The sequence below is a fragment of the Pygocentrus nattereri genome, chromosome 7 (assembly GCF_015220715.1).
Source record: "Pygocentrus nattereri isolate fPygNat1 chromosome 7, fPygNat1.pri, whole genome shotgun sequence".
NCBI lineage: Eukaryota > Metazoa > Chordata > Actinopteri > Characiformes > Serrasalmidae > Pygocentrus > Pygocentrus nattereri.
The window spans coordinates 14,929,758-15,001,846 of NC_051217.1; the positions used below are offsets into that span (position 1 = coordinate 14,929,758).

At 38.8% G+C, this 72,089-nt stretch overlaps 1 protein-coding gene across 1 annotated transcript; it reads left to right on the forward strand.

The window, feature by feature from the left end:
• Positions 1–31,065: 31,065 nt before the first annotated feature.
• On the forward strand, positions 31,066–34,736 carry LOC108432931 (carbohydrate sulfotransferase 1-like). Its single transcript, XM_017707124.2, has 2 exons — positions 31,066–31,398; positions 32,362–34,736. Exon 2 carries the CDS (start codon positions 32,408–32,410, stop codon positions 33,671–33,673), a length of 1,266 nt encoding a protein of 421 aa, XP_017562613.1. The 5' UTR covers positions 31,066–31,398; positions 32,362–32,407; the 3' UTR covers positions 33,674–34,736.
• Positions 34,737–72,089: the final 37,353 nt, after the last annotated feature.

Below are 72,089 nucleotides of genomic sequence, written 5' to 3' on the forward strand. Positions count from 1 at the left end.
TTTTAAAAAAGTGGTTTATAAATACAGGACAGCATCAGGGTCAACACCAGATTTTTCTTGCTTAAATTTGAATAAAAATGTCCAGTGGGAGTTTTTAAAATCCAGCACAATTCTTTGCAGAGTGTTTTACTGGTCAAATATCGATATTTACCAGCTAACTGAAACCTTAATATCCACTTATCCAGACACCAGTACACCACTGCTAGGAGCCATTTAGGAACCTTGATTTTAAAGTGTGTGCTACACAAGAACAGTCAAAAGTTTTTTCAGAAGGCAATGTAAAGCACAGCCCATCGGATAAAGCAATTGGTGATGCCACTATGGTCTGGTCTGTCTCTCCATAGATGAGTCACTTTAACACCTGGTCATTTTCTTCTTTTCCTCTGAGGTACATTTGTGCATCCATGTACTGGTGTATCAATAAAACTATTTGATTTCATATTTACTTAAGAGATGTTTGAACACACTGTCCACACATTTTTCACACTTTTTAACATTCCTTATTATCAGCCTAATTGCATAAATTTACTAGGGCTGACTGGGACACCGAGCCAGCATATGGTGACCTGCATCTGGCATCTACGCTAATGACATTCATTCATCTCTTATTACTTAGCAACAGGAGAGTGACCCATTTTTCCTCTCTCTTTAGGATTAAGTACACAAGCAGACAAAAGACAAGCTTTGCTAATATATCATCTGGGGCCAGGGTTTTAAGGAATTGAGCCCTGCTATGGTAGTATACATGTGGGGGAAGTACCTGTCATTAAATCCTGGCATGATAGATCATCTGTTTCAAGTCAGCTGCTATTGACATTCAACTACAGTATGTGTACAACCTGGCTGTCCTCTAACTATGCATATTTTTTTTTATCAGTTTAATGATGAAAAGTGAAAATCTGTAACAGAAAGATCAGTGATGAATGATAATGGATGATGGATAAACATTCACTATTGTAATTAAGACCATTGGATGCAAGATTAAGTCATAACTGAGAAAGTTAATGTCAAGACCACCACTTTGTAGTAGGCCAGTTTAACATAAAATGTGTGTGTGTGTGTGTGTGTGTGTGTATATATATATATATATATATATATATATATATATATATATTGTATTTGTATTTAATTTTATATTTATTATATGGTTCATTAAAAAAATAATAATAGTCTTAAGCTATTTGAGCTGGATTAGTTTTAGTTGTGAACGAGCTGAGTATCATGGTAAGGGTTTTCTGCAGGTTCCTTCCGTCTCACCTCGACTTGCGCTGCAGGTTGCTCCTCCCTGCATCGTTGCTCAAGCTGGGTCGACCCAAGGCACTTACCTGAGGTCTCATCGTCCAAATCGAAGCCGGGAAGGTCCTTTGCCTTTCTACAGGACTGACGAGACGCTCTTGTCCTCTCAGTGCCGAGGGATTTGCTTACACTGGCTAGGCGGCATTGGGACACGGGTGACTTGGGCTGCGTAGAAACAGCTGGAGTTTCATCCCAACGAAAATAAATACAAATAGGGTTAACGAGGGACAGGAGGAAACACAGGTCATAACAATCAGGGTCACAAAACAAGGGGCCAGACTGGGGATCAAAACAGAAAACATGTGGACTAGACCAAAACACAACCACGAACACATGGATAGGACTGGGAGGGGCCAATCGTGACAGGTAGTAAAAGATGTTACAGCACTAACTGTATCCTTTTCTAGTTTAAAATGCATTCCGCTTTACATAGCTGTGCTCTCCTTAAAAAAGAAAAGAAAAAAAGAAGTGAAATGAAAAAAGGAAGGCTTTGCACTTGACTGGTCTCTAGAGAAAGTTAGTTTTCCTTATCCTCAGACAAGACCAAGTCACACTGATGTGAAGCCTGAGATAAGACAGAGGCCATTGATTTGTTTCAAGATTGAGGTCAGAGTCATGCACTACAAAACCTTTTTGTTGTTATTGTTGTTGTTTTATTTTTCCTTTTTCCTGGTCATTTGGGAAAACACTTTTTTTTTAACAGCAACGATATATACACAACTTTCTTGTGTCATAAGAACCACAATTAAACCATCTGTTTTCTTTTTATGCATAAAAGCAAAAATCTCACAGATCATTTCTGTCTGATCCTGACAGAAATCTCATGTTAGCTGATTTGACTCGTATCTGTGGTATTTATGTATAAGCATATAGTATAAGCATCAATACTGGCTTTGGCACAGCTTCAGCTTGACTGTAACAAACATGCAGTATTGATTTTGCACCAGCACATTTCACATGTCATTATTATTGATTTCCAGTGCCCATAGTTTGGGGATTACAATGGAACTAATTTGGAAGACTATTTGTGCAGAGTAAGTGTCCTCCACTGCAGTGGACATGTGCTTTGAATAAAGTGTTTTATATGTCATATATAATGCATGTGGACAAAAATCTGTGATTCTCTTCTCTGCAGATGAATTAATGATGAAGGTTTTAATAGGGTGGGGTAAAAGAAGGTACTGTGTGGCCTTCTGGAGATGATCTGTGATATGTTGCGCAAAAAAAAAAAAGCAAAACATGGTGAAGTATGAAATACTCTATATACTGTATTATTTCAGTTATTTTGCAGGAATAAGGACTGTGTTTTATACCTGTGCTATGAGGGACACACTGATCTTTGGGGAAAATACTTCTACGTTGCTGGACTGTTCATAATTGCATTAGTGAAAAAAATGTAGTTTTAAAATTAGTCATAAAAACATTTTGATTAACTGGCATTTCCTCTGTAACTGCACCCCCAGAAACACCATTTCACCAGTCTGCACATCCTGTTCCACCTCTCTATACTATTGAATTGTTCCTCATTATTTTGTAATCACCTTGACCTTTGTGTCACCGCCATCATGACTAAACCTAACCGAGAAGAAATAGTCAATGTGAGGAAATAAAGATATGTTTTGTACTTTTGAGGTGGCTTTGGCTTGTAGTTTGACAAAAAGTAGCAGTGGATCTGAATGAAGCAGATTCAACTTCCTGACGAAGTTTCAGCCTAACAAAACCGAACAGATACAGATGCGGTCAACTCATTTGACATTCACAACAAACAGCCAATCGTGTTGAACATAGGGAGTCGTTGCCAAAGAAGGAAAAAAATACTGTCTACATATAGAAAGTAAAGCATTTATAACAATCAAAAAACAATGCTGTCACTACTGCCCGCAGGTTTAGATCCATCTAAGCTAAGTTTGCTTTAAATTGTAATTTGTTCAATCATCAGCAATAAACACATTTGCCAATTATTAAATTTATATAATTAGACACTCAATCTTATTGGTCAGTGCATCATTTTGCAGTCCATGCAAGACAGTGGATTCCTGCTTAGGACTCCCACAAGGCCAGAGCAGGCCCTGGTTATATTATGTACTGTTATATAGCAGGGTTCAGGAAAAATGTAACCAAATATTCACACAATGCCAAGGGCACAAAAAACAAACAAAACAAAAGATAGAGTTACTAGATTCTGATATGACAGCAAGAATATATATAATCACTTACATCATCAAAAGTCTCGCTATTATGTGGGCTTTACAAAGCATATTCATTGTGGGTTCATTGTGTGCTTGTGTTTCTCACCACACTGCATATTTTAGTGTTTTACCGGCTCGACCAGACCCATTTTTATGTCTTGAAAGGCTTATTGATTAGCTAATGAGTTGAGGTTTAGGTGTGCATGGGGATCAGGGAAAATGTCCAGTGCAGGGGTGCTCCGAGATGAGAACTTGGAAACATTCTCCATGTTCAATACTCATTTGTTATCTGTTTGTGTTGTTTTCCTTTCCTTCTCGGAAAACATGCTTAAGCACTGAATTTTATACTGCATGTGGGCATCAGGGGAAGAATTAAGAATGAATGCAAAGGAGAAATTCTGGAGGAATCACAAAATACAAGAAGAACAAAGCAAATAGGACATAGAACAAAACAAATAGGGCATTACATTTCAGAAACTAAGATCACTCTGCTCCCCCCAAAAAAGATTCTTATCTGATGCTGATATCAGGTTGCAGTGGTAGAGATAACCATCAACCTACATGTCAGGTGGGACAGGCTATGGAAGCAATATGTCCCCCAGACATCACTATAGTAAGGATGATAACCTCCAATTAGCTTTGTTTATGTAGTGACCATTTTCAGTGAGGAAAAAGACATTTTAAATATTGCACATGATTGCGAAACTAGCAATCTACTATAGTTACTATAACAACTAACAGCATACCACAGTGGATAAAGTCTAACTAAACACTTTCTACAGCCCTAGAAGTAGATGTCTAGATGAATGATTGAAGCCTATTTGTACAGTATTGAACTGTTTCTTTTCCCCACAGTCAACTTTAATTTTTACTTTAATAGCCAATGCTAGGACCTAGCAGAGCTCAGCTAACTCAGGAGAAATAGCAGAGCAGGGTAATGTTGTGTTCACATACGGGTTGACCAATGGAACATGTGATTATCAAAGGACAGCCTAGGTCCAAAATTTTTATATTTTTAAAATGGAAAAAAGGCACTAGCATGAAATAACTTCATTATAAGAGTGCATGATGACCTTACATTTTCTGACATTTTCATTGGCATTTTTAATCTGGCTTCCAAATGAGGCACCTGATTCCCTACAGACCACCCTAGGCAGTCTATAGCTAAAACTTTACTACATCTAAGGTACCTTCCCAGTCCACAGTCAAATTCTACACCTGGGCTGGCTAAAGCAGGGAGTCTTTAAGATGTTTCGATCAAACTAGGTTTTGTTAGCTCCCTCAAGGCTGTTTTTAAGAAAGAAGCCACTACATTTCTACTCTACATGTCTTTTCAGCATCGTTCTTAATTCAATTACTTCACAGAGGTTAGCAAACATAGTGTCATGAGTCTTGTCCAAGGATTGGTATATAATAGAGTGATTGCCAAAGTGAGGTTAGAACCCCAGTCTGCAGAGTGAAGGGAAGTTTTATACACTACATCACAGCCACCACTGCTATGGGTGTTTTGGATTTAGAATGAAAATAATTGACTAGACTAAACACAAATGACTTCATTTTTCAATAATTTCATCTTTATTGCTTTCAGAATCAAATTACAATGCAAATTATCCCAAATCAGCTACACATCCTGTTTCAAATAACTAATATTTGCTGCTCCTACTCCAATCTGAAGCTATGTACAGACAACACAACCTGCACTGACAGGTTCACAAACCTTTCCCAAATTCACAGGCTATCTGCCACTCTTACGAAGAGAGGGTGAAGGATGAAAGCACAGAGGACTGCCTGTCACACAGTACTGTGAAGGCTATGCAAAAGAGCAGCTGTCACTAAAACGTAGTCAGAGAAAGTCAGATGTGATTGATGCTCTCAAAGGACATCCTGAACTTCTAATCTCCACACAGGCTTCAGAACTGACTTGTCAGTGCAGCCCATCATAATTAACATCAGTCAAAAACGGCTCTCATAGTCAGTCAGGTTTGAACATGACTAGCCACCATGACATTGATTAATGTTACTGAATTATGGTTTTGAATGTGACTTCCAGTTGAGGCTATTCTAGACATGTGAGACTTGTAGATGTGAAAAGTGCTGTATGTCAAAATATACTGTGTGGCATGATAAGCATGCTATTATGTTATTCATTGATAACATTTCAAGCTGATGAAAATGTATATGTAGTTCATGCTTTGGGGACAATCTTATTCCAGTCTGCCGGTGCTCTTGCAGATATACGCTAGAGGGATCAGGTATGCTTGAAAGGAAAAAAGAGGGAAAAAAGAATGGAAAAGGGTAATTGGTTGGCCATGTGCTGAACCATGGTTTGAGCCATTATTACATACATACCAATCCATTTAACAAAGAGATTTACATTATACATAAAGATCTACTGAGCTGCCCATTTATTAGGTACACCTACATTGTATCTGTCCTCATTAAGCATTTTATCAAAAACACTTATCATAAGTGCAGCATAGTTTCTCTTGATACTACACAGTGGTCCCAAAAATGTTTGGACATTTGTGCTACACTTCAAAATGTATTCTGTTCATTTTATTTGGTTACAAAATGTCAAAATGGCAGCTGGTTTGTTTTGGATCATCATCCTGATGAAAGATCCAGTTCTGTCATTTGAGCAGTTTCTTTGCTGGTTTACATCTGAAAAACCTTTGTGCACATCGGAGTTTATGAATGCGTCAATGAACGCAAGCGCACTGGCACAGCTGTGGGAAAAACAGCCCCAGTTTTGTATTGCTTTAGTAAAGACTAGTTGAAATTCTTCTCCACACAAAGAGTCTACCGTCAGTTTAACATAGTTGTTGTACTGACAGCGTTTTTCTTAAACATTTTTATGAAGAAACATTATATGAAGAAAAAGGTTTTCCAGTGGTTTCCAAGTAACCTGGGGAAAAAGCCCCCCTCACCTATGGTCACACACTTGTCACTCCTGTTTTCACTCCTAATCAAATGATGGGGCCAAGTTTCATCTGGATCACTGCTTTCCTGAGATATATTGCCCCAGAAAGGACAGTTGATATTATTTTATGACATTAGGTAATTTTGATCTATGTGTTTATATTAATTTGTGCAAGAACAGTTGAAATGTATGATGATGGTGGATTGTGGGCAAAGCAGTGCATTTGGTTTTGAGAGGAAACCTTATTTTTCTGTTGGGCGTTTGAGGTAAGAAGTCCCTCAGACATGGTGCAAAAGGCCCCCTTTAATATTTTACAAGTAATGTTGTTTAGTTAGATTTTTATCATAAGGACATACATTACTGACTTGGGTTTCACTGGCTAGCAGCTGTTGGCATTACCTGCTATTTGTAGCAATCATTAGTTATAATTAGTCATTATGAAATAATAATATCAAACTGAGGCTTCAACTTTTTTATTATTATTACTTTTTTTATACATTCTGTTAAGCCTAGATGACAAACTGCTCATGCTAAACTGATATAGTTTATCTTTACAGTAAAAGTAAATGTACTGTTAAAGTAGGGATTTCACCCCATTTCCCCCTACTTTCTATATGTGATCTGCCATTCTGTAATTCTACACAGTGCAGTTTTTAAACTGAAAAGGCATGGCAGCTCATATTCTGAGCAAACGACTTATAACAATATAAAAAGACTAATTTTACATCCAAATGACTAAGTATAAAATAAAATATTTTATCATCTCCATCTCAGTGATTTTAGTGCTTTTCTTTCACTCTGTTTAGCAATGAAGAATTGGAGTTGCTAGGAACCAGTTCCTTTCACCAGGGACTTGCAACCAATCATAATATGCGAACCAGAAAAACTACCACGGGTAATAAAACAGTTCCCAGTGTTCAAAACAAATGCTCAGATTCTTTATTGTTAAAGCCCCTGCCTGTTCTCAAGTGAGTTATTGCCAGAAGGGGAAACGAATGATCCTCACCATGAATAAGACTTCAAATTACTGTAGCACTGAGCAGTGCACAGAATGCTAGAAATGGACAGAGCCGCAGATTTGTGCATTTAATGACCCTCATACTTCTTGTGCTTGAAAGTGCAATCAGTTAGGTCACACTAGATGATTTGTGCTGCCTGGGTCCATTGATAAAACTCCTGGCTGCAATATGGTTTCAAAGTTTTCATCACCTAGAAAGTCAACCAAAATAATTAGCAGCTGTTTGGCTCAGTCCAAGACACAGTGTAATGAGACACCTCCACTGCTTAGCTATGTTGTTTTATGTTTGAGAGATTATTCATTAAATTCTGAATATGAGGACAAACCATCTGCACAGTGTTGCATTGCTTACACAAAAATAATTTACCAGCTGTTGATCTGCTGCTATTTCTCAGTCGAGACTGTGGAAAATATTATGAATCAATTTCCAAGCGTGCTCTAAAATACAGAATTCGAAATTTCCCTGTTGGTTTTGCTGAGTTGCCACAAAAGTTCTTGTAACTAATGAATGTCTCCAGTTCTGCTCCCTGACACACAGCGAGAAACCCTACAGCCTCTGTATCAACGCCTTATTGTTTTCCGGCCCAGTTTTATTCCTGTTGTGGAACACTTTCTTCGGACTGACTCACAGATGAAATCGTGAAGCAGTGATACAAGTAAATCAAGCTTTTGTTCCTGTCTATCAGACCTTGGGGTGAAGGTCAGTGGTTTGAGAGTCTGGACACTCATCTCCGATTAGAAACAGTGCAGCAGCTTAGTTTGCCAGGCCATGGGTCAGGCATTGTCTTGGTGTTCCAGCGTTATCAAGTTTTTCCAAGCAATTTCAGCTGAATGAGGGAAAAAATGAGGTATAAATGCAAATAAGGAGGAACACAATACGGCACTGGCTCCAGGGGGAAATACCGTGGCTGAGGAAGCACGTTGTGCTGTGCTCATCATAAACATTTCTCTGCTGTCAAACTTTTACATGCTCAAACTCTGCCAGCCCTCATCAGCATTCAGTCATAGCTTCTGGGAAAGGGTGAGACATGAGGTCAAAGCAGAACTGTATAAGTCAGTGTGCACTAAGTCCTCTGTTTATATCTTTTCACTGCTGTTTCTCTACTACAACACACATACACACACATGCACAGACTCTGGACACATCTGATTGAACATATATTTTTTAAAGGTTTAGAGACATTTTGATCTAAAGCTTTTTGAACAGAAAGTTTTGAAATGGGTTTTAAATAAATAAAAAGGTAAATAAGCAAAGCTATCATAAAGGCAAAGTCTACTTTGCTAAATTTTAAATATAACACTTTAAATTTCAGTTATTGAACATTTTTTGGTCAATGTATAATTCCATACTTGAAGAGTTTCACACAACATGGCTGCATATCCATCTGTAACAAATTTGGCTATATAAGAAACTAACATATAATGGAAAACACAGGTTTATTTCTCTAGCAAAGGTGATATTAATCATAACATAGCATTGGTGTGTCTTGTATGTATAAAACTCACTTCCAAAAATGTAGATCCTGGGAACAAAGAAAATTCTTGAAAGTAGTAAGTCTATAATGCGTTTTGGAACTAGTACACTGTAATATTAGTTCAAACTGCAAACTGAAATAGTTTATAGCATTCAGTATTCAGACCTCAGGTACTTACAAGGATTATGTTACAATTTATTATGAGATTAATTTTTGGATTAAAAAATTCAAAATGCTGTCTCTTCTTTTCATGTTACTACCAAAACATAACACAAACACACCCCTGCACTTTAGAGCAAAAAGTGAGACTGCATCCCTGTTCCTCAGGACCACATGGTGAGCAGTAGGATCCCATTGTTTTGTGTCCCAAAGTCTGTAAATCAGAATTTTAGTCTTACAAACTGTCATATATTTAAGTGAGCCTTTGCATGATTTTATGTGTCTCTGCTCAGAGCTGTGTTTGCTATTCAAGTACTTGAAAGCATTTTTGAGTTATACTCAAACTTATCTACAATTATAACTATAAAACAGTCACTACTGAAAATATGGTTTTGGTGGTAATATAAGTTTACTAATATAAGCATAATTAAGGCATAAGGTCAATCAAAGCAAAATGTTTTTAGTCTGAAGTCCAGGTCAGTTATAAGTCTAAGAGATATTTTCAACCTTGACTTTGAATCAATTCACTAGAATGATTCATATCAGTCTTGTGGGAGACCAATGGGTAAACTTAATAAAAGCAGTGGTGAAATGGAAAGCTTCAGCTCCCCTCAAGAGAATCTGCTGCATACATGAGCTGTATGAATGAGAGTGAGAGTGAAAGGCTACAGTGGTGGAGTAGCTGGAGCTATTGTGCCGCTGTTGCTCTAGTTGGACATCAGTGATGAACATTGGAAAGTGCCACATTTTGCGCACTCATATAGCTCATATATTCTTGTTACCTACTTTTTATGTTGAATAGAGTATTCTGTCACAAACGAATTAAAAATGTTACATTATTAGCTAAAGGGTTTAGATAATGTGTTTTTACTAGATGTATCTATCTATCTATCTATCTATCTATATATATATATATATATATATATATATATATATATATATACAGGCTCCACAGACACCTTCAAACCTAAATAACTACACTTGACTTCACCCCTTGGTGTTAAGCGCTTAACATTACATAAACCCCTGTGCATGAGTCAACAAATTTTCCCTTACAGCAACCAAGCTTTGCCAGTGTGTTTCGTGTGTAGTGCCTTTTGTTGTATCCCTGTCTGCTGAAAGCACTTCAATCTTCATATTAGTTCCTCTACGCTCTGTGAAAAGTGTTGAGGATCAAGGACATGGTTGTTTCTTCTGCGATCGTCCACCCTGGTGAAAGCTCCCAGGGGGCATTTCAGACAAAAAAGAAGCTGAGGTGAGGGGCTCCCAGCTAAGAGCTGTGTACTCTATGGCGCATAGAGTTCAGCAGTCCATACTGCTGGCAAGGGCTTCCCACCCATGTAAATGATATCCACCGAATGGTAGTTGCCCTCAAATGAACCCCCATTAATATTCATCAGCTATTCTGGCTGAACGGCAAGCATTTTACCCCCCCTTTTTCCCTATTTCTTTATTTTTTATCGAGTCGGGGGGCTGTGGGAGCGTTTGGGTAGGGGGAGGAAGACAGTGGGAGACGCAGGCTGTTCTATGCTTCGCTTCTTTTTAGAAAAGACTCCAGCATTCCTCCTCCTGTCTGCGCTTAACTCAAAGGGGCGACATATTTGTGTGAGAGGAGATTGTGAGACAACAGAGTTGGGGAAAAGTTGGTGGGGGGAGGGGGGTCAAACACCTGTCTCTCTCTGTTCAACCCTGACCACTCTTAACAAAAGAAAGCCCCTGTGCTCATTTTCTGTTCCCTGCTCAGCTCGTCAAAGGCCCCCTTTTTTAGTTCCTTTGTTGATAACTGAAGCTCAGTCAGAGCACTAACAAGCTGTCAGTGCTGCTAGCTTGACTGCTGTTGCCTTCGTTTGTCAGTAGTAGACATTACTTTTGACACTGCCATCATAGTAATGTTTAAGCGAAGTGAATCCATCTCCACAGTTCAGATTAAGTGCTATGAGGATTAGGGGTCAGATTCCTTTAATTTCCTGATGCTTCCGAGGTAATTCCTTTTGGCATATTTGGGTCAATATTGAGCCTGCAGAGATTTGATGCCAGGCCACTGGCAATGCAGACTTGTGGCAGTTTACAATGGTCACGAACTGCACAGGGCTGGAATTTGCAGGAGACACTGTGTGTACATTTTAGAATTAACTGTGAAATAAATTATAGATTGATAAAGTATTTGAGTTTATTTACAACTCATCATATCTAAAAGGTGACTTTAAAAAGCTAATATAAAGGCATTTCTCATACTGTATATGAAAAATTGCATTGCAATGATTAGTCCATTTAGTCTGCTTTGTATATTTTAATGATATTAAACTGAACGTCTTTTCTTTCTGGGAATTTGGCAGTGGCTGCTTAAAACTGTTTAAATCTGCTATCATAGGAATTATGGTGCAAGAGGTGGCAGAGCTGTTAATTTTTACTAGTCGACGAGTCATTCAGAAAAGTAGTCCACTAGCAGACTAGACAAATAAAGTGATCTGGACATCAGTGAAAAGTATTTTGTTAATCGTTTTCTATTCAGAGTCTGTGGTTTTGTTTTTGTTGTATTTCAATAAGTTTCACCCTCAGGCACTCTGCCTACTGAAATACTCAGGCTGTGTGAAGTGAACTGCACACTAAATCCACCACAGCTCTCAGAAACTTACTTCTCACTGACAATTTAAACCGGCTCTTGCTAGCCGCATTTCCATGAATTGGCCTTATCGGACTGAAAGGATAATTCATCAAGCTTAAGGCTAGTAGCAAGCAATTGCATCTCTTTAGATGAGCCTTTCATAATGAGATTTAGTTGCTGAAGTAATTCCTGAAGTTTGTTTGTAACCTTATAGTCTCAGAAAAAAACAAGTACTAACCTGTTGCTGTTGAAAAAAAATGGTTTAAGGTAGAAACTGGACCTTAAAACCACTGTTGTACCTTTTGAGGGAACATTTACATTGTTTGTGCGTTGATGAAAAAAAATAAATGTACCTGCATAATACCTTTATTTCTAATAGTATAGGTAGTACGATTTCTGTGTGTTTGCTGACCACTACTCCTCTTCATCTGATAGCAGTGTGTTTTTGTTATGAACTTGTCATGGTGAACAATCTGTAACTGGTTGGTTTGCATGTCAATCAACCAATCCTCAAAACCTACCAGTTTAATGTACAAGCCTGCACTTCAGTGCAATTTTACACATCTTGCAAAGGAAATAGGTTTAATCCTGTGTAGTATTTCCACTCTAGTAAGTTTTTTTTTGGGTTTTCTGTTCAGCAGAAAATCTGATTATCTGTTCTCTTCTTCTTGCCTGTTCACTGCAGTTTTTTTACCACATCTGTATTATCGGTTTTATCTTCAACTTTTCAACTAACTCAACTGTTGCCCATAGCACCAACTAGTGGATTTGTTAGTCAACGAATTGACTACCCTATGCAACCTCTACTGTGCACATCTATGTTGGCCAGAGTGAAACATATCAGTATGTAGAATCAGAGCCTTCTATATGTTCTGATGTTGGTTTATTCAGTATATAAAAGATGCATGAGTCTTTCATTACTGATGGAGGCGCTGTGACTTTTTTTTCGTAGTCAGTACATAAGCTTATTCAGAGCACAACTCTAAGCAGTTATTATTGACTTGTTTGATCAAGGTGAGGATAAAATGTGACTGACGTCACTTGTATTCTTATTCATGTTTTTTCTTGTCCTGAAAGGTAAATAAAAATCTGACTTTGTTAGATCACTTTCTTTACATAACAAATGTAATAGCATCATGTGGCCAACTGAGAAGAGTAGATTAAACAGCAGAAATAGACAAGTTTTTCAGCCTTAAAGGGTTAATAATAATTAGCCTACCTGAAAGTACCTGAAGGACCTTGTGAATGGATTCAGATGAGTGAATCGTCTGTTACTGATGTACTTGCATTTCAAACACAACAATCAAGCAACCCAAAATATGAATTTATAAAAGCATGCCTGTGTGGTGGGGGTTACTCACAGAGCCCAGTGCATCCTCATGTTCAAACAGAGCCACAGCGGTTTAAGACTCTGCCCCCAGCCCCGTCGACAGTTCATCCGATTTCTCAAACAAACAGCGTCTCGCTTCGCTAGGCCTCTGCCTATCAGCGCAAACATGCAAGATGCCACACTCGGGATTTAAAACCGACTTAGGAAAGCAATGAATTCCACCAGCCAAAAGTTCCAGTTAAATGCACTTTTGAATGGCTCAGACATTAGCTGACATATTTTTACACAAATGACTGTCATTTGCCCTCTCAGCCATGTGGATAGGAGACAGCAGGGCCCCATCCTACATTTTTTCTTGTATTTGTTTTTTTTGCCTGAGGTCCACATACAATGTTTGCGTATACCAAAAACAGCAGTAATTTATTTTCATATGACCATTTCCCAACCTCTCTCCATCCCTTACAAATAAACTGGCTGTTACTCTGTCCTTAAGATTGTTATATGTACATGAGCTGTGCTTTGATTTACTGCCTTGTATAGTAACCTATTAAAAAAAGTGGTCATTCAAAAAACTAGTGCTAGCTATAATGTAGTAAGTAATGCTGATTGTGGTTTGATCCCCTATATATATGGGATTCTGTGGCTGAACAACTGTCCACAAGCTTAAGATATGCGCAATACCAAGCGTCAGCTGGAGTGATGTAAAGGTTGAATCTACTGCACTCTGGAGCAGTGGAAATGCATTCACTGTAATGATGAATCACGGATCACTATCTGACAGTCTGATGGATGAATCTGGGTTTGACGGATGACAGGAGAATGCTACCTTCTGGAATGCATAGTACAGTGTGGTGGAGGAAGGGTAATTTTCTGGGACTGTTTTTCAGGGTTTGGGCTGGGCTAGCAAACCAGGCCTTCGTCAAACATCACTGCCTGACTTTGCACATGCTCCAGAATCTTGTGGAAAACCTTCCCAGAAGAATGGATACTATTATAGCTGTAACATTATGTTATGGGGTGGGGGGTGAAATGGGATGTCCAATAAAATCATACAGGTATGATAGTTAAATGTTTGTATGCTAGCTATACAGTGTGAATGGAGAAGTTGGATGAATTATGGAAATGCAAGGCAGAAGTGCTGCATTTCTGCACATTATAGCTGGAGCTAACTTACCCAAAACATTGTAACAAATTAGATAAGAACTTGTACATCCAGATGTACTTTGCTACAGAAGATAATGCTTAGGTTAAGGACACAGACAGACCCAGAGCTATACTTAGAACTGCTTCTCAACATCAGAGGAATGAAATCTTCCAAGAACTTCTCACACCTTCCTAATCTTCATAATCAAGACTGTAAACTGAAAGGTACAGCTCTGAGTCTGTGGATGTTATTTTTAGTCTAAAGGCATCCAAGGAGGAAATAAAATAGACCTCGAACTTTTGAGTGCCTTGTCTCATCCACATCACTTAAAACACAGATAAGCAGTACAGGCTTTAGCCTCTCTGAGTGAAGGAGGACACTGCATGCCTCAGTGGCTGAAGTTGGCTGAAGTCGACCTCAGAGAGCCAACTCAGATAAAGCCCAGCATAATCTGACTCTGGCAGCAGGGTGGAAGCGGCTGGATTACGGGGCGAAAGAGAGGTCGCCAAGCAGGATTATTTATTATGAATGCAGGAGTTTGGCACAGTAACCAGCCGCAGGGCTGAATGAAGTAGGTTATGAGAAGAAAAAAGAGGAGGAGGAGATGGAAGAGGAGGACTAAGAGAAGGAGATGGAGCCAAGGAGGACACATTGAGAGTACTGAGAAAAAAGAGGTGGAGAAGAGAAGATAGAGGACAGAACTGTAGCCATTTGCAGAGCTCTGAAGTTTGACTGTTAGAAATAAAGGCTCTGTGCAGGTACATTTCTCATTTCTCAAGGTACAAGTTTTTTTTTTTTTTAACCACAGGTGCACAAAGGTACACATTTGTATATATTCATAACTCAAGTTTTAAAAACAGAACAATAAAATAAAACTAGGATTTTCTAAACTGTCTCATGCTCTAATCACATGTACAGGTAGTGTGAAATAAGACAAACTTGTCAAAAGGTCATATGTCCTCATATGACTTCTACTCAATACCAGTAATTTATTCGGTATTTAGATGTAATAAATACATCTCTTCCATCAGTACACTCTCAGAAAAAAAGGTGGCATTCCGTACCTAGAAAGGTACAATCACTTGTCACTGTGGCAGTACCCTTTAAGGGTACAGAAGTGCACCTTTATTTATAAGGACAAATATGTACCCTTACAGTTTGTACCTTAAGGGAAAGATTTTGTACCCTAGGAAACAAATTATGTGCCATATTTAAAAAATTCTGGTTTATGTTGTCAGCAAGCTTGGTAGGTTATTTAGCTGTCCCCTGTGATACTGGGTCTTCACATAAGGCCTTAGCAGTGGCACAATGTGTGGGTGCCATACCAAAGTGATATACAATACTAACACCAGAAACCAGAGATGCTAAAGTGGCACGCATGAAACACTTTCAATGTTTGTTTAACCGTTTACAACCTAAGCCTAAATGTGTCTGTCTGAACATTGCTTTATATTTCTTCACTGTAATTTGGTGATATAGTGCATTGGATTATCACATGATAATCTGATTTAGCACAAACCCAGCTTTCAGTTCTAGAAAATGTTAACAAAAATTATCAACGTTCAGGATGAAAATAATATGCAAATGCATAAAAAGCTAAAAAAAAAAAAAACACACACACAAAATATATAAGATGAATTTGAATTAATTATTTAAATAATCAACCACTTTAACAATGTAGAGAATTCAATAGAAGCCTCTATTGTATATATGTCTAGGTTATTTTTCTCAGCTCCATCAGTAGGTATTTTTAGTTTGTGCTCTTACTGGTGATATAGTATCTTTTGCTATCTAGCTGTACAGATGGACATTTCTGTGCCCATTGATGAAGTGTCTCCAGTCTCATCATCACTTTCTCAAAAAGCATTTGTAGTGTTCCAGCACCCATCTTTAAGAAAACGCTGTTTGTGTGGTATCTAATGTTTTGAAGTCCTCAGAAGTCAGACTTGAACATGCTAATGCTCTGTCTGCCATCATGTTTTTTTAAATGAAACTGCCGTGCTGTGAGAGGGCCTTTGAAACTAAATCTGAAGCTCAATCCCTGCTTTGACATGATCTGCTTGATGGTGTATGCAGTCCTCTGATTGGCTACCGTATGATGATAATGACAATGACATCAAAAAAGAAAAAATGGCTGCTGAACATTGATCTGTGAACACTTTAATCTCAATTCAGCCTAGTCTGCAGATGTAGCATAGATCCTATATATTTGTATTATTTTAGCCTATTGTTACCCTACTGCCTGCTGTGCTAAAGTATTAACAGCATGGTGTAGGCTATAGCAAGCTTGCTAAATAACAGAAGCAATGAGGCATGGCCACAAACCAGCCACAAGTATTTTGTACATGTTTCTACTTTGGGTATGTTAACTGTACACTATATCATCATCATTAATACAATATTTGACATGGAAAGTTTTGATCATAGTGGCAATGCCTGTGCATGGCTGGTACTAGTGTCCATGTTGACGATACAGGAGAGCTTTGTTAACTAATGGTATGGTCACTGCAAATGACTTAAAACATGCTTCATTTAGCTCAACAACTGCACAGTGCAGCTTCTTCATAACCTACTCATCCACACACTGGGACCCGCCAGTGGGTTGCAACCTGCATTTTGAAAAAAATCACTGATTTAGACTCTAGATTTTGAAAATATGGCAAAATCAGACAACCAAACTTCCAGTTTAAGTCTTAGCATATTTACACTCCCTTTAATATTTCCTGGACTCAGTTGAGCCTCTGTTATATGCTCCAAGTCATCCCAGACGGTTGTAACACTCATTTAAAATTCAGCAGGTGTGGATTTGCAATGCAGGCATTAATGTGCTGGATAAACTTGTGAAGTTAGCATTAATGCACAGACTTTGTTTGCATTCAGACTTGACTCCTTATTGTCAAGTCACTGGGCACATTTTTAAGGTTCAAACAACTTTTACTTGAATGTTATGTGAACTGAAATATAGGTGAAAACCCATATGTGCATAATCTTTAAAGACAAGAACAAATGGAATTGTGAGTTGTGCACAGTACCCCAGATGTAATCAATCTGTCAAGACATTCAAATTTTGCTTTTGTCAAATTTAGCTATTGCTAGTTTTAAACTGAAGCTACCAGGCTGCTGTTGCTAACAAACATGGAAAATTAATAATCAACTATTGGGAACAAAAAATAGTCATTTTCATAAATACAGCCCCAAATTGTCTCTCCACCCTCTCAAACCATGTTATATGTTGCATGATGCATGTGCACAGGAAGGTGAGACAGAATCTGCATGGGGAGGTAAAGTTTAATATAAAACATGTCCACAGAATTTGGCTACAAAGTGAAGTTGTGTTTTTTATAGTTCAGAGGAAGTTAGAAGCATCACACGCTGTTTATGAATGGATGGCTAAGCCTGTAGTAGGGGGATCTGGGTGCATGGTCCCACAGGAGAATTTTTTAATGGTTCCAAAATGTCTGTTCATCATAAACTTTTAGAGTATCAACAGCCAGAAAAACGATAAAAAATGATTCACTTTTTGGTCATTGGAACGCAGTAGATTTGTATCTTTGTATTTTGTGTTAAGCACCGAGCTAATATGTCTTCAACAATATATCCATCCACTTACAACAGGCACAGATCAAGCAAAAGTCCTGAAGTCAAGCAATGTTGTCTCCTCTTTCTCAGAGGTCCTACATATATTATTCAAATGCACTCATTTGGTTGCTTAAATGGTTCTTTGCATGGTGAAATGCTTCTTCAGATTGATGGAGAATGTGTTGTGTATGGTTCTATATAGAACCTTTTTGAAAATGGTTCCATATAACACTTAAAAGGGTTCTGCTTTGGTACAATGTCAAGCTTGCAACAATAAAAGAACCCTTTTTCTTTAGCCTAACTTATTTTCTTTACCTCAACCTAAACCTACATTAAGCTAGATAACAAGCAATCCATTTAAAACCTGCCAAAATCTTGTCACAGCTTCAGCAGTTACTTTCTGCAGAATGAGTAAAACCTGACACCCCACCTAAGGTCTGATATGAATGGTTTACAATTTACGAGGTCTGATACGATTGGCGCAACTTACAAGGTGTGATGTGATTGGCCAAGCCAGAAGTTCCACTTTTCACATCACATTAGTAAATCTGTGATAGAGCAGAAGCAGCACCTCCACTAGTTAAATATCAAAGAGTGAATGAGAATAAACTGTAGATTATTTAAGCTAGTAATGTACATTTATTTGGGAAGGCAGGAAGGGGAGTTAAATAGTTTTTAAAACTGGCCCAGCGATGCTCCTGGAGGAAGTCATACTTTTGCTTTGAGTTGAAGTGTAGTTTATGATCCAGAACTTATGATCCCACATCAGTACCTGACCTCACTAATGCTTTTGCGGCTGAATCCATTAAAATCCTCACAGTGATCTATGAACTTCTAGTGTAAAGTCTTCTCAGAGGAGTAGAAACTGTTACTGCAGCAAAGAGGGGACAAACTCACTTTTAAAACCCTTGATCTCAGAAGACGAATTGGATGAGCAGATGTCTACAAACGTTTGGACATATACTGTAAATTTCTAATAGTAACACATACAAAATGAACAGAAATGAATTTTCATGTAACCATCAGTGATATGTTATCTCTATAGAGGTTTTGTCCTTCTTCTTGACTATTATAGTGCTTTGTGCAGTATGTAGGGTGTGTCACAAGAACATTCCTGTTGTCAGGAGGACTCTATTAATTTTCTCAAAACAATGGCTATGCTGTCCATGTTCTCAGCATGCCTAAAATGTTCCAGCACTAACAACAGGGCGTAGTGTTCAAGACAGAGCAACAGCAGTAGCAAAATTCTTCCCTGGGACATGAACATCAGTGAACACAAACCTGAATCTCAACATGAACTCAACTGAAACTCAACTTGGAGTTTTAATTTCAACATTGAAATTCAAGATAATGATCCTGATAGTGATGTCTAGGCTGCTCACAAAACTGTTGTTTTCCCAGGCAGCTCCAAGAAAATCTTTTTCTATCTCGGTATGTCTGGATCCTATGGTTGTCAGGGAAATTAATATAACTAGACTCTATTTGCCATGAGGTTATATTGTGTAGGCCTCTACTCAGTCACACTACAGTCCTAATGGCCACTTGTCACTAAGAGTGGGCTCTGCATCCCTGAACTTTTTTAGAGCTTTATGGAGAATATTGTCATGTTCTGCATTGTCACAGCTACAAGAAATCATTATCATTACCCAGAGCATCCCCAATGCCGTCAATGAGCTGTGAAATCCATTTCTTAAGATGTTTTGGGGCAGATGCTATTCCGAATGGCAGCTTGAGAAAAAGTATTTGCCCATTGCGATGATGAATGCTACTGCAGGTGCTAAGTCCTTGAGAAACAAAATATGCCAGTCTTGTACTTCAACATCCAACTTTTGCCAAAGACTCATCTTTTTGAGCACACTGTCTTTGTGTTTGGCAAGATCCATACGGTGATCCTATTTTCACCATTCTTTCCTGAGGGAACTGTGAGGATATAAGGCAAATCTCATCAGCTCTGGCTGTGGAGGATCTGATGTCTTGCATAGTTTTTTGATTTCCATGCTCAAAAAGAGAAATGTGTGCTGGAAATTGGCCATCCAGGAAATCAGTTGATCAAATCAAATTACTTTTATTATTAAGGACAGTGGGTAGCAAAAAGTGTTTGATTCCCTGGCCGGGCAACCAGGGTACTTTCTGTGTGGAGTATGTTCTCTTCGTGTTTGTGTGGGTTTCCTCTGGGTACCTCCGGAAACCCAGGTATATATGCACTATCCCATATATGATGCATAGTATAGAGATAAGTGGATGACGGTCTAAAGAAGCTCCGCACACTGCAGTGAGCTGGTGTGTTACTTTAGAATAAATATGGGCTTCCTATTGTGATAAGGGTAACATGGAGACTTTTCATGTGAGTCCATGAATTCAGGTGTGTTATGTGAGTGCAGGCCTCAAGACTAATACACTGTGTAGCCACTGGCTTTTCATCAGGCAAATGGCCTGGTGAAAGAAGCTGCCCTGGAATCAGCTGGTTCTGGACTTCATGATTCTGTACCATCTGCTACTTGACAGCAGCGAGAAGAGACAGTGGCTTGGGTGGGTCTAAAGTCTTCCTCAGACAGTAGCTGGTGTATAAGTTTGTGAGATGGAAGCTGAAGCCTAGTAATGAGCCAGGCTGTCCGCACCATCCCCTGCAGAGCTTTGCGGTCAAGAGCAGAGCAGGTGGGGATACAGCCAGTCAGGGTGCTCTAAAACAGTGCGGGTGTAAAAGGTCCTGATTATACTTCTGGATAATATATTTTAAAATGAGTCTGTATCATTATTGTACTGGATTGATTTCAGTGACTGAACGGCAAGTCAGTCCAGCAGTGGTATTGTTATTAATGTTTTAATAAACACCAGGCCCTCATAGTTATTTCATTCTCAGCATTGTGTCTAACTGGCTTTTCATTCAATTGGCAGATTATTTCAGAATATCTGAGATTGCAGTACTGGTATCATGCAATATCAATCCGTTAAATTGAATTGACAGTATAGTTTCAAATGTCCCCACGTTTCTGTAAAGTTATGCAAAATATCTTTTTGTGGAACACTCATTCCACATATTTTTAAGAAATCGTCAATGTTTTCCACAGTTTATTTTCTAAGTGAAAATAAGTAAACATGTCTTCTGCAGAGAACATACTTATGCACATTTCAATGCACAATTACTGTTTAATGTTTATTATTTGCTGAATTTGACTATAAATTAAAGGGTATTCAATTTTTTGCATATAACAACATAACATAATAATATCAAGTTTCACTATATAATGTTACTTAATGCAGAACAAACTACTGTTTCTTAAAGAAGGCAAAGTAAATATAACTACCATGGGAGAACTGTAAAGTCTCTGCCATTTTGGGGTATTTTCAAGCATCCTGCCTCCTCCCCACTCTAATAAACATGCCCACTAAACTGGCTTGCATATTTTCACTGATACCTCTGCTGATTCAAAAACAGATGTCTCTGATGGACAGGATGGTGTAAAACACCGATGTAATGTCATTTCTCTAACACTGAACATATGTGTTAGTGAATGATTCAGTAGACTCTGGGCCAGTAGACTTATGGGCCAGTTTGGACCATGTTCTGTCTTCACTAAAGTGGGTTTGGCATACATAGCTAAGCTATTAGATTCTGAGATTGTTCACAGACAAACTTTGAGATTAAAGAACCCTTTAAATAGTTAATAAATCACAAATCATTCAAATTCAGTCACATTTTATAATTCCAAAAGTACTCACAGTAGACTCTCTTTTTATTCAACAGCAAAACATTAAGAATTGTTTTAAAAATTTTAATGAGACAGAACATTAAAAAGTTTCTATGCAGCTGAATTCCTTCACCTGTGTTTTAGATGCTATTCCAACAGCATTTTTAAAGAGGTATTTGATGGCCTTTGTCTAAGACATTGTAAATAATCTTTTGGAAACAGGCACAGTTGTACGACCATTGTTGAAGTAACATAACCTTGGTTCTTCTATTTTTTAAGGAATTACAAAGTAAAATCTAACTTCCCATTTTTTTGTAAAATAATTGAAAAATTCTCACAGCTTAATGACCTCCTAAATGAGCACAGTATCCATGAAAAATTCCTGTCTGGCTTCAAAACAAATCGCAGCACTGATCGGCATTAATGAAAGTAGTAGATGATCTGAAAATCAATGCTGATGAAGGTGATGTATCTGTTCTTGTGCCTATGGATTTAACTGCTGCAAGCATAGGTGAACATATGTTAGATAAGCATGATCTTGTCTGTGGTGTACCACAAGGCTCTGTGCTTGGTCCCCTATAATTTGTTTGTACATTTTGCCACTGAGTCAGATTATTAAGAAGCACGGCATCAATTTTCTTAGTTATACAGTTTTTTAAATACTGTGTCTATTTACTGTCTCCTTTATTAGACACACCTACCTTGTTGGTCCACCTTGCAGATTTAAAGTCAGACACAATGGATTATCTTTTGCTGCACAGTTTGTGTTAGTCATCCTCTTGTCTTCATCAGAGGACACAGTGCTGCCCTCAAGATGCTGTTGGCTTGATCTAGTTGGTTAGTGGACCATTGTCTATCCTTCAGTGACATTGATGTGCTTAAAAACTCCAGCAGCACTGCTATGTCTGATCCATACATACCAGCGCAACACATACTAACACACCATCGCAATGTCAGTGTCACTGCAGTGCTGAAAATGATCCGCCACCAAAACAATACCTGTTCTGTGGTGGTCCTGTAAGGGTCCTGACCATTGATGAATGGGGTAAAAGCAGCCAACAAGGTATGTAGAGAAACAGATGAACTACAGTCTGCAAAGTGCTCCTATATATTAACAGGACTTGATTTAATAGTCAGTGAGTGTAGAAACGCAGAAGTGGTCTTAATGAAGTGTTCGGTTGGTGTTCTGTGCACTTAGTTGAGATCTCTTCTGCCATAGAAGGGCCACACCCCATACCCCATCCATTCTGTTGACAGCCAATGAGTGCAATGATCATTAATATACAATATATAATCTTCCCCAAAAAATTACCTGTAAATTAAAGGATCATACAAAGGCTGAAATAAGGTTGTGTTTTTTATTTTATACTCTTCAGTTGTCCTTTAGTTGTCTTAGTTCAGTTGTACTTTAATGTCTTTATGTTGACTTGCTAGTATAATAGCACTATGAAGCCTACAAAAGGCTGGTGGAATGCATTTCTCAGCACCTCATATTCCTTCTTTTGTTGAGAAAAAAAGAGAGTAGAGGATATCTTTGGCTGTTTCCCCCAAAATATAAATGAATGAATTCACCTTATATTCATTCTCTTTTTTATTCAGACCAGAAGCAGTTTTTCAGATGTTCTGATCCACCAAGTCTTATTTGAAAAAAAAAAAATGTTGGTGGAGTGATGGAGAATCTGATCTTTAAAGAATAATCACAAAGAATAATCATAGCAAAAGGATAATTCTACATTAAAACGACAATGTATAGTAAACTCTTTCCTGCAGCTATGTTTAATTTGCAAATGCATTTTAATGTTTATATCTGGATACAATTTAGAGTGAAATATGTAAGCTGAGTATTGGGCTTGCCCTTTTTCTAGCAAGAACCAACCCTTTTTATGTCACGTTGGCATGCCTTTGAGCTACGTTATTGTGCCAGTGTGTGTAGGTATCTGGAGGCGTAAGTGCCATATGTATCAGTACTGCGTAGGCTATTTAATTTCATAAGAACAAAAGAAAACAATACAATTTTTAAGAATGCACACTTCTCTCACACTCACAGAGCTTCGTCTCACACTAGGACAATCTACATTAGAAAGCCGTTAACTATCAACCCTATTAAATCAATCAACATTGATCATGCAATGAGAGGGAAATTAAATCTTTTCACAAACCACAAATGGAGACACGTCTATGAGTAGCACAGTTATTCCTGTTCTTAGCTCTTTAGAATTGTTCACATTTTTGAAGTGGGACAGAAGGGGATCCAAAGAAAAAAAGACTAAGAATTTCAAAGATCTATTTGACAATAAGCCAAATTATCCGGAATCGAACAAAGTGTATTTCAAAAAATGGAATCTAGGGAGTTGTTTTTGGCATGCTGAGCAGAATTGTTAGAGCTGGGGAAAGCCAAAAGGCTATCTCTTTGTAGCAGATGCTAAATGCCAGCAGAGGGGAACCCTCTCTAACATCATTCTCCATAAGCTGCAACCCCTGACAGTAGACCTGAGGGAGACCACCTGATCAAAGCCTTCTGAACCATCCATGCAGCCCCTTGTGACCCAGAGGAAGCCAGGCCAAATGGATTTCACTGCCATTATGACCATGCCAGTTAAGTCCTCATATAGCATTCAAGCCAAATTGTAAGTACAAGCAGGGAAAACAAAACAAAAAAACATTGTCTTATGCATATAAGAAACAAAAAAAAAGATTAAAGTGGTCACAAAATTGTTTACAGTATTAGCATATTATTAATGTGTTACTAATATGTTGGAATACAGGTTTTAAAAGAAAAGGCCTATTGATGGCTTTCTTCAGTGGAATAACAAGTCGCCTTTGGACCTTAGGCCCAAGAACATCCAATAACAAGAACATTCAAAGTAAATTTAGTAGGAAAAGTTATATACAGATACAGATAAAATGTCTGATTCAACAGTGCTTTCACAGGTTGAATTCTTTATCATTGTCTGAGATTCATTCATATCAGGTTTTTAGAAAGATTATCCTTTTCATCCCATATTTAAATAAAAAATATTAGAAGTACTGCAACATGCAAGAAACTTTAAAGAAACATGAATAGTGATGTGCAATAGAAACAGCTGAAAGATTGTGTGGCCTTCATCAACATTATGAATAAATGACTCACCTTTCCAGAAGGGTTTGGCTGCAGACATGCACTCTCAGCTTGACATGCACCGCCAGCCTATTGATGACGTCAGTGCATGCTCTGCCATAACAGTGTTTTTGTCAGTTTTATGGAGAAAAATAGCAAACCATGTACTGTGAGGCAACAAGAGTTACACTGAATGTATATTAACATTGCCATTCTGATAATAAGGTAATTAAATAGGGAAACTTTCAAAATAAAACCTACCACAACAATAAGACATGAATGTCGGGTTTATTCGCAGGAAAAAACAAAAAGGCTACAGGTGAAACTCATGAAAACCATGCTGAAGATGATTAGAACCAGTTATCAAAAACTGTAATATTGATTAAAATCGAATTTATTAAGGATTGTAGGAGGTCGTGACAAAGTACAGTCAATGTAATATCGATTACTATTGCTGTCTTGTCAACGCTGTCACAACGTTCTAGAAAGATGTCGGACAACGTTGTCTTAACTTCCTCAGGAATTACATCTCAAGATTGTGGCAATGTAGAGAGCACCAAGCAGACAACATTGCGAGCACCAGACCAGTACATTGTCACAAAGTAACTGTGTTTGCAGAGCTGTTAGGGGCTGTTATCTGATGGTTTTACTTCCTAACGGGAATTGGCTTGATGGTGGCCATTAGAGGCCATTAGGAAACAATAAAATGTATCTGGAATAAGTGCAACAACACCTGATTAAACAATCAGAATACTTTACCCTGTGATATCAACCCAACAGGAAAACACAGAATACCATTAGCGACAGACATTCTCTGATGTTCTTCAGCATGGTCAGACATCAAATGGAAATCTTTCGCCATGTTATGGACAAAAAATGGATGAAGTGATGACATCGCTAAGCAGCAGCCGCCAAAATTTGTTGTGCTGTTGGGCTGCTTCTGCCAGTGTGGCAGAGAGCACACGTGCATGTGACGTCACTGAGAGTGCATCTGGCTGAGAGTGCATGTCTGCAGCCAGACTCTAATGCACCTTTCAGCAAAGGTAATTCAGCTGATAGAGAAGTTTGCAGGCCGATGAATCCATAGCCACAGTTCTTTTTATTTGTTTTTAGCTTCAGAAGTGAGTAGAAAACAACAGGCTGTCCTCTGTCAGGATATTGGGTGTCTTTTAAAGTCTCCTCTTCTGATGACATCCCAAAATGATGACATACCGCACACTAAAAGCTTGACCAAAGTAATAGCATACATCACCGGTTGCTAAGCAGTGTTTTGGGGGCTTCTGCCCACTGAACGTCAAGCCAATAAACATCAAGCTAAAGCTCATTTTACACTCTACTGTTATAAAGGTAAAACTTCCAATATCATTTAGGGAATTTATTACATTTGGTATCAGCTAACTAACTCTTAACAGCCTCACTGTTTCCCGGTGAAAAGGTAAGGTATGAGGTAAAGGAAGCTACAACATGACTGAGCTAGTGACATTAGCTGTAGTAACAGGCAGTTAGCATTAATCTGTTTGTCTTGAAGACTGCTTTTCTTGGAGTACATTTCAAACCACATAGCCTTCTATGGTATTTTGTGGTTTAATTTAATAGAGCAGCAATAAAATCCTAAAAGGGATGTTAGTTCTTAGAGATACAAGGCAGTCCCAGAGATTGCTGAACTGCAGTGCGGTAAGTGCTTATAACCTTGAGAAAATGAGGCAGGGCTTCATTTGCTAAGCAGAAAGGTCATTTATACATTGAAACCCTGTATAATCAGACACTTTGTCACTCTCATGGTGAAACCAATGTTATTTCCAACTATTGGAAATACTTTGGTCAAATCCAAAGTATGACTTACAAACAAAATAAACCACTGATGGAGGAATACCAGTAACATCAGTAATATCAGCACTCGAGGACGGATTTGGCCAATTACAATGGACAGAGCTTGCAGGGGAACAATGTATGAATTATCAAACAGAAAACTAACATAATCAACAGCAAAGTGGAAAGTTACAGTTCACCTCAAAACAAGACATAGGCATTGTTGCTCTCACTGGATGTTAATATTGAAAACTGTAAAGTATGTTTGATTTTATGCTCAGGTTCAAGTCCAGTTATTGAAGGCAATAAGTACATTCTAATGATAATTTTGTCCAATCATATAGCTTTAAGAAAATGCATTGCTTTTTAAATGAAATAAAATAAAATAAAGCAAACGTGGAAAATTTAATTTGATTAACTGCAAAATAAACGCAATTCAAACTTGCTGATTAACTGTCCCCAACACACTGCTAGCATGAAAGATTTTAACCCCTTAAAATCTCAAGCTTATTACATAGTAAGGCTTATTATTCAGTAACCACATGGGACTTCAATGCAAAAGTGGCTGAGCTACTCTTAGGTTATAGAAGTATGTAATAAAACATAGGGCCTACTGGTGGGTCCTAGCCATTTAAGGTTTAAAAGCATTGCTCTTGCTAGTGTAGCCACTGGCTTGAGGCTGTACTGGGAGCTACTCAGGGTGGTTCACTTACTACAAACAAAGTCTCCTTTATAGCAATTTTTTACAGAAATATTCTCCATTCTAATTATACACTTTCACACAGACATCTCAAGCTGAACGATAACACTGAGTAATTACCTAGCCAAGCCTGCACAAATACCTATCTGTAATTGCGATCAGAATTCATGCTGATTACACTGGGGATCACATAGATTTGCTTCTGACAGGGCCTGTCTTAGAAGGTGAGATTTGAAGCAGTTTCTGGTATGCAGGCTTCTTGATAGGCTGATACAAATGTTCATTCTTCATGAGTTCTGTTAGGATGAGATCTTTATCTGCGATAAAATGGTCTTTTCAGAGGTTTTGCTCTGAAATTCAATCACTCAGATGTGGAATATGTCAGCTGTATATTTTGAAGCAGAAAATAAATTAGGCAAATATCAAGGATTTAAGGAGACCTTCCACAGTGAGTGAAATACTTCTCGAAGCAGTGCTGACTTAGAGACATAGTCACTATTACCCATCAAAAGGTATATTCACTGACATTCAGCTGAAATAATCAACACTGCATTTTGTTAACATGTAAATACCTTTGAAGGCACAATCATGGCGTATTTACTTGGATATACTTCCACAGTAGCCATAACACACAATTTCTGCCTGATTTAGAGGCTGTTGCTTTTTGTGTTGTTGTTCCTTCATTAGCATTAATGGGATATACTTCATGGAAATGTTTATGATTAACGAAACCAAAAGCGATCTGGATTTTCATCTTTGTAGGTGAGCAAGCAAGTCAAGCAAGTGTTTTATTGTGTTCAAATGTTATTTTTGTTGTACATCATTTGTCAGGAAAGCTGCCCACAAAGTGTGTCCTATGTAATCTGATAACAAAGTTGCTGAGAAATTTCATTACGTTAATTAAAATATCACAGTCAATTGCCATTCAGTCAGCAAAATAGACTCTGGGGCCTTGCAGAATGATGCTACATTCATTTCTCAATTTTCTAGACAAGCAATTACACTGGGCATTCATAGAATAAAATACGAAACAGCTAATGATAACTGCCAGGTATTATTAATAAAATTAATCACACTGCAGTGAATTATTATTTCCTCAAATTTGGCCTTACAGAAAGAAGGAAGGCAATGCAATTGGTTATAGTGGATACAATCATATGCAAATGTTTGAACACCCCTGGTCAAAATAAGTTAACACACTCTCTACAAGAAACAGACCTAGATGTTTTAATCACCCCCCACCCCACCCTTTCCATGTTAAATGCATCAGATACCAAAGGCAGCTCAAAGTGCTTTACAGAAAAGTGATGAAGCATAAAAGAAATAAAAGAAACTATGAGTATTCATTTCAAAATCATATTAAATAATGACACTGATCAAATTAAAAAGAGAAATATCAAAGAGACATTATATTTTAATTGAATGCTAGGTTAAAGAGATACATTTTCAAATGTTTCTTAAAAGTGAGCACTGAGCTTGATGGCCTAATGAAAAAGAGATCCACAGTGTAGAAGCATGATAACTGAATGAGTCTCTCCATGTTTTCTGTATTTTACAGAAGGTGTTTGCAGAAGGTTAATATCTGCAGGTCTAAGATCATGTGTTGCAACATAAACACAGACACTCAGTGATGCAAACAGGTGCTTTAAGGTCATTTAGAGGCTTAAAACTAGTAACATAATTTTGAAATCTATCCTGAATGATACAGGCAGCCACTGCCGCTCCTTCAAAATGGGAGTTTTGCTAGGATCTGTGCTGCTGCATTTTGTGCAAGTTGTAAAGGATGTATTGTTTTTGTAGAAGGTCCAGTCAGAAAAGCATTACAGTAATCAACTCTGCTTGTAACAAATGCATGAACAAGTTTCTCTGCATCGCTTTGAGATAGAAAAGGCTGAACTTTAGCAATATTGATTGAGATGAAAAGTTATTTTAGTAACAGAGCTCAGAGTCTAAAATCACACCCAGGTTTCCTGCTTCAGGCTTGCAAAGCTAAAGAGCTGAGCTTCACATAAGGACCAAATTTCAGTTTTTCATGATTAAGCTGCAGAAAATCTTGTGACCTCCACTGAGAAATATCAGACACACAGCTGGTAAGCCTGTCAACAGAGTCTTGATTATCAGAAACAATGGAAATGTATAATAGTGTGCCATCAGCATAGTTCTGAAAATTGATATCATGTTTTCTAAAGACATCACTTAGAGGTAATGTGTACGAAGAGAAAAGCAAAGGCCCTAAAACTGAGCCTTGTGGGACTTCACAAGAAATGTTCAATTTTTTGATGAATGATTTCCCAGTGAAACCGGGAGCAGTGTATTCCTCAAACATTATTTAAACTACTCTAAAAAGGGTGACTCTCAAGTGGAGCTGGAACTTTCCACGTTTGTGCTTTTGTAAGTTTGCTGCTAGTTGATTTATCTGTCTGCTGCAAGCACTGTCCAGCATTGTCTGCTGAAGGGGCTGAGGGTATCACTTTAGAACTCATTTAAAATCTGTATTTGAATGAGGAAGCTACAATCACAGAGTCTATTATAACAGTTTCCAAACAACTGAGCTTCTGTCTGAACTACTACAGATGGTTTAAAGGGTCAAACTAGGAATTGTTGTTAATAATTTATTGTGTTATCGTAAATTATTAACATTATCTATGCATTTGTTCCCCTCATAGGTTTCCTCAAGAGCTGAATGTGTCTGTAACCATACATTCAGGGATTAACTGTAAGTCTGATGTTAATTAAGCTGCCAAAGTGATTTCATGTTTACACATCTGTATCTATAGTAAAGCATTTGTGAAGAGTCCGATTTCTTTTTAACTTCTCGCAATTGAATGTTTGATTCGACACTGAATGCTTCGTTCCACTTGATCTATATTGATTATGCTTTATATCGGTTATCCACCCATGCATAATCCTATAAATACATTTGTTATATCCCTCCAGACTGTTTTTCTCAGATGCAGCAGTCTTTGTGATGCTGCTGATGCAAGCTGACTGCTCATCAAATTCTGTGTCATAACATTTTTCATACTGTTTTACTTTGCTACAAATGAAAATAACTCAAACTACATGTATGTATTCATTTTTCTCCAAAAAAATAAAAAATCATAATTTTTACAACATTCATGCCTGGGTACCTTCAGTGTGTTCTCAGGATGCTATTTTCCTTTCAGTCTTTCAGAATTTCACTGCTCAAAACTGTTCCTTATAATCTCATGAGAATATATTTACAGTAACTTCAAATTTCATTCTTGTTACTCTAAATCTTATTTTGAAGGAAAAAAATGGTTGATATCTTGTGCAGTAGTTTGTAAACAAAGCTTCATACCAGATGTTTCCTCAGTGCCCTCAGCCATCAGTCAACTCCATTAGCAGCTCACTGGATCCAATATAATGAAGCACTGATTAGCCAAACTACATAAATACATGATACTACATAATAAACACATAAGAGGCTTACAATTTCTAGTGTTTATTGTTTATACCCTAATATTCAATTTCCTAATGTATTATTAAAGAGAGAGAGAGAGAGAGAGAGGGGGAGGTTAACAGAGTGAGTTTCAATTTTTTACTGATCCTCTAATGTTCAATTTCCCAAATGATTTTCCTTTATTTATTATACATTTTTTCCTAACTTATTATTTGTTTTCTGTTTACAAACTTTATTATTCAAGTTTTGCCAACACAACTGAACCATTACTTGTTCCCATAAAATATCCTGAGTTAAACTGAGAGAGTGAGAAAGACAGAGATCGGGAAATTAATTTTGCATCATCTTTTTTCTTCTGTTTTTTTTTGTTTTGTTTTGTTTCAGTACAATATCATAATTTTGTATTTGCAAATCTATATTTATTTACATTTTACATTACATTTCAAATATTTATCCCAATTTATTATTCTTGCAATGTTCTTGCAACTTTGCAATTTATGGTTGGCCAGTGCAAATGTACCATTATCATGTGCCCCTAAAGCACTCTGAGTCGAGCTGAACTGAGAGAGAGAGAGAGAGAGAGAGAAGTGGGGGGGGGGGGTTCTATTGGGGTGGTCCAGGCTTTCGGCAGTTGCTCTCTCAGTCTGACGCGCGCGCAGCTCCTACGCATCACTCCGGAAATTTTCCCTCATCTCCTCCGCGCGCTCCCACAGGTTCAGTCGCGAGCCCTGACCGCCGCTCGGCGATGCTTTCTCATCCGCGGCAGAAGACGTTGAGGCTTTAGTGATGGCGCGCGCGTGACGCTGTATGGATGGGCAGCGCTCCTTTTCTCCTGCTTTGTCGGCGGGGGGAGGCCGGGAGGCTGCGCGTGGACACGGAGTGGATCTGCGCGCGCTGACTGAGGCTGCTGCTCCACAGCTCCACGCCACGATTCTACAACAGCAGCTCTAACGCCATCAGGGAGGTGAGTGTTTGTGATCTGGACTGGCGTGCAGACTGAGTCCCGTGTGGGTGAGGATGCGGGCTGCGTTGCTGATTTAGACCGGGCTGTTTTATCACGCACCTGATCCAGACTCCAGTCTTTCTGCTGTTAGGTTGCAGAGACAGAGTTAGGCTGGATCTCCATTCTGTGTGTAGCGAGGTTACACGTGCAGCCTTTTTGTATTAGAGTATATCAGTATTTTATTCTTTAGCCGGGCTTTCTGTTTGTTTGTGTCCAGTCTTTGTGCTGTTAGATTATGTCCACTGCCTCTGTGCTGTTTGGTTCCATCTACAGCCTTTCACTGTAAGTTTACTTGGTTTTTCATCTGTGCTTTTGCTGTTGTAAACTGAAAACTAGAAGCTATAAACACTGTTAATAAAAGACAGCAAACGTCTGCCCCTATATGTGTTATATGATTTTTAATTTTTTTTGTGTGTGTTATATCTGTTACATGTAAATTTTCTTGTACAAAATATAAGGAAAGCAACTGCTGAAGGAAATTACAACCAATAAGGAAAGGCAATGAAAAATGAGTCACTGTCCACAGAAAATGAGTCAGTGTTCATATACAGAGTGAAATGTCTCTGCCAGATATGTAGTTCTTTATTTCCTTATTAGTCTATAAGCAGTAATGCTGGTATAGGTACTGATACCGTGATAAATTGACATCATGTGAATATGTGGCAAGAAATATAGAAATAAAAAATGTAGACTGACGTCACTTTGTTTTAAAGCGTTAGTAAATTGTATTTCTTTCATGTGAATGTTTTACCCTAGACTGAACAGCAGTGTTCTCTATGCGTGGCTCGCAAAAGGAAAACACCCGCTGTGTTTACTGGTGCCTGCTCCTCTGTGGTCATTGGAAGGCATGAATGCTCACTCTGTGTTGCTCCTGGTCATATCCCTGCATGGCAGTAATGAAACGTTTCCTTCTCTGCACTCCAGATAGGATCAGCTCCAGTCCGCAGAGTCTAAATGAAGTTTCCCAGCCATGCAATGTTCTTGGAAGGCTGTGATCCTGCTAGCCTTGGTCTCCATTGCCATCCAGTACACAGCTATCCGGACCTTCACCTCCAAGCCTTTCCAGCTTTGCCCTGTGTCCATCCCACAGAATTGTGGCTTGGGGGCGCAGGAAACGGATGCGCCCTTCGAGCGTGGATGTGACGAGTATGCTTACTTCACCTTCAACGCCTCTCGAAAGACCCACATTCTGGTGTTAGCCACTACCCGCAGCGGCTCGTCGTTTGTGGGGCAGCTGTTGAACCAGCACTCTGATATCTTCTACTTGTTTGAGCCGCTTTATCATGTCCAAACGGCCCTGATCCCTCGCCTCTCGCACAGCCGGAACACTGCTGACAGGCGGGTGATGCTAGGGGCCAGTCGAGACTTGCTCAGAAGCCTCTATGGCTGTGACTTGCACTTTCTGGAGAGCTACATCAAGCCGCCGCCGACCAACCACACCACAGACAAGCTGTTTCGCCGGGGTGCCAGCCGGGCACTCTGCTCCCAGCCAGTCTGTGATGCCTTCAGTCCTGGGGAGGCTAATGTGGAAGAGGGCGACTGCGTCAAGAAGTGTACAACTCTCAACATGACCCTTGCAGCCGAGTCTTGCAGGGATAAGCGGCACGTTGCCATCAAGATCGTGCGGGTACCTGAAATAGGGGATTTGCGGGCACTGGTGGAGGATCCGCGGCTGAACTTGAAGGTGATCCAGCTGGTCAGAGACCCTAGGGGTATTCTTGCGTCACGGATTGAGACCTTCCGGGACACTTACCGATTGTGGAGAATTTGGAGGGCAACAGGGCGGAAGCCATACAACTTGGACTTGACTCAGCTGACCGTGGTATGTGAGGACTTTCTGAGCTCAGTTTCTACAGGTCTCAGCCACCCCTACTGGCTTAAGGGGAAATATATGTTGGTGCGATATGAGGACTTAGCGAGGAACCCTCTTCAAAAAACCAAGGATATCTACGACTACCTTGGGCTATCTATGGACAAAAATGTAGTGGATTGGATTCAGGCAAACACCAGAGGGAGTAATGAGCTCTCAGCCAAACACAAATACGGAACAGTGAGAGACTCTGCAGCGAATGCCGAAAGCTGGAGGCTCAAACTGTCCTTTGACATGGTGGACTACACACAGACTGTGTGTCAAAAAGTCCTACACACACTGGGCTATAAAAGTGTCAAATCTGCTGAGGAACTGAAAAATATGTCTCTCTCTCTTGTGGCGGAAAAAGTTTTTGTACCATTTTGATAACAAAGATAGTTGTGGATGACTATTTTTGATATATTTATAAATGTTGCCTTATGATTGATGTTAAGGTTATTGTCTCCCTCCTGCATACTGTTCAAATTTGCACTAAATTCCAAAAATCCTTGAATTCATATGGATAGAGTTCCTAATTCATCTAAAAACAATAGCACAAGGGAATTTAATGCAAAGAGTGAGTAATGTATTGTTGCTGACAGATTGATGAGAAAGACCATCATAATGTACTTCAGCGACTTCATCAAATACAAAAGCATTATCACTGGTCCTGTTATGCCTGGCTGTTGCTTTAACACAACTGAATGTTGTCTATATTTTTGCAAGGGTCTTGTCAGCTCCACAAAGAGAATGGTGATAAAAATGCGCAGACCAAAATGTGGCAGAGATAACACACTGTATGAGAACAACTGTGCAATAAATTGTGAATGTCGCAGTCCACCGTTAACATGGTGTATTTCTACAGCAGATAAGAATGGGGAGTGCCCTTCTGTTAAGGGGTGGGGGGCAGTTGCATGGCTTTGTGTCATGTAGCTGAATTAACAGAGGTTAGGGATGGAGTGGAAAAGGTCTTTTGGCCATATTCAGTGGCTTCTTGCAGGACTGACAAAGTCAAAGATGTGCAAATGTTACACGAGGATGTGAGGCTGCAGTGTTGACGGTAGAGCGCTGCCCATTGAGATGCAGAGAGCAGGAGCAGAGGGCTTTGATCTGCCTGCCTGCCGTGGCTGGAATCCCACGTGCTCTTTCCTCAGAGTCTCGGGGGTATTGCATGCGTGCTTCTAGAAAAGCATTTCTCTCTCTGACGGTGACAGGAAAATATCAATGCTGTGATGAAGGTGCTAGTTGGGCACTTTTACAATTTGGTTTCATATTCTTCACAAAGATATTTCTGATTATTTCCCTCCTTTATTGATAGCCAATGTAATGGTGAATGCGTAGCCCAAAGTCAATGTTTACCTCTGTATTGTGAGCATTTATAAGTGTGCATTGCACAGGGAAGGTCTAAACTAAAAGGAAGTTGTGCTGTTGCATGGCAACGTGCTGAGAACTCTGACCAGTCTATCTTTCCGATAGCATGCCACATCCTCTTATTCTTGAAAGCAATTGTGTGGACAGGCTCCTCAGTCTTGTCTTTAACGGTGTTGACTTAAAAAGTGCAGCTTTAAATAAATCCGTGCTGCATCTTGATTGCTCAGAATAACAAGCGTCTGTAAAGGCCAAGGTGCTTGATGTCAGGTCCTGGGCTTCATCACCGTCCGCTTCTCCTTTGGCATTTATTGCCGTGTCTCTTAATAGTGCTTTATTTGTAAGGATGACCTTATCTAAAAGGTTACTGTCTGCTTCCCATATGTGTTATGTGCTGCGTGAGCCGCTCACAGAGTTTTGTTTCCCTGGGCAAAACATATGGCTCACAAATAAATAAATAAAATAAAGTAACTGCAAAAAAGCAAAGCAAAATCTCTACTGGCACAACCCTTCAGGAATACACTCGCTCCAAGAACAAAAAGGTCCACAAATGTAAATTGAATTTGTTCTTTGAAACAGACGTGGCCACTTCTAAGTTCATCAATGTTCATTTTTAAGCATATATACAAGATCCTATAGTGTGAATCATTACATTGGTATGGGCCTGTCTTTCTCCATGTTTTAGCCTTTTTCCTACTGCATTTTGTAACAGACCTCACTGTACCTGCATGGCCGGAAAAATTGATTATTTCGCATTGCTGGTCAGGAGAGTGGCAGGATTGCCTCATGTGCCCTTAGACTCTAAAAATAAAATAATAAGAACATTTTAGCTAGTTCCGCTAATAAATCCTATGTATGAAGCAGAAAATCCTGCTCTAATTCTTAGTGAACATGAAGTGCTGTGCAACAGTCAGCTCCCACCCTTCATTTATTTAATTTTCAGATAGAGTGGCTATTAACAACGTTATTACATTTTTAGTGGCAGGGGAAAATACTTTTACCAGAAGCCTTAACAACTAAATCCAAGCAATATTTCAGTATTTAATGTGTCCACACTTTAGATTTATTACAGCTTCCATTCTTTTTGGGACACTTGTTTTCAGTTTGTCAAAGAAATCTACATGTTGTTCCACACCTGCCAAGTTCAGTCTTAGAATTTGGTTGCATTTTCTGCTTCTCGCGTATTACGAAACGCATTAAATAATGTTGAGATCTGGACTGGATCTGAGGTGGCCATTCCATTGCTCTGAAAACATCAGCATATTTTTTGCATTTAATCTGTTTTATTTTCTCAGTAAGGGCTTCTTGACAGCTACACATTCTATCAGGCCTATCGTTCTTCTAACAGTAGAAGGATGGACAGAAACACCTATAGATCTTTCAGATCTGAAGCAAGAGTGAAGCTTGAGCTTCTCCTCAAAGACGAAAGCTTCCAGTAGTCTTTAACTGATGGTCACAGTTTTGGTGGTCTAGCACGGTTGCTAGGTGTATCGTTTTCTTTTAATATTTAAGTCTTTCAATCATTTTTGTAGCCCCAATTGTGGAGACCCATTTTTGTGGTTATTTTCTTTGACTTTATCCTTCTTTATGCAAGTGGATCATCTTATATCTAAACGTGTCTCCAGAAAATGGATGACTTCTACCCTATTGCCATTTTGTCTGGAAATTAAATAAATGACTGGTCAGCACTTTTACACAGTACTGTATATTCCGCATCTCCAAAATCCTACATCCTTTCAGAGCAAGACTTCACATTTATTTCATTGGACAGAGCATACTCCAAAAGACCATGTCTGCTGTTTTATGAGAATCTTTGCTGTTTAAAATATATCTTTAGGGTTATTATTGTCATTATTGCATCTTCATTCATTTCCAATAAGGCCCTGGGGCCCTCTCTCCAGCCAGTGAGTTTATGAGTATGTGATAGTAAGCAGTATTTTTTCTCTCTGCTGTGTTTTTGAATGGCTGTGAGTTGGCAGAAGCTCCAGCAGTCCTCATCAGCTCACTGTGGCTGGCAGTGGTGCTGGCAGACTGGGGGCTAACACTACCACTGCACTGAGGGTCCATTGATGTGGCGTGGGCCTGGGGGGAGGCTGTGGGTTTGGGACGTGTGCAGAGAGTGCTCCCGGCTCTATCCAGGAGGGACTGGAACATAGAGGCAGGACAGAGAAGGTTTACGTCATGCAGGGGTGAACCTCCTGCCAGCTCTTAGGCCTGTAGCTTTTCTGGGTCTGTCTGTGGTTTTGGGTATAAAGCTGTGTAGTCAGGGTGTTGCTCCAGCACAGGCTGGGGAGGAGTGAAACTTATGGCATGCAGACCTGATGGAAATAATTTAGACACTTTTTATGGTATCAAAGAAAAAATGTTGCCAAGTACTTGGCAAGAACTAAGTGTAAAGTGAGAAAGAACGCAGAATATGATCTTCCAAACTAGACACTTTCTACCCATTTACAGCATTTCCCTTTGAAATGCTTTCCATTAATTCATTATCTGTTATTATTTTTAATTATATTGTGACATGCCTTGAAGAATTTACACCACATCCATTATTTCTATTGTAAGACATTGTACGTAATAATAATTTTACTTTTTACAATTACAGTAATTCTTCATAGAGTTTGCCAGATCTACACTAATGGTATCCTTTATTCTTTAGTTAGGCTGTGTTTAAAAGTTTGGAATCACAATCCAAAAGTTTTTTTTTTTTTTTTCAGTTTTATAAAACAAGTTTGTTAAAGTAGGCGTGGGCCTGAAGATGGTTAACCAAGTTACCGTGGTAACAGACCTCACTGAGGGTAGAAACAAGACACTTGTATTCTAGTAAGGTATTATTGTATAGTATATAAGGTATTATTGTATAATATTAAGTATAATAATAATAATAATAATAATTATTATTATTATTATTATTATTATTATTATTATTTGTTATTTGAAGTTTACAAACCTTCTCATTACCAGGTATACTTGAAATAAGTAGCTGATATGGTTCTTAATTCTTCTTAGTTCTATACAAATGTTAGTTTATTCAGCAAGAATGTTGACAGATATTGATTGACTGATTTTTTTAGAATGCCACTTCCATTTATTTGGATCCAGAGTTTGGGCTCTCATGAGAGAAATGCTGTCATTTAATGGTCAGGTGCACTTTGCAGATGTTGAAGATATTTTAAATTCTTTCTTTTTGGGAAGAACCGTGTTTTTTGTTTTTGGGGATTTCTTTCTTTGTCAGTTTTTGACCCTCTATTATTGATGATATCACCCTCTATTATTGAAGATATCAATGTCATATTGATAAAATAATGCCTAATGACACAATTGCACAAAAATGACTATGAAAGGGTTCTCCACAGAAAAAAAAAAACACCTGTGGTCTTTGCATGTTAAAATGTGATTTCATGTGAAAATTTACACATATAAAAAAAAAAACAAAAAAAAAAACAAGAAATTTCATCTTAAAACGTTCACATGTGAAAAAATGTGTCACTACTTGTGAACATATTTGTGCACATTAAATGTGAAATATATGACATTTCTGTAAGGGTTGGGAGAACAACAACAACAAAAAGAAGAAAAATGACAGTTAAAACCAGACATTTGGAAAAACAGCCTAAAACATAGATAGAGTGGAAACTGAATGACTGGCAACCATAGTCAGGAATGATAAACAGATTAGAAGATTTATTAATAACCGAATGTCACACATTTAAAAAGTAGTGATGATCCAAACTGGACACCTTATAATCCCTAAAAACAAACATCTTAAAATACCTTCTGATTTCTAGCTTATGATACTTCAATATGGAATTGAATAATAAAATAATAGTAATTCTGAATAAGACAAGCTATCTTAAACTTGTCATATTAACTTTTGCATGATAGTTTACACAGTGTATGCTTTTTCATTGCTAAAAGGAAATCTATTCCTGTGCTAGTTTCAGATTTACAATCTGTAATAAGCATGTGAGAAAGGCAAGAGTATGGAGACAAATCCACACTTAATTGCCGGAGCAATTGTTTAAGCAGTGGCAAATATTCATGGAAAAATTATAAGGTTAGAGAACAAATAGTCCAAGCTTGACTGAGAGCTGTATGTTGTAAGACCTACAGAGACAGTTATAAAAATGTTTGTAGGCTTATCGCATGTGCCATGCCAGGGAGGGGCTGTATTCCAGCACTGGTTGCTTCACTTTCCACCAGAGCAGTGAATTAGCTTAGTTTGTTGTGGCTCTCTGAAGTCCTTTGTTTCAGATGTGAGCCATATTGTCACAGTGCAGTGAACAACTAAACCAGTTAGCAGGAAAGCCAAGGCTAGAAATTGTTCACTTCAAAGGAAAATACAGCATTTTTTAGCCAAATCTCTATCTGCTGCATCTGTAGTGTACATGTTATTATCACTAACAATAATTTAGGTGTGATTCTCTATACTTAGAGCACAGAAAGCACAGTAGAAGCCACTGAGCAGTTGCTGAATTGCATCTTAAATGTAAATCACGTGTTGTTGTTGAACACTTGTGAATTCTTCCATTCTTCAGTCAAAGCTGTTTGCAGATTAAGCCGTAAAAATGTATTATGCTTTCTTTCCGCAAGAGATCCAATGTCCATCTCATATTAGGTTCTGTGTTGCTAGACTGTAATAGTTTTTTACATTTGCATCATATAAACACTTAATTTAAACATTTATTTATGGGATTCATGAAACTGCCCCATGGCTTTTTCTAAAAGTGAAACTTGATTACGGGGTTTTAGTTCTTTAATAATTCATCAAATTACAGGGAAATGTTCTCCATTGCAGGCCTCCCCAAAGGAGGACCTGAAAATTACCAAACCCCCAATTCCCTCTGCCAATGAAAAAATCCTCTACAAGAAATAAACTTAGTATTACAGTATTTTTCTGTTTTTATGTTAAATTCCACAAATAAACTTTGTTTATTGTTTACTACACTCTGGTGCTCCAAGACAAACATTTGGGCATTCCTGATCTATGCTAATCAACACTACACTAGAAATTCAGCAGAAGTAATTAGTTTGAAAAACACCAGACTATCGCTACACTTCTAGTTTTGCAAGCATTTCATGCCACATACATGGCATGACTTTTCACTTTTACCAATGCTGTCTTTGATTTGCTCAGGCCAGGCAGATTCTACTTTACAGTGGTAATCATTCATCCAGGAATGCATGTGTACATGGACATTTTTGTTTGTCTTATTGCAAATTGGAGTTATTATTCAACCTAATTCTCTCAGATCAATCTTCATAGAAAATTGAAGTTTGTATTGTTCTGGCACACTGGGTCTAAAAGCTATGGAATTTAAGTAACCTGAATAAGCCTGTTAGTCTTAAACAGACCCAGCGTTTCTATTCTATAGTTTCTTGTAGTCTCCAGTCAATCGAGCATCTGCATGCTGATTATGAAATACTTTTTCGCTATTTCTAGCAGAGCCTTGACTGCAGCTTGAGAGTGGGTTGAGCTGGATTCCAGTGAGAATGCAGGCAGTGCCCTGATGGGCAATGTACATGTGGGAGGCTGATCTATTTATGCATATCTGAATTCTACCTCTAGCCCAAAAAAGAGGCTCAGCATGTGGCTCCTAAGCACGGTTTCTCTCAGCCCTGTTCACTTTGAGAGCTGGCACCATAGACTATCTCTATCCATCTCCAGACAAAGGGCAGTGACTCTTAATCTGATCACTTGGAAAAGGTCCCACTGTAAATATCAGCCAGGGATACAATGAGATTTCAGAGCAGCTATCTGTCTGAATCTGCAGTCCAACGGGAGAGACAGTAAAGACAGAGGCCAAACTGTGGAAGACCACCTTTTCACTATCTTATAAATGGAAGCAGTGTATACTGTCTTTCTTATTCTCCCAAATAAAGTAATTGTAGACTATTTGGGGAGAAATGACAGTGGGGGAAGCTTCAGAGCTCTCTAGGCCTTCTTATGCCTAATGATTTCTGTGAAATAAAATAAAACACTACATTTCCAGGTCATTTTTATTTAATAGAATCATCAGGCTTGTTGTTTTGAAAATCAGGTCATGTTGTAATTCTGCTAAATCACTGCTAAGTTCTGGTTTGAAACAAAAAAGGATAAACTCTTGAAACATCAAATGTAAAATTGTCTAAACAATTTTCTCCATGGTGTCTAGGTAGGTATAAACTTGGTTAAAAGCAGTGGCAGCAGCTCTCCGCCAGATCTTTTTACTGAAACAGTTGATGTAACTGCTACATACAAGGTAAAGTATCTGCCTTCTCACAGTATGTCTTTTGCAAGCTTCATATAAAACATTACATGTCTTTTAAAAGATCCAAATGTCCATGTTTAATCTAGATGTTAATCTGGATCAATGTTAGCTAAGTGCTAACATAATACTAGAAACCCAAATGTGTGCTAGCTGAAGACCTAGCTCTAAAAGCTGTGGTTCACCACTGGAAAATGCACAGTATACTGTATCAGAATATAAGAATATTGTTGCTGTCATATCAATATTAATATAAAAACTTTGACATATTGCCCAATACAAATGTTTCAAAATCAATGTTATAGTAGTATAATTAATTCGAATATTTTCCTTTTTTCGCTATCATTTTGCAGGTACACAATTTTCTCACTATAGAGATGACATACACAGTATAGAGAGAAAAAACACATTCAATGGAACATCATCATATGCTGAATTGCCAGTTTAATAGGTATATAGTTCATAGGTTTGCAATTGTTGACTAAAGCCCATCTGTAGCTGCAACTTATAAACACCTCCCTCTGCCTCCTCCATCAACCGAAATGGATCACTGTAGGACCACTTGGGTGGTGAACCATTCTGCTGTGTCTGATACACTGAAACCAGCATAACACCCCCCATAGGTACCATGTTAGTATCACTGCTGTACTGGGAATGATAGAAAGAGAGAGAGATAGAGAGAGAAATTCATGGAGTACCTGCTGTTTGCGTGAAGAAAAAAAATTATATATGATGAAGTTCCACCCAAAACATATATATATATATATATATATATATATATATATATATATATATATATATATATATATATATTTGGGTGGGACTTCATCAGGCATGCAAGCTTGTGGCTCTGAAGCTGGAGGAGGTGAACTTGATATTCAAATTTCACACAATCTTTAAAGCAGTGAATTCGTTTCAAGGAGAGCCAAACTTTTGAGCGTGTAGATGAGTTTCTTTTTCCTTAACTTTCCCGACTTCTTTGCTACCATAGCAACAACTACCTAAGTTAATAGCAGTGTACTGTCGTGTGCATTGCCATTGCTGCTGAAGTGTTCCATCATGCAGCTTTCAACTCTACACTGGAAAAAAAAGGAAGACAATGACAGTGAAGCTGATTGCTTTGTTGAGCACTCTCAAAGCATCAGAATAAAGGACTTTTCACCTTTCAGAGGTCAGATGCTCTAAAAACAATTGATGTATGCATTATAATATACAGAATATACAGAAAAGTCAGATGCCACCCTCTTCTTTATTTAATTTCCAGTCAAAATGGCCATTAAGTACGAAATTATTCATAGTTCAGTGACAGAAAAAAGCAGCATGAAACGTTATATGTCCAACAGTAAGCATGATATTGATATGAAGTGTATCAATATTTAATTTGTCCACTCGTTACTTCAACTCTTCCATCCTTCCAGGCTTAAAACCAACCAGTTACAGCTGCGTCTTCCCAGCAAAAGCTGCTCCCAAACACAGTGTCACTGACATTATGATCCCTTTCAAAGAGACACAAACATTCACACGCACAACTATGAAAACACACCTTAGCTGAAAGGAAATAATGTGTACTGAATGGCTGTTCAGCCTGGAAGGCCCTTTTGTATATAAACAGTGAGTATCTCAAATAGAAATTTCCAAATGTCTTTCCTTCTTTTTAGTAAAATTATCATTTTGGAAATCTGCGGTTTTGTGTTTACATAGAAGCCTACTTTTGGTCCAAATCCTCATATTTTCCAAAATCCATTAATATCTTGTGTCTGAGGCATTATTTTATCCCATTTAGTCCCATCGAGAGGCACTTGTTGTTGTTGGAGTGTGACTAAATGAAGCCTTGGCTATTTATTTCTGGGTAAATATTTCACCTGATCATGAAGCAAGCACTAGTAGATCCAGATCTTATGGTAAATAATCCATTATGAGCCGCCCCCACCTTTAGCCCAGTGTCTCTGCCTGTATCCGTGGTAACACGAGGTGATAAAGTGCACTGCATTGCTGAGGAGCATAATTTGACAGAATGATGCATAACTCCTTATTGCTTCTCTCTCTGAGAGGAAATTCAAAGCACAATTCCCTCACTCAGTTTGTCACTACCTCACTCTCTCCATCTCCCTCTCCATCTCTCTCTCTCTCTCTCTCTCTCTCTCTCTCTCTCTCTCTCTCTCTCTTTTATTCAACAGTGCTTCTTTTTTCTCCTCACACTTCTGGCTCTGTCCTCTGTAATTTCAGTGCCTGTGTCCAACAGGTGTTTCACACTGAAGTTCTAATGCAGGATCAGTTCTCCCAGTACTTAAATCAAAATTCCTTTCAATGTGGATAAAAATAGGACAGAAATGTCAAATCATTTTCCTTTCATTTTATGGTTAACATGGGTTTAAAGAAAAATGTATTCTACACTTGTTATGTCTGACAACAGTGGTGCAACAATAGCGGAGTTTGATTTTAATATGTATTTATTTACTTATGTAAACTTAGGTGAGGCATCACATGTATTTTTTTTCTTCGTAATGACAACGGTGGAGCTGTCCAATACATTACAAATATCTTGCTGAACCTGTTGTGTAAATGCCAGTAGGCTACCTATTTCTCCTGGCAGACTTTGTTTGGTGATTGTGGGGCCAGCCCGTCAAGTGAGCAGTTGAAAAACACTCTGCACTTTCAATAACCAGCTGTGGGGCCTGACCACACTGCATCCAGACGTTTAGTAATGTTGTTTATGGTATGGGCGTTGCTACACAGCTAGCCATTGTTTTTCATTAGTTGTGGTAGCCAATTGTTATAGCAAGGCAATATAATGAGTCAAATTAAAAATGTTATAAAAATTTAATTTGGTATTAGTCATTACAGCAGAAATGAGAGATTAAACATTTGGGACAAAACCAGCCAGAGAATTTCAACATCATTCAGTCTGGATACAATAAAAACTGCTCCTTCAGAGGTTCAAAAGAAAAATATGGCTAACTGCGAGTGTAGGTAAGAACACTCTTCTGATTTCCTTGCATGCCGCTCCTATGCTATCAGTTGAATTTATTCATAGATTGGTGGACTTTGAGAGAGAGTTTTTTGACAAGTTTGCCCAGATGAAAAATCCTCATGCATCTTTTCCTTTCAAGCAGCGAACATCACTAGTGAGTCATTATGCATTGTCACAAAGTGTGTTATTGCTAAAGCCTGGAAAGTGATGTGTTTCCCTGCTCTGGAATGTTACTTTGGATGTGTAGTGGCAGACAATAATTGTATACTGTTTGATGACATTGGACTGTAATGCAATGCTGTATAACCAGATCTTTTGTGAGATCTAATGTCATTATCATATCACTCATATTCCTTTCTGCACTTCCACTCAATTCCTGGACTACGTTACATTAATTTGTGTATTTGTGATTTCATTGATGCAGTGTGTTTGGATCTGGTTTGTGCATCATTTCATTGACCAGTTGGCTGCTGCCCCAACAGTTGTGCCCAACCAGGCTTTCTGTGGCAGAGACACCACTGGTGTGAATTCCAAGAATAGTGAAAATTGTTCCCAGATATTAAAGCCCCTTCATATACATGAATAACATTGCCAAGCATAATGAACTGAAATAACCGATAAGTGATTTTTTTTTCAACAACTCCTAAACTAAATGTGAGAGCTTAATACCTGCTTTGTGTTAACCAACAGGCACATAATCATAAAAATAGGTGATATTTGAAAAATATAATGGCAGATCAGTTTGAAATTTCTTAAATTTGCCTGCTCTCTCCTTGTAAAGTAGAAACTTGATGCAATGTTAGGTACAAATCATGGTCTCATGAGACCCCGGGCACAATTGTCTTTGGAGGCTGCCTATCCCCACACCTCTCTATTAATGTGCATGAACCTGATGTTTTCTTCCCAGCCCTTTTTTTTGGCCTTTATTTCACACATACTCAAGGCAATTCAGGCTGGTAGTGGTAGTAGTGGACTATTCCCAGTCCTGAAACTGCCTTAAGGCAGTCACATGCCCCTGGAAAAGACAGTCCAATGGCCTGAACAGGATGCTGCCAAAGCAGAAATATTACAGCAGAAAGCAAAAAGTGTGTGGTGAGAAAGTCAGCTGTCAGAGTGCTTCTGTATTCTAATTGCAGTGTACTTTTGAAATTTCCATTTACAGCATTTAGCAGATGCAGAAATCACAACAAGCAAATGGGAAAGAAAGAAAACAGAAAACTAGACCAGGAAAGAAAAGAACAGAGGGAAAACAAAACAGTTGGCCCTTCTAAGAGAATGAGCACAACAACAGGTGAAAACAAAATGTCAAGGTTAATCTAGAGAACAAACAGATGTGAAGTGTGTGACGTCAAGAAGCACCTCAGTAATTACAGGATGTGAAGCTCACACAAACATCATCAGCCTGCACAATGGCTGCTGACAGATCCTACATCTGATTGTTCAGGCAGCCAGATTACAACCTGAGCACAAAAGACTCAGCATTTAACAGCGTCCTCAGGTACCCTGAATATGCAGATTAGCCTTCAATAAATAATCAAAAATTTAGTGTGAAAGTGATTACTGCATTGATAATTACAAATTAGGGAGCATAAATGTATTTCAATTAATACTTCAAATAGACTAAATCATACTGTATATATTTGCCTACAAATTATCACACATGTTATTCTAACCTGGGGGGAGGCGTGCAAAGCCAGGAGGCTAAAGCTTATATACAGCAAAGTAAAACTAGATGGAAAAGTATTTCTCCCATTAAGTGTTACCATTTATCAAACATTTGGGCGCCCTTAGTCAAATTACATATTTTGTTGATTTTCTAATGTTCTAAGCAAATACGTTAACATGCCTTCTGCACCGAACAATCATCCACACATTTTAATACACAATTAAAATCAATAAAATAAGTCATGGCAGGCCAACACTACATTTTTGGATTCTGTTACATTTAATGCAAGTGAAATTATGTATTGCAAATATATTGAACTTCATAGCTGTTGGTCATGAAAATATTCTAATGATAAAACACCAATAGCCAATCAGACTCATGTTCTTCATGACATGGAAAGATTTGAATTCCTCCATTCACCCAAATAAAAAAGCCATACACTGTTAGAAATAAAGGTTCTGTATAGGTACAAACAATGTAAATGTGCCCTAAAAGGTACAACAATGGTTTTATGGTCCAGTTGTGTACCTTATATAAGTTATTCCCAGGGGAAAAGCACATAATTGTACCTTTTCATAACCTAATGTTTTAAAACAGAACAATAAAATAAAAAGCCTGGAGATGAGACGGGGTGTGTAATTTCAGTGGATTATGGTACAATTATACAGTTCCCTGACTAAAGTTACTGAGATGTACCCTTGAGGGTACCACCCCAGTGACAAAAGGGGTACTGCCCCAGTGACAGTTTCCTACCTTTATTTCTTAGAGTGTAGGAAATACAGAAACAGTGCACAAAGGAGAGATCTGTGGCTTCAGGCCATCTGCAGAGAGGATGAAAATGGTAAGCTGTGGCCAGTCAAACACGGCCAGTCACATCTGTGGCAAACGCTTCATCACAGATAAATTAATGGTGTTAAAATGAACAATTGTAGTGTTAAAAGTTAAAGTATTGAATGGTAATGTTGCATTAGAAGGGCAGTACATAGAACAAAGTGAATAGCCAAGGAAATTCCTAATTAAATTCCAAATTCCAATGTTAGCCTGTAATGAAAGGGTAGCTTTTCCTCTGGGTTGCTGAAACATTGGTACCAAGTAAAACAGTTTTATTCCGTGAAGTGATTTTCATGTCATGATTATTGTCATAATAATCCAAATTTAAAGTATGTCTAAATGCTGTATTAATACCATGATAATAAAACTATAGAGAATCAAAATATAAATACGACATCTCCAGATGCTGGCTAGGGTCATTCGTCTACTTTGATGGACACAGACTAAAAGGTGTCACGACTCCCTTTGGCTCTGAACTCTTTTTGGACTCAATCTCCCAGAATCCCCTGGGAGATCACATGATGCCAGCATCATTCTCATGCTCCAATCAGTGCTCCAGTTCCCCAGAGTACTGATTGGTTTTACCTGTTCTTCTCTGATTAGTTTAGCTCAAAGCCTGGGCTTGTAGATTGATTGAATGTGAGATATTGCTTCTTTCCACACAGTGTGATTTTCTGACTGTTTATTCCTGATCTGACCTGTTTTGCCTGTTTTTTGACCTGCCTTTTGCATGATCCTTTTTGGACTGTTTGACTAATTATGTTTGTGTTTTTGTATATTTGCCCCTTCTGGATTTGACCATTGCATGTTACCTGACTATGATTATGGATTCTGTTTGCACTAGTAAAGCCTCTCATTCACTTTTTACCCACAAGTGTCTGTGCCATTTTGCCACGTTACAGAATACCTTACCAGTCATGCAGATGGTGGATCCAGAGGCTTTACAGAAAGCTCTGAATGAGCAAGGACATCTGCTCAGCCAACATCAACATGTGCTAGCAGGGCTAACTCATTCCCTGGGATCTTTAGCTTACCAGCAGTCAAAACAACAAACCTAGCTAGAGATCCTTGTTAACAGCATGAAGGATCTCACCACCCAACTTCAGAGCCTCAACCCAGCAGAACCGGTGATGAGTCCTGTAAATCCAACTGTGAACTCGAGTGCTGTTTTTCCAGTATGTCAACCGGATAAATCTGATGGCAACCCTGACAAGTGTCGTGGTTTTTTGCTTCAATGTTCTATCTTTTTTTTAACAATTCACCCACTAGCTCTGACCAGGCAAAAATCTTGTTTTTGGTATCTCACGTATCAGATAAAGCTTTAGAATTTGCCACCTTAAGTTGGTCAAATATTCATAACCTGTCTTTTAGCCAATTCCTAAAAGAATTTAAAATTATGTTTGATCACCCCCATGAAGGGCAGGTCAGTGGTGAGATGTTAACCAATCTCCACCAAGGCTGCTACTCAGTAGTATAATATGCTTTGGAATTCTGCACGTTGGCTTCTAGTAGTGGAAGGAACAAAGCAGTACTACTGGTTATGTTCCGCCAGGGACTTAATGTGGACATTCTAACAGAACCGGCATACGGAGACAATTAACTTTCCTTTGACCGGTTAATGACCCTCTCTAACCGCCTCGATCAGCTGCTGAATAATCGTGGCTGGAAATGAATGGACAATCTTGGAAAGAACATTGTGAAAACCCAAATTATCCCTAAACACCTGACTCATGAAGAAAATGAAAAGCCCATGCAGTATGACTCCTCCTCTCTGGCGGAGAGGCTCTGGCAACTGAGAAAAGGCCTCTGTTTGTACTGTGATGGTGCCGGTCATTTAATACAGGACTGCAGGACTAGGCCACCCACTTCTCCATGTATTCTCCACGTGCTTTCCGGGGGTCAGAGCAGAATTTTTTACGGCCCCTATCCTCAAACACCCTGACCCATCAGAACCTTTTATCATGGAGGTGGATGCCTCAGAAACAAGTGTTGGAGCTGTATTATCCCAACAACGGTAACCCTTTAAAACTCCATCCGATTGCATTCTTTTCACACAAGCCAACACCCACTGAGAGAAACTATGGTATTGGTGATCAAGAACTGTTAGCAGTGAAACTTGCATTGGAAGAATGATGTCATTGGTTGGAGGTAGCTAAGCATCCATTCCTTGTACTCCCTGATCACAAAAATCTAGAATATCTATGTAACGCTAATTGACCCAATGCCCGTCAAGTGTCCTGCATCCACCAATCTGAATCTTCTGTTTCCACCCCTTTTAACCCTGAATCAATCTTGCCTCCCACAGTAACAGTATCTGCCATTCAATGGGAGATAGATGAAGAAATCGAAAAGGCCTTAGCAATCTCCCAAGTCCCTAATCATTGTCCTCCTGGTAAACTTTGTGTACCGTCACAGTTCCATGATAGGTTAATTACCTAAGCCCATTCTACTCTTACATCTGGGCATCTGGCTGAGACCCATACGCAACAATTATTATCCACTAGGTACTGGTGGGAGACCATGAACTGTGATGTTGATTCATTTGTGGCTTTGTATACAGTTTTTTCTCAATGCACGACGCCTAAGACTTTGGCCACAGGAAAATTGGTTCCATTACCAGTCACAGCTCATCCAGGATCCCACATTGCTGTAGATTATGTGACTAACTTACCTAAATCGCAGACCTATTTTCAAGAAGTGTCTGGCTTTCCAAATGGCAGAGGCTCTGTTTAATTAGGTTTTCTGTTTTTTGGCATCCCAGAAGAGATTTTATCAGATAGAGGTCTCCAAGTCTGGTGCACATTTTTTAAGCAATCGAAATGGCCTTGTGAGTGAATGAATCAGGAGTTGTGAAAATTCCTCAGAATCTTTTGAATAAACAACGTCTCAGACTGTCTAAGTTTCTTATATGGGCAGAAATAGCACAGAATTCATTGATTAGTTCAGCTACAGGACTTTTCCCTTTTCAGTGTGTCCTGGGTTAGCAACCTCCACTGTTGCACCTGTCCATGGTGCCATCACTAATGCCCCTGCTATCTACCTGGATGCAGAGAAGTGAAAGTATTTGGGAGGAAACCCATCACCGAAAAGAAGTGCTACAAAGGAACAAGGAGAAAGCTGACTGCAATAGAGTAGAAACCCCCATCTATCAGCCCAGGGATAGAGTGTAGCTGTCTACCAGTGATTTCAGAGCTTCTGATGGAAGTAAGAAGTTGCTCCGCCCCCCTCCAGAGGAAATTGATGGAGCACCTGTGTTTGCTGTTCATAGGCTGCTGGACTCTCGGAGACATGGAGGTGTACTCCAGTACCTTGTGGACTGGGAGAAATATGGCCCTGAGGAGCAGTGTTGGGTTCTTGCACAGGACATATTGGATCTCAGTTTAATAGTGGACTTTCAGAGCCGTCACCCGGAGAAACCTGCTCCACGACCCAGAGGCTGTCCACAGATGGCTGGTCCACATCATGTGCCTCTGCGGGGTTGTCAAAGATGGACCGCATCTGTCCCAGCACCATGGCAGCTCGGGGAGGTAACGGTGATGACTCCCTTTGGCTCTGAACTCCTTGGACTCAATCTCCCAGAATCCCCTGGGAGATCACATGATGCCAGCATCACTCTCACACTCCAATCAGTGCTCCAGTTCCCCAGAGTACTGATTGATTTCACCTGTTCTTCTCTGATTAGTTTAGCTTAAAGCCTGGGCTTCTTTTCACAGAGTGTGATTTTCTGACTGTTTATTCCTGATCTGACCTGTTTTGCCTGTTTTATGACCTGCCTTTTGTATGATCTCTTTTGGACTGTTCGACTGGTTGGTTATGTTTTTGTGTATTTTGCCCTTCTGGATTTGACCATTGCATATTACCTGACTATGATTGTGGATTCTGTTTGCACTAGTAAATCCTCTCATTCACTTTTTACCCACGAGTACCTGTGTCATTCTGCCGCAACAACAAAAGGACATTGATCAACCCTTTCTTTTATTTTTTTTCTATATGGTGAATTTTCAGAATATAAAAATAAAGAGAAATATACTTTTTTCCTGTTTCATTCATGTTAATTCATTCTCATTCATCATGCATGATCTCATATATATATATATATATATATATATATATATATATATATATTTTTTTTTTTTTAAACATTAAATTCAATAATATATAGCCCATCCATCCATCCATCCATCCATTATCTTCTGCTTCTCCGGGGTTCAGGTCACGGGGGCAGTATCCTAAGCAATGAGGCCCAGACCTCCCTTTTTCCCAGCGACTTCCACTAGCTCTCCAAGGAGGATTCCGAGGCGCTCCCAGGCCAGCAGGGTGATATAGTCACGGTAGCGTGTCCTGGGTCTTCCCCGGGGTCTCCTCCCAGGTGAACCTGCCTGTGACACCTCCCGAGGGAGGCATCCAGGAGGCATCCTAACCAGTAAATTAAGAGCCTTGCCTTGTGGCTTAGCTCTTTCTTTACCACAACAGACCAGTAAAGAGCACTGCTGACTCAGCACCAATCCGCCTGTCAATCTCCCGCTCCCTTGTACCATCACTCGTGAACAAGACCCCGAGATACTTGAACTCCTCCACTTGAGGCAAGAGCCTATCCCGGACCCAGAGAGGGCTCTCCGCCCTTTTCCGCCTGAGAACCATGGTCTCGGATTTAGAGGTACTGATTCTCATCCCGGCCACTTCACAGTCAGCTGCAAACCGATCCAGCGAAAGCTGAAGTTTGTGGCCTGATGTCCCCAATAGGACCACATCATCTGCAAACAGCAGCGATGTGACCCTGAGGTCACCAAACCGGACACCTTCCATCCCCTGACTGCACCTAGAAATTCTATCCATAAAAATTATGAATAGAATCTGTAACAAAGGGCAGCCCTGACGGAGTCCAACTCTCACTGCGAACGAGTCTGACTTACTGCTGGCTATGCGAACCAAACTCCAGCTTTGTTTGTACAGGGCCTGAATGGCTCGTAGCAAAGAGCAATGTACCCTGTACTCCCAAAGCACCTCCCACAGAATACCCTGGGGAACACAGTCGAATGCCTTCTCCAGACCCACAAAGCAAATGTGGACTGGTTGGGCAAACTCCCATGAACCCTCCAGAATCCTGGAGAGAGTGAAGAGTTGGTCCAGTGTTCCACGACCAGGGCGGAACCCGCACTACTCCACCTGGATCCGATGTTCAACTATAAGCTGGACTCTCTTCTCCAGTACCCCTGCGTAGACCTTACCAGGGAGGCTGAGGAGTGTGATTCCCCTGTAGTTGGAACACACCCTCCGGTCCCCTTTTTTTAAAAGAGGCACCACCACCCCAGTCTGCCAATCCAGTGGCACCGCCCCCGATGTCCACGCAATGTTGAAAAGGTGTGTCAGCCAAGATACCCCCACAACATCCAGAGTATTCCTTCCACCGCCCAATGACGTCTTCAGTCGAAGTCAGCAGCACGCCCTCTCCACTATAAAAAGTGCTAGTGGCACACTGCTTTCCCCTTCTGAGTCACCTGACGGTTTGCCAGAATCTTTTCGGAGCCAACTTAGTCACTTTCCAAGGCCTCACCAAACTCCTCCCACACACAGGTTTTTGCCTTGGCGACGACTGAAGCTGCAGATCACTTGGCCTGTCGATACCTGCCAGCTGCCTCTGGTGTCCCATAGGCCAAACATGCCCAGTAGGACTCCTTCTTCAGCTTGACGGCATCTCTTACCTGGGGTGTCCACCACCAGGTTTGAGGATTACTGCCCCGACAGGCACCAACTACCTTACGGCAACAGCGTCAGCCACTTCAACAATGGAGGAGCAGAACATGGCCCATTCTGAGTCAATGTCCCCCACCTCCCCCAATAATGGTAAAAGTTCTGACAGAGGTGTGAGTTGAAGATCAATCTGACAGATTCTTCTGCCAGACGTTCCCAGCAAACCCTCACTATACATTTGGGCTTGCCTGGTCTGACCGGCATCTTCCCCCACCACCTGATCCAACTCACCACCAGGTGGTGATCAGTTGACAGCTCAGCTCCTCTCTTTACCCGAGTGTCCAAAACACATGGCCGCAAGTCCGATGACACGACTACAAAGTCAATCATTGAACTGCGGCCTAGGGTGTCCTGGTGCCATGTGCACTTATGGACATGGCACCTTGTGTTCAAACATGGTGTTCTTGATGGACAAACTGTGGTTTGCACAGAAGTCCAAAAACTGAACACCACTCGGGTTCAGATCAGAGAGGCCATTCTCAGGCTCCTTCCCCACCAGTGAGGTAACGTTCCAAGTTCCAAAAGCCAGTTTCAGCAACTGAGGATCAGAACGCCAAGGACCACGCCTTTGGACACTGCCCAATCCACAAAGCACCAAACTCCTACTACTGCCCTCCCATTGGTGGTAGGTCGATGGGAGGGGGGACTTATGTAACTCCTTCGGGCTGGGACCAGCCGGGCACCATGAGTAAATGCCCGGCCACCAGACACTTGCTAACGAGCCCCTCCCCCAGAGTGTGACCCCGGTAACCCTGTTCTGGGCAGGGTACACAAGTCCTGTTTTTGTCTTTTCATAGGGTTTATTATGGATCACACTTTGTCTGACCTGTCACCTAGGACCAGTTTGCCATGGGAGAGGAGCTTTTGCTCCAGACAACATAGCTCCTAGGATCATTCAAGCATGCAAACCCCTCCACCACAATAAGGTGGTGATCCATGGAGAGGAATATATAGCCTAAAAATATTATTAATTATTATATTACAGTCTTTGCCCAACTTTACATTGTAACTTTTGGAAGTAAATGATGTTAGTCTATGTTCTTTCTTCATGGAAACTCATTCAGAATCATAACCAAAAGTTGACTGAATATAAAACAAAACAACATTCGTTTATTCTTATTATTAAATTAAAACATTCTGTTAGATTATGAACCAGCAGCAAAAGATTTTATTTTAACATATAGAGCTGGGGACTTAAATTCAAATAACCTGTGGGCCACTAGCGAGGTGGTCGTTGCCATGAAAGAGTGTCCTGTGTTTTTCTTTTCAAGTATGTGTTTTAACTACATATTTGAACTCATTTAAGGGCATCTTAGTCAATGCTTAGCATGTCACCACAAACCACTACTGCTTAAAATGATGGTGTTTATTATTATTATAGTAGAAAAAATACATTGTGTCTAATAAACATTTTGGTATGCACTTGAACTAGATAAACATTTAACAGTAGATTTTCAGGGGACTCATTATGACAGCATTGGCATTTCTGCCGGATTCAATTGATGTATTTGTGAGTGCTGGCAGTGGTGAGCAGTTCATTCTTCATTCTCAGTGGATTCATTTTTGATTCTATGTAATTTCTTAATTCTGAAATGCTGTATTTACTGCTGTGTTATGAATTAATCAGGCAGATATACATAGTAGAACCACGGGCTGCTACTTTGAGACCAATTCTGTTTTTAGGTGTTGTTGATATATATAGTAATGATAGAAAAAAACTCAGTTTTGTTTCGGCTGGTTTGAGACAAGACTGAGTCCAAGTGATGTCAAGAATGATACAAAGTCGAATCCAAATGATGTCGAGACGGAGACAATACAGAGTCCAAATATTGTCAAGACTGAGACAAGATTGAGTCCAAATGATGTCAAGACTAGACAAGACTGAGTCCAAATAATGTTGACATTGATATAAGACAGAGTCCAAATGATGTCAAGAATGATACAAAGCCGAATCCAAATGATGTCGAGAAGGAGACAATACAGAGTCCAAATATTGTCAAGAATGAGACAAGATCGAGTCCAAATGATGTCAAGACTAGACAAGACTGAGTCCAAATAATGTCGACATTGATACAAGATCCAAATTCAAAGTCCAAATGATGTTGAGACTGATACAAGGCCGAGTCCAAATGATGTCATGAATGGTACAAAGCCAAGTCCAAATGATGCTGAGAATGAGAAAAGGCCGAGTCCAAATGATGCCAAGAATGAAACAAAGCCGAGTCCAAATGATGTCAAGAATGAGACAAAGCTGAGTCCAAATGATGATGAGAATGAGACAAGGCTGAATCCAAATGATGTCAAAACTGAAACAAGACAGAGTCCAAATGATGTTGAGACAGAGACAATACAGAGTCCAAATAATCTCAAGACTGAGGTAGGACCGAGTCCAAGTGATGTCAAGACTGATACAAGGCCGAGTCCAAATGATGTCGAGAATGATACAAAGACGAGTCCAAATGATGCTGAGAATGAGATAAGGCCAAGTCCAAATGATGTCAAGAATGAGACAAAGCCGAGTCCAAATGATGCTGAGAATGAGACAAGGCTGAATCCAAATGATGTTGAGACTGAGACAATACAGAGTCGAAATAATGTCAAGACTGAGACAATACTGAATCCAAATAAAGTCACGACTGAGGTAAGACTGAGTCCAAATGATGTCAAGTCTGATACAAGACAAGACTGTGTCTAAATGATGTCTAAACTGAGACAAGACTGAGTCCAATTGATGTTGAGACTGATACAAACTGAGACTAGACCAAGTCCAAATGATGTTGAGTCTGAGAAAATTATGTTATGTTAAATTATGTTAAGACTGAAACCATTTAGCAGAGTTGAGTACTGAAGCAGTAATTGTGTAATGCTGATAAATAATAGGTAGTAGGGTTTGCCGTTAGCCTAAGTGCCAAGTGATGATTCACACAGAGGGATCTGTACAGCTCATAGTACATGCGGTGCATCTTCATTCACACATCCAATCTGTTTGAGCTTAGTGACAAGAAGGACACTCCCAAAAACTTGTAATCAGTACCCCAAACTATGTACATCTTGTGAGAATCACACCAAGACCCTCTTAAACAGAGCTGCATAATCGAAAAAAGTGTAGAAGGCATGTCCCCCTCACCCCCTTATCTCTTATTTTGTGCCAGTGGGTATGCTGTAGGGAAAGGAATCCATTTTTGCTATTTTCTCCAAACATAGATGTTTCTACTCCTTCCTCAGAGTGAAGTCTAAAATCTTTAGTGTGCTCTGACTGAACCAGTTTTATTGACTGATACTATATTGATATGGAATATATATTAAAAGGGTATCAGTGGTCATATTTAATCTACTGCTGCACTAAAATCTATCATTTGCAGCTGTAAATAGAAAACCTGCACTGTGCAGCAACCACCATGTGCTGCAAATCGGCTTTTCCTCATGAAAACTTTATGACCCTGCGTAATGACATAGCTGAGGGAAACACACACACACACATATTCTAAGCCACTTATCTTTCTGGGTTGCAGGGCTGAGAGAAACAGCAAGATAAAATGACAATAATACTAGTCTACCAGTTAACTATTTTAATCCAAATCAAGCGTCAAGGTTGGTATTCAAAAGAAAACAGTAAATAAATAAACATGTCCACTTATTATTAACACTGGAGGAGCTTATGATGACTGGTGTCAGAACAAATCTCCTCAGGACCTTGCTTTTTCACTCACGCCAACATTTGTGCCTGAGGCATCTATCTGCAACCTAGGTGCATCTGTGGTCCAAATAAATAATGAAATGAATAAAATCTACAGGACAGGGAAGGAATTCACATATACAGCTATGGAAGCACTGACTGTTATGTTTTGTGGCGTTTGGGGCAGTTGGGCGCACATGGCTATGCATGAGTAATATACTGAGTTATTAAATTCCTCCCTAGTGCGAAAAAGGCTTATATACATTTTTTCTGTCCTTCAGAGCAGTAAATATGTACTGATAATGTTTACTTGGCTAAATGCATACAGTAGTGTGCAACAATAAGCGACCACCCTTTATATATTTGTTTAATTTCTAGTTTAAATTACTTTATTTTTTAAGGTTCTTTATTTTTAGGAGCTATTTCTAAGAAGATTAGATGAAAGATCATTCACTGTCATAAGGAAGGGGAAATCAGAGGAAAATAAATGAAAAAGCAGAAGTTTATAAAACTGAAGTTCAAAACATGATTAAGAGATTTGGACAAAACAGTTGTTTCTGTCAATCCTTCAACTGTGAGAAGAGTCTGAAAGGATGGGTAGCTGACAAGAAGCCTTTACTGAGAAGAGGAAATAGACAAAAAACAAGAAAATTTGCAAATGAAACAAAGGTCTTGTTGTTCTCAGAATGAGAATGAGTTTGGCATTGCTTGGATTGTGAAAAGCAGAAAATTCAACCAACTTCTAAGACTGAACTTTGGAGGTGTAGTCAAATACCTCTGCAGATTTCTTTGATAAACTGAAAGCAAGTCTCTTTAAAAGAATGGAAGCTATAGTAAGGCAAAATAAAGGCACAATAAATACTGAAAAAAAGATTTAATTGTTGTAGTATAAGAGTAATTATACTGAATGTAAATGTAATTCACTGCATAACTCACTATGTAATTAAATATGTAATTAGATAAATACACTTGAATAGTATAGCAAATGTTAGCGAACATCACAAACACTAGGACATATTATGCATGTGGGAGTGAAAATTTCCTTTCAGCTGTTGCTAGTAAGTTAGCACGCCCTGGCTTTGACCACAAATCACCTCTAGCCAGACAAGCCACGCTCAGTGGTAGCTGAGCTCTTCCCCAAGGCTTTGATTCAACCGTGATCCGATTAGACTTCCTCAGCTTGGCTAAGTGAACGAGGGGGACGCATCTCAGTGGAAATGTCATCTTTGTCACAAATGCGCTGGTCGTAAAAGGGCCTTTAAGCACCACTGTTACGACAGCCAGGGTGCCTCATCAAGGAGGTGACAGGAAGAGGAGCCTGCTGTTTGGCTCTAAAAACCCTAGTGAGTGTGGGGACCAGAGCACGCCATCTCAACCATTATCAAAATGAGTCTGTCAGCTCCATACGGCCTCCCTCTATAGTGCTGTGATTTCAGTCATAAATGCTCAAATCTTCCAGAATGAGATTAGAGAAGCATGGGTGACAAGCGTCTACAGCAAAAGCTGTTGCATTTGGAGAAATGTCTTGTCAAGAATACTCATGGATTTTGGAATAAAGCAATAAGCCAGGAGAGGCTGTCACTTAGAGTGATTTTACCAATGACAAAAAGGATACACAGCACGAATCTGATAAAACATAAATGTGATTAAAATACAAGAATGTTTGTATTAATAATAATCATAACCACCAAGCAATGTGATTTGTTAACAGTAGGCTATGATTGCCAAGCAAACAGTTATAGACCCTGTTTGCACCTGGTCATTTCATATGTCTTTGATTAACTTGATTATCTCGATCAGGATTAGTCAAGCCATTTCAGGAGGTAGTCCCAGATGCTTTTTAGCCAGATGGTATAGCACTATAAGTGCATCTGTCTCTCCAAGCTAGATTTCAGAAACAAAACTCCTCCAGTATTGTAGCAACATCTCTTCCTGCTGTTCTGCATATGGTGATGGTACCACCTCCTGGGTTGTTGTCATTTAATAGGATTCAGTCATTGATGTCCTCTGAGTTTAACTTCAGTAGTCTTCAAGCCAGTTCGCCTAAATAAATCAGCAGTTTGGTTCATCTTTACTTTGCGTCATGGTTACTCATCCTCTTGCTACATGAAGTTGTAAATCTCCTTGTAACCATCGACTGTCAATTAAAAAAACTGAACAAAAACAAAAAAGGTGAAATGAAAATGAAAGATCTTGTAAAACCAGCATGTTAGAAACAAGAATAGGTTAGAATAGAAAAAAAAAACAGGACAAACTTGGGCAATTTACTGTCATGTACTGAGCTGATTTGGAAATCGTGAGCAATCTGATTCAATTGCAGACGACTTTGACTATCAATATATAAATGTATGTGGTGAAAATCTGTAAACTTTGTTTCTGGCAGATATATGTCAAAATATGGACTTTTTAAAAAAATATTGATTTGGTATCTCAAAATATCATACTTACTAAAATGACTTACTATCTCAAAATAATGACTTATTTTCTCAAAATATGGAATAAGTAGGTTAGAATAATTACTTTCTCAAAATATTGGCTTTGTATGTTGAAGTAATGACTTTGTAACTCATAGTAATGGCTTATTATCCCAAAATCATTACTTATTTTGTTAAAATTTTGTAACTTATTATTTTGACATAGTATCTCAAAATAAGAAAAGAAAATAAGCTATTCTATTGAATTTTAATAAAATAAGTTTTGAGATGCAATGTGAATAATGGAGAAAATAGGTCACTGATTTGAGATACTAAGTCAATATTTTGACATATTACTGCGAGAATGAGAAAAGGGGAAAACGCAGGTGTGTAGCTGTCAGGAATGGGCTTCCATATTAAACAAGGTCAAAAATTATTCACAGAACAGCACAATATTTTTCAACAATTTACAATATGATTCAGTCGATCAGGTTTCAGAACTATAACTAACTGTTTTATGAAAGCTTTCATATGATGTAAGTGCATGATTTAAACCTGTTAGATGGAGCAAAGTCATGAATGTAAAGGTCCTTTGAAGGTCTGCAGTAAAGATGGCTAGCACTTAAGTTGGTTGTTAGTGTTATTCAGTGGTCATTATCTTTGAAGAAAGTCTGACGTGACATGTCCTTCCTCTGAGCTGTACAGTAGCGACTGCCACAGGACAAAATCAAAGAGCACTGGACCTTTCCAGAATGACAGCCCTTCCTTGACTCACTTCCCAGTCATCTCCCTGTGACCTCTCACTGATTGTCCTCTTCTCAGACCAACCAAAGAGCTTTCCAGAACCTCACCAACTGAAGAAGCTTGGCCTATGTCTCAATTTGATGCTCAGCAGTGAGCTTTTTACTATATGTACTAGGACTGCCTGTTGCCTTACCTTCAGCAAATATGGTGCAGAGTTGATGTGAATGGCAGAGGAAGAAACTGCTGTACAGTGACTTTGCTTGACAGCTGGATTGAAGTGAACTCATTAAGCAAATAAATCAAATGGGGATAAATGTATATATATATATATATATATATATATATATATATATATATATATATATATATATATATACACACACACACACACATACACACACACACACACACACACAAACTGTTTATGACCACCATATACCTTACATATAATCACTGTTAAATGTAAACCCCCAAAATCGTAAACTTTACAGAAGAAAACTTTCAGAACTTTTGATGCAAGTAAATAGAATTTTGGATCATTTTAATAGCCCATTTATTATGAAACTCTTAAACAATGTTAATGGCAGCTGGTGTTTTCAAATGAAAAAAAAAACTTGTATCCATTTTTTGTTCTTACTTTTTTGCACTTTAAATTTTAACACAGTGCAATGCTGAATTAATCAATAGAAAAGCTTTCAAAATGACATGAAAACAAATATTTTACATTTACTTCTGTCAAAATTGCAGAATGTTTTTCCCTAGAGTTAGAGTTTTGTTCCATTTTTTATCCCAGCAGTGTGATTACATATACATATATATGAGAGAGAGAGAGAGAGAGAGAGAGAGAGAGAGAGAGAGAGAGAGAGAGAGAGAGATTTTATTATATTAATAATAAAAACGTATTTGCTCACTTAGTTATAAAAATGAAATGTGGAATTAACTTGTAAACAAACTCAGGACACTTTTGTCCAGAAAATATATAAAAACAAGCACAAATACAAACAACACAACAACCCAAACATCAGTTAATCCATCAGGGCTTTGCTTTTCACTGCTTTCTATATTATTCCAGTGCCTCTTACTGGCTTTAAAACTTCATGTAGATATGATATTCTGACACAATTCAGACAGTCCATCTAGCTGTTAGATGAAGGTAGATTAGACTGATGAAACAGTCATCAGTACAGAGGATTCCTGCAATTACACCTGATGGAAAGCTGCTGTCTCTTTATTGAAGCCACAGTGCCACTTCTATCTGGGCTTATTTTACACTAGCATAAGGTTTCACACGGAAATCTTTCTCCTGAATGTGTTAAGATCGTCCCTCCTTTGTATAGAGTCGCCTGACAAAGAGCAATAACAATAAGGTCTTGTTTCTGAGAGTGTAGCCTACATATCTACCTCATTCTTATTCATGTCCCTATCACACTGGCGTCTACCATTTCAGGGTGTTCTTCTTTCTTTCTTTCTTTCTTTCTTTCTTTCTTTCTTTCTTTCTTTCTTTCTCACATGATTGATGATGGAATGACATTATGTAGAAGATATTTACACAAATGCTTTTTTTTCAATTGCAGTAGAGCAATTATTTGGTCAGATGTACTTGTACTTTTTCATCCAACACAAAACGTCTCACACACTTACGTTATATTACATATCACAAGACATACACAGAAAGTACATAAAAACAGTCTCTGACATTACATCCCAAAGGTGGCTCATTAGCATATGCCCTTTTCCCAAATTTCAGGCATGACACAAGACAGTGGATGCAACTAGCAGGCCGCTGTCACTGCAGGCAGATCAATCAGCAGGTGATGCAACAGCAGCGCTGTATCTGGTAACCGCAAGAAGATAAAAGGGGTTCCCTCTGTGTCTCCCAGATGTTTTGGCTTGATACCATCCATCCTAAAGAGTTATTCTGCAGGCTTAGCCTTTAAAAGACACATCTGATGAAACAGATAAGAAATCGGAGCCTGCCCGCATGAGCTGGGGGAAAAAGTGCCAGTAAAACAGTTCAATAATTCATTATAAAACACATTAGTATCCCACTGCCATCATGACATTGGACATAGCTTATCTCCAATGATCCCGGGTGTATGTGCAGTCACAGATATTGGCAAGAACATGAATGAAAAAAATCCAAGTCATGTTGCTTTTTAAGAAGATGTATTTAATTAAGATTTCAATGAGTCTGCTAAAAGCTAAAACCTTGGCCACCCACTCCTCATCATTTATTCTCTCTAGAAACATAAAATTCAGTATGTAGTTAATTATACTTTGGAGACAAATGCTGTGGAAAAATTGCCAGTAAAACAGTTCAATAACTGTTTAAAAGACACTTAAGTGTCCCATACCATTGGACTTCTGGACTGGTGCAAATGCAACAATATTAGCTGCGTTCCAAAAGGTAGGCTGCAAACTAGGTGGCTGCATTGCTACATCATAGAAGGCTGTTCCAATTGGAGGGATCATTCAAACACAGCTAAGGAATGCAGCCTTCGCAGTCTACTGACTCACACCAGCTCTTCCTAATAAGCAACAAAAGCAGGTGCCTTGGTGCCACCAGAGGGTCTTCTAACAACTTCTGGGTTATTACTCTACCACAATGTTGTCTAAAATATTATAAAGTCATGATTAGTTTCCCATGATGACATGGCTTAATGCCAATTTACTATATGACATCTGTAATGTTAAATGTCAATTTCTGTGAAATAAGAAATCTCAGTGTAAATGATACAGATGGAAGTCACTGCTCCTTTTACACACTGCCTTTACCCCAAAAAAAGAGTAGAAACATGTCAAAACATTTAATTTAGCTGTTTTTCATTGTCACTGATTTGGGCAATTCACAGCCAACAATCAACATTATTCCATAATATCAACGTAATTTTAAGTTTTAATGTTGTATACTTGAGGTAGGATAGCATACACTGACTTGATTTTAGCCATAAATAACACATTTAAATGCTTCTTCAAGTGCTCATTCTTAAGAAAACTTCTTTTCTACACAATATGATGAGCATATCATACAATATGAGCATTTTGCTGATATGTTGATTTGCAAAGGATTAATATAACTCAAGGCAGCTGGTTAATCATGTCTCAAAAAGTAATTTACACATTATGGGCTGAAAAAGGGAAGATGAGGAGAAAAAGCTTAATGATAAAGGTATTTTTTGTAGTGTTAACATTATGCCATTTGTTTAAGTTTACAGTTGGACAAGTAGCAGTCAACCTGAGGTCTGACTAACAAAGCAGGTTCTTAGGCTTAGACTTTCTGACTAAATGAAAGCTTCACAACCTCTAACAAACACAAACATAGGTAACTCATTTTGCAACAGTGTTTAATCATGTTCTCTGTTAATCCATGTTTAGATACTCAGGCTGTGATTGAACATGGTGTGTGTGTGAGTAGCGTTTATGATGAACAGCCAATCATGTAAAACATGAGGAGGAGAAAGAAAAAGAAACTGTACTACCTAAAGTATGTAGAAAGTCAAGCATTTATAATGCTAGTAAAGCAACTTTGTCACCACTGGCACCAGGATTAGATCAAATTCAGTTTTAGGTTAGCAAGAAATACTGGGTTGTGAGTCAGAGCCCTTGATCGAGAATGCTGAGAAGGTTATCTATAATTTAAATTGTAAATTACTAGAAATCCAAACATCCACCTATCATCAGCCATACACAGTTAGCCGGTTGCAAAAGTATATAATTTATGGAGGCAGATGATCCGCTGTGGCGACCCCTAAAGGGAGCAGCCGAAAGAAGAAGAAGAAAAGTATATAATTTAGATAACTTATGGCATTCATTATTGGTAAGCACATAATCTCACAGTACATCAGCTAGATGGAAGCTCCAAAAAGGTCTGCTTGGGTGCCCAAAAGGTTTGAGTCGACCCTGGTCCTTTGTGCTTGTGTCAGACCTGAAGAAAGTGTAGGAGATATATTAGCAGATGAAACCACTGCAGCTGCAGCCATATCTGCAGAATTCATGTTCCAGTAAGTTTGTTCATGTTAAATACTATAAGAAATACTATAAAAAAAATCTAGTACTCTCCATTGTTTAAAAAGGCCAAAAAAATGACAGTAAAATGTACAGTTGTTTATCTGTGCAAGAGGTTGTAAATCCAATGAAGTATTCCTCCCGCTTTCAGTGAGTTGAACAGTTTTTTAGCTTGCGTTTAATAGCATTTCATTACATTTAATAGTATTTAACTACAAAATGAGTGTTTTGGTTGCCTGCTAAATATCATTCACATCAACAGTATTTCTTTCGTCAAATTTCCCCTTTCCCCTTTCCCCTTTCTGAGACTGAGTGGCCTTGGTAGACTGTTCCATTTTACATTATGTAATACAAATGAGGAGCCTTCATAAGACAGTGTGACCAAGGACTCATCTGTCTTGGCTGTTGTGCGGAACCCTTAGGGCCTTCCAGGCCTTCAGAGAAGGCCTAATGCTTCCTGCAAAATGAATACATCTGTCATTTTTTGTTCATTTCTATTTGATAAAATCACTTAATTTAATAAAATCATCACATGCTAGAATCTGACAGTGGAATCAACTGATCATGTTTCAGTTTCTAATGGGTAGAAGATTGTTAGACCTAGATATTTCACTGACTGCAAGTATGAGTGGTAAGCGAGTTGAAAATGCTTTTCAGTCACTCTATGCCTGCAGTCTTTACTGAATCATTGCAAGACTGCAAGATACAAGGTGATATATGTGTTATAAACTTCAAATAAAACATATATATTTGACAGAATGCTTCAAATTTTGTGCTAATGTTAATTAGCTTAGCACTCACATATCATAGAATATCATAGGGGTGCTGGCAGAAATTAGCATTAAAGTAGTTTTTTCCTCATTTTTAAAATGACTGAAAGCCAAGTTCCCAAAACTCTAAGCCTAGCTCTAACAGTCATTGTTCACCACAGCACAGCTGCAGCTTAGCTTTTATAAAGCAGAAACAATAATACAAATGAAATTCCAGTCATGTCTTTTAAGAGGACGTATTTAATACTGATGCCCTTTCAATCTACTCCTCTACTCCATTTGTATAACAACTCTTCTCTCCAGAAAGTGCAATATGTACTGTTTTATTGTACTCTGGATGATAGCAACTGTGAGCACTGAATATATGAGCATTGTTTGCCTCATTTGCATGATGTTGTTACAGTAATAATACAGCACGTTTGTTAAGCATTCTGTCTACATGATTAGTATGCGTCCACTTCCATTGCGTGTATGTGTGCGTGTGAATCAGTCTCATTACAGGAGTCCAGAGTACACAGCAGGAGCACAGGGGTGAGGGCAGTGATGCAGCGTGGGTAGAGACTCGGATACACATACCATCTCTGCAGTACAATTAAAGCCTCCCCCTGAGCCATTCAATCAAAACAGCCATAATTAGACATTTCTCTCCCACTCCCAAGCCTGGCTTTGCTGCTTCAGCTTATTCAGCATTCACGTAAACATTCAACCCCTTTTCACCCTTCTAGGTGAATGTGAAGTAGCAGTGGAGATGCAGAGGAATTTTCTTAATGAATTTAATGTACATGATTGTATATATATATATATATATATATATATATATATATATATATATATATATGGAGTCTCCCTGTGTCTGCATGGGTTTCCTCAGGGTTCTCCAGTTTCCTCCCACAGTCCAAAGACATGCAGTCAGGCCGATTGGACAGGTAAATTGCCCTGGGTGTGAGTGTGTGAGTGTCTGTCTGCCCTGCGATGGACTGGCGATCTGTCCAGGGTATATCCTGCCTTCCGTCCGATGACCACTGGGATAGGCTCCAGCACCCCCCCCCCCCGCTACCCTGAGGGAGAAGCGGCTTCGAAAAATGTATGGATATATATATATATATATATATATATATATAGTATATCAGTATGTGTCTATGTGCTGAGAAGAGGGTTAATATTTGAATAAACAAAATGTATAGAATATTAATTAATAATGATTATATATATATATATATATATATATATATATATATATATATATATATATATATATATATATATATATATATATAAAAAATAAATTGTGATTTTATAGATGTTGGTGTGTTTGTTTAACCTCTCCTCGAGCAAGCCCAGTATTATATGTAGTTAAAAAGCAACTGCTGGTTTGATCAATCAGTGCTTCATTAAATTGTGCTTATGATGTAATTGATGATATTAACAAGTCTCTGCACACACAGATATTACAGTGAAGGTTTGATCTGGTCCCCCAATATGGTTGATAAACTGAGTTTGGAGTCTGAAGTTTGGTACTCTAATTTTCCATTGGAGCTACAGTACTGTGCAAAAGTGAGAGACCACACTTTATTTATGTCATTTCCAGCCAAAATGACCATTAAGAGAAGAAGCACCTGCAGATGGCCCAGCAGAAGGTACTGAATGTTCCCTTTTCTGCATATAAGGACGAAGGAGCATATTTGTTTTCTTCTTCAGCCTGTCAGGTTTGCATTGCCTAAACAGGCACCAACTGCCTGGTCCCTTTTTTTCTTTCTACTTTGGTGCTCTTTAATGATAGTGGATCAGTCCACTCCACACTGAACAAAGTGCTTTTTTCCAGCTTCTGAGAGTGAAGTCCCCTTCAGTCAATAATCCTGCTTGATGATTTTGGCACCACAGGGGAGATAAAATTACAGTGAAGTGAATAGCAGGGCCTAATTTTAATAGTTTCGGACAAGACAGCCATATGGAACTCTTTCAGTAGGTTGTGCCAAAAATCTAATTTAAACACAATTCATTGAGGTCTCAGCTCAGGTGTGGATACTCCATTGTTCTGAGAACACTAGCAGCTTCTTTGTTTGATATGTAAGTCTTGATCTTCTAAACTTTGTGCTTGGGATCTTCCTGCAAAATGAATTTCTTCCCAATCAAATTGGGAAGAATAGGGAATCAATATTTGTTTGGAATTATCAGCATTCAAAAAGCCTTAAAAATAAATAATCAATTCCAGATATTGTTATAAATCCTCAAACTTGCACTGTTTATCCACCATGCTTGATGGGTAGTTGTAGACATGGTTCTACACAGTACGTAAACATTGCTTCAGCATCATAGATACTGCCTTCTGTTACATGAAAAGATCTCAAATTTAGACTCACCAGGCCATAAAATCTAACTCTACATTTCAGATGTCCAGTTCTAATGTTGTAGAGCACATTTTTTCTTTAACTATTTTAGATGCACAAGGCAGGCTTCTTTAATTCAGGTCCCAGAGGGCTTGTGTCCAGCACATTTTGGCGAGTTCCTTGCTCAAACACACCTCATTAAACTTATCTGTTACTTGCCAGGTTTAATGGGTGTGTTTGTGTAGGAAAATTGCCAGGATTTTGATATAAAGTGTGTCTGGAAAGTTGCTTGTGTGAATACTAGTGTCTAGGGGAATATAATGTCAGTGAGTCCTCTGGGAGCAGCTTTTGTTGGGAGGACACAGCTGTAACTGGTTGGTTTTAAGATTCGAAGGATGGAGGAGTTAAAGAGGCAGAGACAGTTTTTTGCTTTTTCCTGACCCTGAAAATGAGTAACTTGTATTTGTGGATGGATGTTTTAACTAGAACAAGAACTGTTAGTAGCTTACAGTCATTAGTTTAGCATCACAAAGATTACATGCCTACATCATTATACACTTGTCACAAACCACATGGAGTTGTTATATAATCTAAACTTTACCCGGTTTTCCCGAGTTTTGACACTGCATGACATATTATTACTATAAAAAAAAATGATAAAAGATATACCAAGTCTAGTTTACTAGAGATTGTAAAGCATTTTAAAGCAATTATATTATGTTTCAGACATGTATTGGGTATGCATAAAGCTAAACATTACTTGTTAGGCCCAAGTTCAAAACCTAAAAGGCGGAATATGCAGATGGGATGGTATTTTTAGGACATTGTTATGGTGTCCAAGGTGGTTGCTAAGGTTAAAGGTTAGTGCTTCCATTGTTGTTTTCTCATACATAAACAAATAAATAGAGTTTGAATGAATGCTGTATCAAAATGTGTGGTGCATTATTCATGTATACATTTTACAAGCCTGAACAGGTTTGTTTTTCTAGCACAAAAACTGTAAAAATGGTACAAAAAAAATATAGAATACACACACACACACACACCCCTTCTAAGCTGTTTCTCCTTCTGGGTCATGGGAGGTGCTGGAGCCTATCCCAGTGGTCATTGGGCAAAAGGCAGAAAACACCATGGACAGGTCAGCAGTCCATCGCAGGGCAGACAGGCAGGCACATTCACACCTAGGGGCAATTTGCCATGTCCAAATGGCCTGACTGCATGTCTTTGGACTGTGGGAGGAAATGGGGAGAACATGCAAACTCCACACAGACAGGACCCTGGTCGTCCAGCTGGTGAATCGAACCCAGGCCCTACTTGCTGTAAGACAACAGCACTACCCACCACACCAACATGCCACCCAAATATAGAATAATAAAATGAAAAACAGTAGGTTGATTTTGTCAAGCCAGCTTGATTAACTACAGGAAATGAGAAGAGAAAACTCTAGAATCTTTCAACAGTGTGGGTATGGCACGTTTGTGTTTGTTTGTGTTCATCCCGTCTGTGTACTCTGGCCTTGAGGCTGGGCAACTACATTCTGAACAAGGGAAAAATGTAAATTGTGTAAATTTGCGTGTAAATTAGATTTTAGCCAAAGCAATGGAAAGAGTTCCATATGGCCGTCTTGTCCGAAACTTTTAAAATTAGCCCTGCTGTTCACTTCATTGTAATTCTATCTCCCCTGTGGTGCCAACATCATCAAACAGGATTATTATTACTGAAGGGGACTTCACAGTAACATTACACACCCTTTTCACTACACTTATACTCTCAGAAGCTGGAAGAAAGCGCTTTGTTCTGCATGGAGTGGACTGATCCAGTATCATTAAAAAGAGTCTAAGTGAGAAGAAAAAGGGGACCAGGCAGCCAGCGCCTGTTTAGGCATTGCAAACCTGACAGGCTGAAGAAGAAAACAAATACGCTCCTTCATCCCCACATGGAGAGGAGGGAACATTCACTACCTCCTGCTAGGCCATCTGCAGGTGCTTCTACTCTCTCCTGCTCTCTCTGTCTCTCTCTCACTCTCTCTTTCTCTCTCGCTCTCATTTCATGTTTCTTTGCACTAAAGGAATCAGGTAGAGAAATTAATGAAAAGTATCTGTATAAAGAAAATATGCATAACTGTAAGTGCTGTACATTCTTTCATATAATATTTGCCATGAAAGCCTTCATTCCTACTTTCCTGCCTTGAACTGAGAAAGGGAAAAAGCCTCTAATGTTTTTTGTGATGCTAGCAATGAAGACTGCTCTCTTCTCATCAGGCTGCATCTTTACAGTCTATCATTACATCATAATGCGATACTTGTGCCAGCTATGGTTCAAGAGTGCACAAGAAGTGAATGTTTTAGTTTTAAAATATGCATACAAAAATATGTGTGTGAGTCTTGTTTGTGAACAGTAACACTCATAAAAAGGGCCAAAAAGGGGTCTTGGGAGTGATGCCAGAATACATTTACACAATGTAAAGGTTCTACACCAAGTTTTTTTTCCTAGACATGTACACCCAAGCCAAAAGTCATTTAAAGGGGTTAAATGTTTCTTTGCTTGGATGGCCACCAGTTTTTTAAAACATCTGCATAATTCAGTTGGTGAGGTATTAAAATCTTTCAGAGTGGTTTGATGTGAAATGTTGCATTGCAGAGACACTTACTGGCTCAAATGTCTTTACAGTGGTAGTGATGGGAAGAAGGGGTCACAATGTGTACAACACAAACATGGCCAGGTTATTTACTTTGTAAAAAAACTAATAAATCTTCTGAATTTATAAATGTTGATTATGGAAAAATAGTGGTAAATTTGAGAAAAAAAAGTTTTTATTATTTCATTATAATAAGTCCTACAATGCTTCACATTTATCTCACCACCTTAAATTAATATTATAAATTGTTTTATGCCAACATCTTATCTTAAAACTATCATAAAGCATTGCCTCCATCCAACACCATATAATTTATTATGAAGTAGCTTTTAGAGGCATTAAAATGCTTCAGATGTTTGGGTCCTATCACCACCACTGTGAACAATTCTGACTTAGTACATTTCTTGAGGTTCATTTCACATCAAACCACTTTCAGTGACTTTTGTTACGACCTGGTCTAGGTCGGGCTGTAACAATATGAACAGAGTGAGTAGTAATATGATGTGGGTGAGGAGACGAAACACCAGACATAACTATTAAGTTCAAAGACTTATTATGTGACTGATGTGAAGACAAACAGTGGATTCTCACACCGGCAACAACGTCAAGAATGGCCCAGGCCAAACCAACAAACAAACCCACACTAACTTTACAACACAATCTACCTACCCTACATACAAACAAATGCACAAGATTAGGCAAAAACACAAGGGATAACACTTTGCTTTCACCTTATTGAAGGTTATGTAGAAATGATTGAATTATGTAGAAATTTTTAAATATGAGTGGAATTCTCCTGCAAGATTCTTTATTTTAAAGGGTATAAAGTGTGCTTTTGCTCTTAATTACATTATGGAGAATGTTGGATCCAGTGGTTCCATGATCTCATTATCTAATTTATTTAACAGTTCTTTAAAATCCCCCTGGATGGGGGAGGGAGACCTGTTTCTTAGGAGCACTTCTTACAAGTAGCAGCAAAGCTGAAAACAAAAACTTAAACTTAGCAAGAATGCTACTATCTTACAGCCTCTTCAGTGGTCTGGCTCAACCAGCAATTAACACCCTGATTTAAACCGTTATACTGCAGCGGCATAGCCAGATTTTGACTTTAGAGAGGCTTGGTTATGTGTCGAGGGGGGCAGCCAGCACGAATGAAGGCATCACTATAGTGAGGATGATGACCACTAGCTATAACTATAACTAAATAGTTCAAAAATGACCAAACATCACCTTAATCAAAGGGGAAGAAACATCTTTGCTTATGAAACACAACACATAATTGCTTACCCCACATTTATCTGGCTAATGTTAGTTACTATATCAGTATCTTTTCACACCACAGCAGTTAAAGGCTAATTAAGTGTAGATGTTTAGAGTGATTGACTGAATACAGAGATGTTCTTGTCACTTTTTTTATAGTGCTGAACTTTGTTTCCTTTGTCATGCTCAATGGCTACTACCTCCTAGATAGGTAAGTGACTTACAAGTGTTAGCACAGCACAGCTCAGATTTCAGCATCAGGAGAAAAGGTTAATGTTTTGTGTACACGTTGCATTGTGAAAAATATAGCGCTTTTTTACATGACTGATGCCAGCATGCAGGCATGTAAACGTTGTCATGGTGACAGAGCCTGCAGAAAATTGGTGATGCAAGAATGCAAGAAAACAATGACATTGCTCATAGTTTGTATTATCTGGCTTTGTAACATTAGCATTAAATAGCTTTTGTTTTTACAATGAAAAATCATATACCAGAAGTGTGTTGGTCCTAGGTCATTCCACTTAACCCCTTACCAAGCCATGGGCCCAAATTACACGCTTCTATAACCTAAGAGAAGCTCAATTATTTTCCATTGAAGTCCTTGTAGTCAAGGCTCAGTATGTAATAAGTTTCTAAACTTCTGGTATAGAGTCCTGGCATTTAGCCCAATAAGGTGGTCCTGCCATGTCAACATCTCATAATAATTTCTAATTTCTAAAAATCAATAGCCAGTACTGCTTGATTACAAACTCAAAAAGAAGAAAAAGGTCCTGCTCTGTGGAGGGATAAGACTGAACCTGCTACAGTGAACTATACTTGAAAACTGGCTTGAAAAATCTCAGTGGTGTAGTAGCTACACACCTCTCTTTTTCTTTCTCACATGAATTTAAATAACTGTGTCCATTCAGCTATAACTTCACTGCTCACCCCTTCCTCTCTCCTCGGATGAAACTCCATAATCTCCACAGCTCTCGTTCATCCATCATTGTCACGCCACTTTAGACCCAACCATATCACTGTTATCTGTAAGAGAAAATTCTAGGGGATACTACTTCATACAAATATACCTGGATTGTATTCTATTCCCATTTCTATCCAAGAAATCTTTTTCTTATTCACAATATTCCCTATCATCACCATGCTCACCGAGAATGTGATTGAATTCAGTTGTTCATGTGGAATCACAACATCAAAGCCAGGCTGTGCTCCTAGATAAAAAGGCACCCATGTAAATGATTTAATGTGAGGAGGAGAAGAAAAGAAGCACAGAGCACTGAGGATGATGTAAATGGGTCAAACAAGTTAAGGAACACATATGCAATAATGCAAGAAAGGAATAGGATTGCATTGTTTATGTGGGGTTTATTGCTTCATACTGTCAAGACAAATATAGAAGCTGCTATTGAGTGGACAGAAAGCAGGAAAGAAAGAAGGATGTTCGGTTTAATTCCCTTTTTATGGGCTGGCTGAATGTGGCAATGTTGTGCCAATGACTCTGAGGGGAACTGATAAGGACGACGCATCAGAAGGGTGGAGAGCTTTAAAAAAAGGATGGATCAATCATCTTTTCCTCTATCCTCTTCCCTTCTTCATGATAAAGCTACTCCTGTGAAACATTGCCTGGTGGAAATGGACGAATGAAACACTTGAAGCCAATGAATATACAGTGGGGCAAAAAAGTATTTAGTCAGCCACTGATTGTGCAAGTTCTACTTAGAAAGATGAGAGAGGTCTGTAATTTTCATCATAGGTACACTTCAACTATGAGAGACAATATGAGAAAAAAAATCCAGAAAATCACATTGTAGGATTTTTAAAGAATTTATTTGTAAATTATGGTGGAAAATGAGTATTTGGTCAATAACAAAAGTTCAACTCAATACTCTGTAACATAACCTTTGTTGGCAATGACAGAGGCCAAACGTTTCCTGCAAGTCTTCACCAGGTTTGCACACACTGTAGCTCGTATTTTGGCTCATTCCTTCTGCAGATCTCCTCTAGAGCAATGATGTTTTGGGGCTGTTGCTGGGCAACATGGACTTTCAATTCCTTCCACAAATTTTCTATGGGGTTGAGGTCTGGAGAATGGCTAGGCCACTCCAGAACCTTGAAATACTTTTTACGGAGCCACTCCTTT

Excerpts from the sequence above, each read along its gene's own strand:
- LOC108432931 (XM_017707124.2), top strand. The coding sequence starts at position 32,408 with ATGCAATGTTCTTGGAAGGCTGTGATCCTGCTAGCCTTGGTCTCCATT.